The following is a 71,475-nucleotide window of genomic DNA, read 5'->3' on the forward strand; positions in this document are numbered from 1 at the left end:
CCTCTGCAGACTTTGTGCCCCACCAATAAGTCTCCAGAGGTTTCCATTCAGGTTTCCTAAGTGGGACAGGGGCATTATAGATAGACACAAAACGCTGACGTAACTCCAGCGGGCCAGGGGACGTCTCTGGGGAGAAGGAACGGGTGATGTTCCGGTTTTAGACCCTTCGGTCAAACCAACGCCTCGAGCCGAAACCCCGCCCGCTCCTTCTCCCCAGAGACGCCGCCTGTCCCGCTGAGCGTCGCCAGCACTTTGTGCCCATCCTGGCGAGTGAGAGGTGGACAGATGGACACAAAACGCTGGAGTAACTCAGCGGGTCAGACAGCATCTCGGGCGAGAAGGAATGTGTGATGTTTCGGGTCGAGACCCTTCTCCAGACGTGTCCCACTGAGTTACTCCGGCGCTTTGTGTCTGTCTTGGGTGTAAACCAGCACCTGCAGTTCCTTCCTACAAGGTGGATACAGGATAACTCCAATTACATTCTCTTGATCTTGTTCCTTCTAGGTTTCTGACATCACCATCCGCGGCCAGGAACTGGGTTTAAGTTTGACTGAACCTGGCGGATTCTTCAACCAAGTCCAAATTTGACGGTATCTTGGGCATGGGCTACCAGTCTCTCTCTGCAGAGGGCGCCACCACTGTGCTACACAACATGATCTCTCAGCAAGTTATCTCCGAGCCCCTCTTCTCCGTCTACTTGACCAGGTCAGCGTCTCCCACCTAAACCTTGTCGCGCCTTCGATGACTGAACAGAGCGCCCTTAATGCCGTGGATAGACAGGGGTTGCGGGGAGAAGGCAGGAGAATGGGGCCGGGAGGGAGAGGTAGATCGGCCATGATTGAATGGTGGAGTAGACTTGATGGGCCGAATGGCCTAATTCTGCTCCTATCACCTATGACCTTATAGAAACATAGAAACATAGAAAATAGGTGCAGGAGTAGGCCATTCGGCCCTTCGAGCCTGCACCGCCATTCAATATGATCATGGCTGATCATCCAGTTTAGAAGGATGAGAGGGCATCTCATTGAAACATATAAGATTGTTAAGGGTTTGGACATGCTGGAGGCAGGAAACATGTTCCCCATGTTGGGGGAGTCCAGAACCAGGGGCCACACAGTTTAAGAATAAGGGGTAAGCCATTTAGAACGGAGACGAGGAAACACTTTTTCTCACAGAGAGTTGTGAGTCTGTGGAATTCTCTGCTTCAGAGGGCAGTGGAGGCCGGTTCTCTGGATACTTTCAAGAGAGAGCTAGATAGGGCTCTTAAAGATATGGGGAGAAGGCAGGAACGGGATACTGATTGGGGATGATCAGCCATGATCACATTGAATGGCGGTGCTGGCTCGAAGGGCCGAATGGCCTACTCCTGCACCTATTGTCTATTGTCTAATAAAGTATTCATTCATTCATTGATTCTTTGAGTGTTTTCGATGATTCTGGGCTATAATGATTCTAACCATTGTTTTGCAGAGTGGATGGTGAGTCAGGAAGTGAAATCATTTTTGGCGGTGTCGACCCCAGCCACTACCAAGGCTCAATCAACTGGGTACCTGTCACACATCAAGCTTACTGGCAGATCGAGATCCAAAGGTACGTGCTTGCAAATCTCTGACCAATACAATGTTGAGAGTAGCTCGCTCGCTACCAATCGGCCTTCAAAGATTAACTACATCAACCGGTGGTGCAGCGGTAGAGTTGCTGCCTCACAGCACCAGAGACCCTGGTTCGATCCTGACCACGGGTGCAGTGAAGACTTGCGAGGATGTTGCCAGAACCCGAGGGCCAGAGCTATAGAGGGAGGCTGGGCAGGCTAGGACTTTATGACTTGGAGAGCAGAAGGACAGGGGTGGCACAGTGACCCAGCGATCGAGTTGCTGCCTCACAGGGCCAGAGACCCTGGTTCGATCCTGACCACGGGTGCTGTCGGTACAGAGTTTGTACGTTCTCCCCGTGACCACGTGGGTTTCCTCCGGGTGCTCCGGTTTCCTCCCACACTCCAAAGACGTGCAGGTTTGTAGGTTAATTGCCCCCCCAGTGTGTAGGATAGAACTAGTGTACGGCTGATCAATGGACAGCATGGATTCAGTGGGCCGAAGGGCCTGTTTCCATGCTGCATTTCTAAACTAAATCAAACATTCTAAAACGGCATTAAAAAGACCCCTGGACAGGTACATGGATAGGAAGAATTTGGAGCAGGGGTGGGGAGCCTGCGGCCTTAAGGCTGCATGTGGACTCTTGGCCATTAAGTGCGGCCTTTTGAATGAATCCAAATTTTGTAGAACAAATCCTTTTATTTTTATTAATATGTTTTAGTTTGTCTTTTATTATTTTTATTTTAATCTTAAAATGAACGTATTTAAAATACCAAAGAGTAAAAAAAGATTCAACAAAATAATCCTCCCCAACTGACGGCCACAATTAAAACATTAGTAAGTCACGAGGCTGTTTTAACAAAACAACGTACATTTTGAAGTATATCTAATTGAAGTTTCTTGGATGCGGCCTCATTAGATTACAGCTAACTTAATGCGGTCTTCCGACATGAAAATGTTCCCCGCCCCTCATTTAGAGGGATATGGGCTAAATAAGGGCAAGTGGGACTAGCGTAGATTTGGGATCTTGGTCGGCAGGGACCAGTTGGGTCGAGGATCCTGTATCTCATGACTCCATGTTTAAGAAGAAACTGCAGATGCTGGAAATCGAAGGTAGACTAAAGTGCTGGAGAAACTCAGCGGGTGCAGCAGCATCGATGGAGCGAAGGAAATAGGCAACGTTTCGGCCTGAAACCCTTCTGGAAATAGGCAACGTTTCGGGCCGAAACCCGAAGGGTTTCGTCCCGAAACGTTACCTATTTCCTTCGCTCCATAGATGCTGCTGCACCCGCTGAGTTTCTCCAGCACTTTTGTCTACCTCACGACTCCATTATCTGGAAGGGTTTGACAGTTGTTGACCAAGTCAATGTGTGTTTCTTCCCTCAGAGTGACTGTCAACGGGCAGGTGGTGGCTTGCAGTGAGGGTTGCCCCGCCATTATAGATACCGGCACCTCCCTACTTGTTGGACCCACCAACGCCATCACCAACATCCAACAGGCAGTCGGAGCCACACCTGGTTCCTATGGCCAGGTACCATTCACCTGTACTCACCTGTACTCACCTGTACTCACCTGCACCGTTTAATGTGTTATACAATCACCACCATGTTCTCTCCATTCAACTCAATTAGTTTAGATGTTTAGTGTAGCGTGCTTTGGTTTACTTCCGATTAGTTTAGTAGAGTTCTGTTTACATTAGTTTAGTTTAGTATGGTTTGGATTAGTTTAGCATAGTTTAAGAAAGAACTGCAGATGCTGGAAGAATCGAAGGTAGACAAAAATGCAGGAGAAACTCAGCGGGTGAGGCAGCATCTATGGAGCGAAGGAATAGGCGACGTTTCGTGTCGAGACCTAGAAGCATCTATGGAGCGAAGGAATAGGTGACATTTCGTGTCGAGACCCGGAAGGGTCTCGACCCGAAACATCACCTATTCCTTCGCTCCATAGCTGCTGCCTCAGGTCACCTATTCCTTCATTCCATAGATACTGCCTCACCCTCTGAGTTTCTCCAGCATTTCTGTCTACCTTAGTATAGTTCAGATTAGTTTAGCATAGTTTAGTATAATTTAATTTACATAAGCATAGTATATATTAGTTTATTTTAGCATCGTTTAAATTTGTTTAAATTAGTTTAAAATAGCTTATTTTTGTTTAGTTTAGATTAGTTTAATATAGATTAGTTTAGATTAGTAATAGTTTAGTATTGTTCAGTTTAGCTTAGCTCAGATTAATTTTCTATAGTTTAGATGAGTTTAGTTTCAATGTTTAGATTAGATTAGTATAGATTAGTTTAAATTAGATTTGTTTGGTTTAGTATAGCATAGTTTGAGTTTAGACTAGTTTAGGCGAGTTGAGTTGAGTTGAGTTTAGATTAGATTAGTTTAGTTTATATAGTTTACTTGAGTTTAGATCAGTTTAGTTTCTTAAGAGTTTGGTTTTCTAGTTTTTAGTTGACTTTCCTCAGACATGACCAAGTGCGATCGTTTCGCTGAACACCTTCGCTCAGTCCGCCTTGGCCGACGTGATCTCCCAGTGGCCAAACACTTTAACTCCCCCTCCCATTCCCACACTGACATTTCTGTCCTGGGCCTCCTCCACTGTCAGAGTGAGGCCCAACGTAATCTGGAGGAGCAGCACCTCATACTTCCATTGGGCAGCTTGCAGCCCAGCGGTATGAACATTGACTTCTCTAACTTCATGTCTGCCTTGCTTTCCCTCTCTCTCTCCGTCCCTCCCCCACCCTAGTCATCGTACTAGTTTCATTGTCGTCATGTTGAGTTTCACTGTCTTTACAACTCGTTATCACCTTCCCCACAGCCAACAATGGACCATTGTGGGCTCCACGTTTTCCTTGATCATCGTTGCTGGCTTTGATTTGTCCTTTTCACACCTTTGATTCATTTTTCCTTTGTACCCTTTTCATACCTCTCATCTCCCTCTCCCCTGACTCTCAGTCTAAAGAAGGGTCTCGACCCGAAACGTCACCTCTTCTTTCCCTCTCGAGATGCTGCCTGAGCCGCTGAGTTACCCCAGCTTTTTGTGTCTGTGATCTGAATAATGTTGCCCTTGTCTTTCAGTACAACATAAACTGCAATGATCTCAGCAGCATGCCTGATGTGGTCTTCACCATCAATGGAAACGATTTTACTCTTCCTGCTACTGCCTACGCACTCAAGGTACGTCATTGGATTCTGCATGGTATTCGTTGCTTTTTCTCGGATTACTTAAATGTGTTCATAAATATGTTTACGGGTTCATAAATTCTAGGCGCAGAACAGGCCCATCAAGTCCACTCTGCCATCCAATCATGGCTGATCTATCTCTCCCTCTCAACCCCTTTCCCCCCATAACCCCTGACACCCGCACTAATCAACAATCTGTCAGCCTCCGCCTTAAAAATGTTCACTGACTTGGCCTCCACAGCCGTCTGTGGCAATGAATTCACCACCGTCTGGCTAAAAACATTCCTCCTCGTCTCCTTTCTCCATCTCCTGCTGTACCGGGCACTCTAGGCGTAGACCGTGGACTGTTGCTAATTGCTTTCCATCTCATGGGGCAAGGGGGACCCAGCGTGGGGGGGGGGGCAGCCGAGAGGGCGGGGAGGGGGGGGGGGACAGCCGAGAGGGCGGGGAGGGGGGGTGCGGAGGATGAAAGGACCTGGCATGGGATACTTTGAAACTTTGTCAGCGCCCTTTATGTAGCGACTCTTTGCATACCTTGAGGAAGCAAAACGAAATACATCACTGTGACTTGGCACATGTGATAATAAAATATTCACTCATTCACTCACTCACTCACTCACTTACTCACTCACTCACTCACTCACTCACTCACTCACTCACTCACTCACTCACTCACTCACTCATCCATTCACTCATTGAGTGATTCATTCATTTATTTATTCTCCTCCAGTCCACCTACAACTACCAGGTTAGCTGCATGAGCGGATTTGGTGACACCGGCTCCAACCTCTGGATTCTGGGCGACGTCTTCATCGGCGAGTACTACTCCATCTTCGACCGTGGAAACAACCGCGTGGGTCTGGCCAAGGCCGTTTAACTCTTCCGTCCACCACCCACCCCCATTGAAGATCCAGCCCCATTCAAGTTGACTGAAGCCATCTCGCGATCCCCAGAGTCGCAACTCTCACCACGCCACCCAGTAGCAAAGATCAAGATGTCACTCTCGGATGTCCTATACTGAAGATACTCTACTGACAGCTTCGAGTTCAGCGGCGATTTTCTCCAAGGTTGGGAAAATTGAAGGGAAAAAGGAAGATAAAAGTGGAAGAAATGATGCCGTCTGGATGGGATCTTAACACAGCCATGAATGAATGTTGGGCTGGGCTGCAGATGGATAGTTAATATTATATAATTATTTCTGCTCTCTGCATTTCTTTCTCATATCTTCCTTGGTTCAGCTGTGACTTTCCATAATTCAATCCAAAGCCATGCGCATTCAGCTCAGTTTGGATGTAAAGGTGATCTAGAAATTACACAGCGTATTATCCTCTCCCGTGAAACGTCTGTTATTAAATAATGCCTGCAAATGTTCAATAAAATGGAATAATGAAACGCATATTATCAGACTTTCGGTTCCTTTCTTCATGTCAGTTTGTACGTGTGAGGTGGGGCTGAACTCACTCAAGCATTGCACTAAAGTTAGACACAGAGTGCTGGAGTAACTCAGCGGGTCAGGCAGCATCTGTGGAGAACATGGATAGGTGACGTTTCACAGAGTGCTGGAGTAACTCAGCGGGTCAGGCAGCATCTGTGGAGAACATGGATAGGTGACGTTTCACAGAGTGCTGGAGTAACTCAGCGGGTCAGGCAGCATCTCTGGAGAACATGGATAGACACAAAGTGCTGGAGGAACTCAGTGGGTCAATAAACAATAGACAATAGACAATAGGTGCAGGAGCAGGCCATTCGGCCCTTCGAGCCAGCACTGCCATTCAATGTGATCGTGGCTGATCATCCCGAATCAGCACCCCGTTCCTGCCTTCTCCCCATATCCCCTGACTCTGCTATTTTTAAGAGCCCTATCTAGCTCTCTCTTGAAAGCATCCAGAGAACCTGCCTCCACCGCCCTCTGAGGCAGAGTATTCCACAGACTCACCACTCTCTGTGAGAAAAAGTGTTTCCTCGTCTCCGTTCTAAATGGCTTACTCCTTATTCTTAAACTGTGGCCCCTGGTTCTTGACTCCCCCAACATCGGGAACATGTTTCCTGCCTCTAGTGTGTCCAAACCCTTAACAATCTTATATGTTTCAATGAGATCTCCTCTCATCCTTCTAAACTCCAGAGTATACAAGCCCAGCTGCTCCATTCTCTGGGCATATGACAGTCCCGCCATCCCGGGAATTAAACTTGTAAACCTACGCTGTACTCCCTCAATAGCAAGAATGTCCTTTCTCAAATTAGGGGACAAAACTGCACACAATACTCCAGGTGTGGTCTCACTAGGGCTCTGCACAACTGCAGAAGGACCTCTTTGCTCCTATATTCGATTCCTCTTGTTAAAAAAGGCCAACATGCCATTCGCTTTCTTCACTGCCTGCTGTACCTGCATGCTGACTTTCATAGACAGATGTACAGGGACCCCCAGATCCCGTTGTATTTCCCCTTTTCCCAACTTGACGCCATTTAGATAGTACTCTGCTTTCCTGTTTTTGCTACCAAAGTGGATAACCTAACATTTATCCGCATTAAACTTCATCTGCCATCCTCCTCACAGTTCACACTGCCACCCAGCTTTGTGTCATCTGCAAATTTGCTAATGTTACTTTGAATCCCTTCATCCAAATCATTGATGTATATTGTAAATAGCTGCGGTCCCAGCACCGAGCCTTGCGGTACCACACTAGTCACTGCCTGCCATTCTGGAAGGGACCCGTTAATCCCTACTCTTTATTTCCTGTCTGCCAACCACTTCTCTATCCATGTCAGCACTCAACCCCCAATACCATATGCCCTAATTTTGCCCACTAATCTCCTATGTGGGACATTATCAAATGCTTTCTGAAAGTCCAGGTACACTACATCCACTGGCTCTCCCTTGTCCATTTTCCTAGTTACATCTTCAAAATATTCCAGAAGATTAGTCAAGCATGATTTCCCCTTCATAAATCCATGCTGACTCGGACCGATCCTGTTACTGCTATCCAAATGTTCAGCTATCTCATCTTTTATAATTGACTCCAGCACCTTCCCCACCACCGATGTCAGGCTAACTGGTCTATAATTCCCTGTTTTCTCTCTCCCGCCTTTCTTAAAAAGTGGGGTAACATTAGCTACCCTCCAATCCACAGGAACTGATCCTGAGTCTATAGAACATTGGACAATTATCACCAATGCATCCACGATTTCCAGAGCCACTTCCTTAAGTACCCTTGGATGCAGACCATCAGGCCCTGGGGATTTATCAGCATTCGGTCCCATCAGTCTATCCAACACCATTTCCTGCCTAATGTGGATTTCCTTCAGTTCCTCCGTCACCCCAGATCCTCTGGCCACTACTATATCAGGAAGATTGTTTGTGTCCTCGTTAGTGAAAACGGATCCAAAGTATCTGTTCAACTCATCTGCCATTTCCTTGTTCCCCGTCAGGCAGCATATAGATTAGATTAGATTATACCTTTAATAATCCTTTACAGGAAATTACAGTGCCACGACAGCTTCAAGACAGACATAACACCACACATTTCCTCAAATGGCTTCCATACTTAACAAGTTAAAATACAAGTTAAAATACAAGTTAAAAAACAATTAATTTTAAAAAAAGTGCAGTTATTTATGCGCATTATATAACCTTATAGCAGCTGGTAAACAGGACTTCCTATGTCTCTCAGTTTTGCACATTGGTGCAATCAGCCTCTGACTGAAGATGCTGCTCTTGATCACCTTCAGGGCATGGAGTGGGTGAGTGGGGTTGGTCATTATTGAACCCAGTTTGTTCAGAGTTCTGGCCTCTGCCATCTGGAGAACATGGATAGACACAAAATGCTGGAGTAACACAGCGGGTCAGGCAGCATCTGTGAAGAACATGGATAGGCGATGTTTCAGTTCGGGACCCTTCCTTGGTTGGAGAGAAACCGAGTTAACATTTCAGGTTAAGACACGGTAGCACAGCGGTAGAGCTACTGCCTTCCAACGCTTACAGCGGCAGTGACCCGGGTTCGATCCCTACTACAGGTGCTGTCTGTACGGAGTTTGTGCGTTCTCCCCGTGACATGCGTGATTTTTCTCCAAGATCTCCGGTTTCCTCCCACACTGCAAAGACGTACAGGTTTGTAGGTTAATTGGCTTTGGTATATATATGTTAAATTGTCCCTTGTGTAAGATAGCGTTAATGTGCGGGGATCGCTGGTTTGGCGCAGACTCAGTGGGCCGAAGGGCCTGTTGCCACGCTGTATCTCTGAACTGAACTGAACTGAACAAAATGCTGGAGTATCTCAGCGGGTCAGGCAGCTTCTGTGGAGAACATGGACAGGTGACGGGACCATTCTTCAGACTGATTCAGATAATTGCACTAGATTGTTTAGTATTGTGCAGGTGAGTTTTGTGGAGGAAGGAATTGCGGATGCTGGTTTACACCAAAGATAGACACCAAATTCTGGAGTAACTCAGTGGGACAGGCAGTTTTTCGGGAGAGAAGGAATGGGTGACGTTTCGGGTCGAGACCCTTCTTCAGAACACTAGATTGTCTGGTTTAGCTCAATGAAGCTGTTACAATAAAACAGCTTGCAATTTGAATAGGGATATTGATTGTGGAAAGAAGGAACTGCAGATGCAGGTTTACCAAGAAAAAAATGACAAAATGCTGGAGTAACTCATCGGGTCAGGCAGCATCCCTGGAAAACAGGAAAGTTGTTGTTCAGCTGGAAAGAGTGCAGTGAAGACTTGCGAGGATGTTGCCAGAACCCGAGGGCCAGAGCTATAGAGGGAGGCTGGGCAGGCTAGGACTTTATGACTTGGAGAGCAGAAGGACAGGGGTGGCACAGTGCACAGTGATCGAGTCGCTGCCTCACAGGGCCAGAGACCCTGGTTCAATCCTGACCACGGGTGCTGTCGGTACGGAGTTTGTACACTCTCCCTGTGACCGCGTGGGTTTTCTCCGGGTGCTCCGGTTTCCTGCCATACTACAAAGTAAGTAAGTAAGTCAGTAAGTTTATTGGCCAAGTATTCACATACAAGGAATTTGCCTTGGTGCTCCGCCCACAAGTAACAACATGACATACAGTGACCTTTACGAATGACTCAGAAAACACTAAACATTAATAATAATAAAACATTAATAATAAAACACCATTGATCAAGCATGTGAACCAACAAAATACCAGATCAAAGGGAGGCTACAGATTTTTGGCTGTTGAGTAGAGCAACTACTCGTGGATAAAAACTGTTTTTTATGTCTGGCTGTGGCAGCTTTGACAGTCCGGAGTTGCCTTCCAGAGGGAAGTGATTCAAAGAGTTTGTGGCCAGGGTGAGAGGGGTCAGAGATGATCTTGCCCGCTCGCTTCCTGGCCCTTGCAGTGTACAGTTCATCAATGGAGGGAAGGTTGCAGCCAATAATCTTCCCTGCTGATCGGACGATTCGCTGCAGCCTCCAGGTGTCGTGCTTGGTGGCCGAGCCAAACCAGACCATGATGGAGAAGGTGAGAACAGACTCTACGATGGCCGTGCAGAATTGGACCATCATTGCCTGTGGCAGATTGTGCTTCCTCAGCGGCCGCAGGAAGTACATCCTCTGTATCAATACAATACAAAGAGGTATCAATTTGCAGATTTATTGGCTTCTGTAAATTGTCAATTGTTCTAGTATGTGTGGGGCGATGCAAGTGTACGGGGTAATCGCTGACCAGTGCGGACTCAGTGGGCCGAAGGGCCTGTTTCCATGCTATCTCTCTCTCAAGTCTAAAGGATGGTCTTATGGAGGCTTATAAGATCACGAGGGGAATAGATCGGGGGAAAGGACAGTCTTTCACCCAGTGTTTAAGAAGGAACTGCAGATGCTGGAAAATCGAAGGTACACAAAAATGCTGGAGAAACTCAGCGGGTGCAGCAGCATCTATGGAGTGAAGGAAATAGGCAACGTGAAGAAGGGTTTCGTCCCGAAACGTTGCCTATTTCCTTCGCTCCATAGATGCTGCTGCACCCGCTGAGTTTCTCCAGTCTTTTACCCAGAGTTGGGGAATCAGAAACTGGAGGTCATTGGGTCAGAGGGGAAAGATTTAATAGGGACCTCAGGGGAAACTTGTTCCACACAAAGGGAGGTGGGTGTGTAGAACGAGCTACCAGAGGAGGTAGTTGAGGCACAACATTTAGAGGGATATGGGTCAAACACAGGCAGGTGGGACTGGTGTAGGTGGGACAAGTTGAGCCGAAGGACCATTTTCCACACCGTATCACTCTATGATTCTATGATTCTATGACATTGGTCTCCTTTCATTGAACATAAATACAAAAACGGACGCTAGGGTCGGGTGAGCGGGCGCAGGGAAGGGTAGTGTGATATATCTCCGCTTCTGCTTGCTGCTGCTTGCTGCTGCTGGTGCCAACGATGACAGCCACGGTGTACTGCTCCTTGCTGTTTTGTATGTGTTTGTTCTTTTGTGTCGTCTGTGAAAACCCCACAAAGATTATTATTAGTAATGTTTAGTGTTTTCTGAGCCATTCGTGAGTGTCACTGTTTTTCATGTTGTTACTTGTGGGCGGAGCACCAAGGCAAATTCCTTGTATGTGAATACTTGGCCAATAAACTTACTTACTTACTTGTTTCACTTCTTCGTTAGTTCAGGGGTTTTTCCTTTTTTTCTTTCGTGTCTTTTTCGAAATTCTTTCTTTTCTTTTTCTTTTCTTCTTCCTTTCCCTTTTTTCCTTTTTTCTTTTTTCCGGTTTAGTTATTAGTTTAAAAAATGTTAAAACCGAAGCTGCACGAAAATTGTATAACTGTTATGTCGATTACTTTCTCCTTGTACAACTGCTTCTAATAAAATAAATATTTAAATAAACTATTGATCGCCCATTCACACTAGTTAGTTTTTAGTTTAGTTTAGTTCACAGACACAGCGTGGAAACAGGCCCTTCGGCCCACCGAGTCCCTGCCGACCATCGATCGCCCGTTTACACTACACTTTAAGACCTTAGACTTTAAAGATACAGTGTGAAAACAGGCCCTTTGGCCCAACAAGTCTGCGCTAACGAACAATCACCCTTTACACGAGCACTATCCTACGTATTAAGGACAATTTACAATTTACAGAAGCCAATTAACCTACAAATCTGTGTGTCTTTGGAGTGTAAGAGGAAACCGGAGCACCCGGAGAAAATCTTCAAGGGGCCGAATGGCCAGCTGCATCTATTGTCTATTGTCTATTGCCTATTGAGCCAGCACTGCCATTCTCTATGATCATGGCTGAACATCCACAATCAGTACCCCGTTCCTGCCTACTCCCCATATCCCTTGACTCCGCTATTTTTAAGAGCTACTAGACCAAGTGCAGACCCGTTGGGTCTGTTTCCCCAACGGCGTTTGAGGGGGGGGGGGGGGGGGTAAGAAGAGGGGAGGGAGGGAGGGGGAGAGGGGTGGGGGAGAGAGGGGAAAGAGTGGGGAGGGAGAGTGGAGGGGAAGGGGGAGAGAAGTGGAAGAGTGGGGAGGGAGGAGGAGAGGGGTAGGGGGAGTGATGGAAGAGGGACAGAGGGATAGGGGTAAGGGGGCGGAGGGGGAGAGGGAAGGGGGTGGGGTAGAGAGGGATTGGAGAGGGAGAGGGGTGAGGGGAGGGAGAGGGGGAGGAGAGAAGGGGGAGAGAAGTGGTAGAGTGGGGAGGGAGGGAGGGGTAGCGGGAGTGGTGGAAGAGGGACGGGGGAGTGGTGGAAGAGGGACAGAGGGGTACGGGTGGGGAAGAGGTGGGACAGGGAGGGGAAGAGAGAGGGGTGAGGGAGGGAGAGGGGTGGGGTAAGGGGAGAGAAGCGGAAGAGTGGGGAGGGAGGGGTAGAGGGACTGGTGGAAGAGGGACAGAGGGGTAGGGGAAGGGGGCGGGGGGAGAGAGGGAAGGGGGGTGGGGGAGAGAGTGATGGTGGGAGAGGGAGAGGGGTGAGGAGAGGGAAACATAGAAACATAGAAATTAAGTGCAGGAGTAGGCTATTTGTCCCTTCGAGCCTGCACCACGAAATGTAATGAGGAACGGATACTTAGAAAGAAAAGTGAAATCTCTACCGAAATGGAAAAGATGTCGGCGATTCTGCGTCTGGTTTCGGAGTTGCAGGGAATCAAAGGAAGAAATGCTGTCGGAAGCCGTACATGTAAATGGGTCCATTCCGATTGGACGTCCGCGAGCATTGGGCATTATGATTGGACATCTGCGAGCATTGGGCATTGTGACATCACACGATGGAAACGAATCAAAAGGCAGAAAGGCAGCCGGACTGCAGGCACACAGTTTTATATATTAACTAGACCAAGTGCAGACCCGTTGGGTCTGTTTCCCCAACGGCGTTTGCGGGGGTGGGGGGGAGGGGGGGTGAGAAGAGGGGAGGGAGGGGAGAGGAGGAGGAGGAAACGGGATAGATTTGGGAGGGAAAGGAGAGCGGGGTAGGGGTGAGAGATGGGGGAGAGAGATGTGGGGGAGGGGGGATGGGGAAGATTGGTGGAGGAGGGAGGGGGAGAGGGGTGGGGGAGAGAGGGGAAAGAGTGGGGAGGGAGAGTGGAGGGGAAGGGGGAGAGAAGTGGAAGAGTGGGGAGGGAGGAGGAGAGGGGTAGGGGGAGTGAAGGAAGAGGGACGGGGGAGTGGTGGAAGAGGGACAGAGGGGTAGGGGAAGGGGTGGGGGGGAGAGAGGGGAAGGGAGGGGAAGAGAGAGGTGTGGGGGAGGGAGAGGGGTGGGGTAAGGGGATAGAAGTGGAAGAGTGGGGAGGGAGGGGTAGGGGGAGTGGTGGAAGAGGGGTAGGGGGGAGGGGCTGGTGGTAGAGAGGGAAGGGGGGTGGGGGAGAGAGCGATGGGTGGGAGAGGGAGAGGGGTGAGGAGAGGGAAACATAGAAACATAGAAATTAAGTGCAGGAGTAGGCCATTCGGCCCTTTGAGCCTGCCCCACCATTCAATATGATCATGGCTGATCATCCAACTCAGTATCTTGTACCTGCCTTCTCTCCATACCCCCTGATCCCTTTAGCCACAAGGGCCACATCTAACTCCCTCTTAAATATAGCCAATGAAATGGCCTCAACTACCTTCTGTGCCAGTGAATTCCAGAGATTCACCACTCTCTGTGTGAAAAATGTCTATAAACATTGTACTACCGTGTACCGATCTGGCTGTATTTTGGCAACTTCCTCTCGTCTCTTGTGCCGTTCTGCTCATTACTGCTTCTCAACGTTGCTTTGTGTTGTTCCTTGAACATCCAGCAACTCGATTGCTCCCATCTCTTTGCATGATGTAAAAAAAAGAGAAAGATATTTATCACGATGTAGATATTCATAAACTTGTAAAGGTAATTTCATCTATTGTAGACATTTATAAACTTCTTAAGACAATTATATATATAAATGAATTTACCTATAATTTAAAAAAAAAACATTACACAATTATGTACCATTTTGTATGTAATTTGGAAGCTTATTGTTGTGTCTCTTGTTCCATGCAAACTTCCATTAATTTTTGAAGCTCCTCAAGAGGTTCAGTCCTTTCTTGTTCTATCTCTTGTTCACTTCTGCTCCATACTGCTTCTCAACATCTCTTTACAGTGTCCATTCACCATCATGCAACTTGTTTGCTCCTGCTTCTGGGCATGAATTTTAAAAAAGGAGATATTTATTACAATGTAGATATTTATAAAATTCTATCTGTCAATCCATCAACATACAAATAAAAAAGAGATTTTGTATCATATACCAATTTCGGTGTTTTCTATCAATTTCTTGTTGTGTTGTTTGTTCCCTACTGTCCTTCATTTATTTCTCGCAGATCCCAAAGACGTTCAGTCTAAATATCTCGGATCCAGAAATGAGGTGACAGTGACAGCTCTAGACAAAAAGGCAGCATTTGAATGGTATTAGGGCATTCTGATAAAACTAAAGTAAATTTGTATCAAGGATAAAAAAAAACAATGCACGGGTCCGAAATAATTTCAAATACTGACCTTTCATCCATCTTAAGATCTGAAGTTGATTTTCACTGATGGTTACAGAATTTTCAATTCCACTGCAACTCCTGAGAAAATGCAGTCAATCCTTACAAACAAAATAACTCGACAATAGACCAAAGTGGAAAGTAACACTCATGTCAAACAACAGAAAAGGTAACGATAATTTCTTACAAGGCAGAAATTAACCACATAACCTTGATACGCAATGCCATTACCAACACCAAATCCTCAAACATCAATATCTCGGCAATCATCATTTACTCAATAATTGACTCAACAATTGAACTGTACCTGATACATATACCCTAGATGTGCAAGCCTGTAGTTTTATATCTTGCAGCAAATAATCCATCTGCAAGCTTTATCGCGAAGCATGATAACAGCTCCAGCAACTTTCTATCCAAAAATCAAATACAACTGGTAAGATTTTACGTCACTTAATGTGTCCTTGAAGCTTTTTCTGAGGCAGCATTTTAAACTTTTGTGTGCAGAAATGTGATTCCTGTGTTAAACATCCCTTGTTGAACTGAGGAGCAATAATCAAAAGTGTCGAAACTCTGGACATTCAGTTCCTTCCTGCATCGCTTGTTGCCTTCAGTTTTGCGTTCTTTCATTGACTTTAGGAAAATTTGAGCACTTAATGCAGCAGTCATTTCTCAACAAAGCATTTGTTTAATTACAACATTCCTGGTTGATGTCCCATCCTTCAGGAACACTTTTACTTGTTCCTTCACCTTTCCTCTGCTAAGAGCTACATATAGTTGGCCATGTTGAAATACTGGTTTCTCAAGGTATATCAAGACCTTCTCCATGGTTTGTCCTTGTCCCTTATGAATTGTCATCGCAAAACTCGGCAGAATAGGGAATTGGCTCCGCCTAATGGGAATGTTTTCATCTTCTGACAAATTGATCTTCATCCTAGGAATTAGAACAATCTCTTCTTTGTAGGCCCCCATGTTGATTCTAGCAACTATGAGATTATTGTGTAGCTGTTCTACAATCAACCTCGCTCCATTGCATAGCTTTGGGGGTTGCAAGTTTCTGATTAAAACAATTGGAGATCCTTTCTTCAACTCCAATTTGTGTGGTGGTAATCCACAAATCTCGACTGAATCGAGGAATTCCGTTGGGAAGTGAGTTGAATTTGTTCCGTCAGTGACAGAATTGGAAGAATAGTACTCCCTCATGGTTCCAGGGAAGCGTCTGACACACGCAGAATTGATTCTTCTCATCGTATCATTGTGAGGAACCAAGATACAATTGTTAGAGAATAATGTTGCAGGGTGGTCAAATGCTGGATAGATATAATCAATGCAGTCATCCAGTGTTCTTGCTGAGAGAACCATGTCTTCTGGAATGTTAATTTCATTGTCTTCATTCTTTGCAATCTTGTCCTCTCCTACATCCAACACAAATTTAGAATACTCACCCTTTCCTTCGCTCAATCGCATATTTCTCTTCAATTCAAACTTTGTGAAAGTCCGCCACAAGTACGATGTCTTGATGCAGGCGTTTTGAACATCAATATCACTTCCCATCTTCACTACAGGAAGGAGTTGTCTAAAATCACCACAACAAATGGGAGGAATTCCGCCAAAATGATCCTTTTTGCGGCATACATCTTGAAGAGTTCTGTCCACCGCTTCAAAACACTCCCTCCTAATCATTGGACACTCATCCCAAACAATGAGCTTCACTCTCCTGAAGAAATCTCCCGTTTTAGAGTTGCTGTTGATGTTGCACGTTGAATCCTCCGTCACATGGATAGGTATCTTGAATCGTGAATGTGCAGTTCTTCCACCAGGCATTAATGTGGCTGCGATACCAGACGATGCTACATGAATGGCAATTTGACCTTGAGCTCTAACCGTGGAGAGGATCAAATTTATGATAAATGTTTTTCCTGTTCCTCCTGGTGAGTCAATGAAAATCATTGAAGATAGATCCCTTTGCAAGCATTCGCACACATGGTCATAAACTTCTCTCTGCTCAGCATTCAGCAGAGGCTCATTCTCATCAACAAATCGCTGTTGTTCTGATCTATTGTAATTCAATTCATTAAGTAAATCAACATTTTCACCATCAATGTCCATCCTTTCATTTCTTGGTCGGGGCAAGGAAAACATTTCCAGTGTGGTGTTGCAACTCTCAAGCTTGTCCTGAATATAAAACAGAGCCTGATCATGATGTCTGTCATCAATTGTGATATTCTGATCACTTTTTCTTCTTTGCTCGCTTTCAAGGTAATCCTCAGACATGCAATTCTTGAAGCGATCCCATAATTGTAGAGGATCGTTGATGTCAGTATTTGTCAGCAGAACAACAAACAAATCCCTGATTGCCCTGGGGAGTCTTGTCATTTCAGCATCTTCCATTGTTTGTTGCCAATGGTCGTCAGCTTCCAACAAACCTCTTTCTCTGCAGACGTCTTTGAAGGAAGGAAGAATTACTCCATTATGTGTCTTCAAGGACTCGAAAGACACTGGTCCTTTCACGTGATGCAGAAGCAGTCTCATGTAGAAGAGGTCACCTTGTTTTGGAGAAATGACATGTATTCGTCCAAGAACGTTGACTTCAAAAATACCTGGGAAGTTATCCACACTCTTTCCAACCTTCCTTCTTTGCCATCTCTTGCTGCTCCATGTATAAAATCGAGGTACATCAACGTACAATAGTGTTCTTGCAAACGGATCTTCAGAACTCGATCGAACAAATTCAGTCAAAGTGGTTCTCGCAATTCCATCATTCATCCCTTGCTGAGCAGCATCAAAAAATACTTGTTGTTGGTCTGGTAGATGTCCATCAAGTCGAATGGCAGGGGGTTGTCTCTCATGAGTAAGAACTGCAACGACTGATGCCCCTGCCTCTGAAGGACCAATGTATCTTCCATTCATGTACTGTTTAATCTCGTCATTTACGTTAATTCCAAAAGCTGCCTGATCACATCCATTCAAGGTGTACTTGATGACGTATTTGATTGACTGTACAGAGCAGCATATTTCGACGTTGAGGTGACATTTGAAAGCCTTCAATAGTTCTGCATTATAGGGCACAACCCAATTAGAAGTAATAGTCTGTAACGAACGTCCTTCTTGATGTCCCTGAAATCCTAGCATTGCGGGAGATCTTCTCCTGTACAGAGGATACGAATCATCTCCATGCATTGTGCTTTCGACAAATGGCAGAAAGGCAGCCGGACTTCAGGCACACAGTTTTATATATTAATAGATAGATAGATAGATAGATAGATAGATAGATAGATAGATAGATAGATAGATAGATAGATAGATAGATAGATAGATAGATAGATAGATAGATAGATAGAATAGAAGATAGATCGATAGAATAGATAGATAGAAGATAGATAGGTAGATAGGTAGATAGATAGATAGATAGATAGATAGATAGATAGATAGATAGATAGATAGATAGATAGATAGATAGATAGATAGATAGATAGATAGATAGATAGATAGATAGAGAGATAGATAGATAGATAGATATCTAACTCTTTCATGAAAGCATCCAGAGAATTGGCCTCCACCGCCTTTTGAGGCAGAGAATTCGACAGATTGACAACTCTCTGGGTGAAAATGTTTTTCCTCATCTCCGTTCTAAATGGCCTACCCCTTATTCTGGTAGAGCACCAGAGACCTGGATCCTCAGAGTACAGATACAGGATAACGGGAATAATGTTTGGTGCATGATAAAGTCCAGTAATGTCCAATTAAATATAGTCCGAGGGTCTCCAATGATGTAGATGTGTATAATGTGTATATGATGCGTACAAAATCATGAGAGGAATAGACCAAGTAGATGAAATGTGTAGGAGGGAACTGCAGATGCTGCTTTAAACCGAAGATAGACACAAAATGCTGGAGTAACTCAGCGGGACAGGTAGCATCTCTGGAGAGAAGGAATGGGTGACGTTTCGGGTCGAGACCCTTCCTCTCAGAGTCTCTTGCCCAGAGTAGGTGAATCGAGGACCAGAGGACATAGGTTGAAGGTGAAGGGGAAAAGATTTAATAGGAATCTGAGGGGTAACTTTTTCACACCAAGTGTAGTGGGTGTATGGAATGAGCTGCCAGAGGAGGTGGTTGAGGCTGGGACTATCCCAAGGTTTAGGAAACAGTTGGACAGGTGCACGGATCGGACAGGTTTGGAGTGATATGGACCAAACGTGGGTAGGTGGGGCAAGTATAGCTGGGATAGGTTGGGCAAGTTGGGCCGAAGGGCCTGTTTCCTCTACAAAACGGTAGATCAGGACTGCTCTCTAGTTGGTGATAGGATGGTTCAATTGCCTGTAAGTAAGTAACCATATCAGTGTGCATGTGATCCATATCCCTCCATTCACTGCATATCCATGTGCCAATTTGTTTTTCCACGGTGTCTCCACAGAATTCCACTGAGGAGGCACAAGTCGATCCGGCAAAGGATGAGGGAGAAAGGGATGCTGCCAGAATTCTGGGAGCACAACAAGTTGGATCTGATCCAACGCGGCCACATGCAACAATGTTCCACACTGCAGGCATCGACTGAACCTCTTCTCAACTACATGGATGTAAGTTACATAAAGCAGCCTGGGTCTTCAGAACAATGTACAAACATAGACAATAGGTGTAGGAGTAGGTCATACGGTCCTTCGAACCAGCACCGCCATTCAATGTGATCATGGCTGATCATCCCCAATCAGTACCCCGTTCCTGCCTTCTCCCCATATCCCCTGACTCCGCTATCTTCAAGAGCCCTATCTAGCTCTCTCTTGAAAGCATCCAGAGAACCGCCCTGAGGCAGAGAATTCCACAGACTCACAACTCTCTGTGTGAAAAAGTGCTTCCTCATCTCCGTTCTAAATGGCTTACCCCTTATTCTTAAACTGTGGCCCCTGGTTCTGGACTCCCCCAACATCGGGAACATGTTTCCTGCCTCCAGCGTGTCCAAACCCTTAATAATCTTTCAATAAGATACCCTCTCATCCTTCTCAACTCCAGAGTGTACAAGCCCAGCCGCTGCATTCTCCCAGCATATGACAGTCCTGCCATCTGTCCAAGCCCCCTTCACAGTCGCTGCCTGACCCGCTGAGTTCCTCCAGCACGTTGTTTTTGTGTAAGAAATGCTGGAGGTATCTAGGAAAGTGATTGATCGAAGGTCATTATAGCTGCCAATAATTTTGTTTCCATTGACATCTGAGATCAGGTGGTGGGGAATAACACGGTACAATAGATGTCAAGGTTATACAAAGTTGTACACCTTATCGAATAAATGTGCACTTGGCCTGAATTTCCTTTGTTGACCAACTAAGTAGTTGCAAATGCACTTACGAATTTGGTCGCAATCCAGTTTGGTTCAGTATTCTCAGAGCGTTTCAATATTTTTGAACATGTTAGAAAAATAGATCTAAACGTTTCTTCCTGTGTTTAGTTTCGAGAAGCAGAGCGTAAAAAACAGGCCCTTCGGCCCACCGAGTCCGTGCTGACCAGCGATCCCCGCACACTAACACTACCCTACACACACTAGGGATCACTTAGAATAGAATAGAATAGAATAGTTTCTTTATTGTCATTGTAACATGAACCATGTACAACGAAATTGTAAAATTTCAGCCAGTCAGTGCACCATTCAAACATTTCTAAAAGCTAACGATACATACAAGGTAAAATATTTTTAAAAAGATAAACAACTAAAATAAATATCATGAAAATACAATTACACCAAGCCAAATAACCTACAAACATGAACTTTTTGGAGTGTGGGGGAAAACCTGGAGATCTTGGAGAAAAAGTGTTTCCTCGTCTCCGTTCTAAATGGCTTACTCCTTATTCTTAAACTGTGGCCCCTGGTTCTGGACTCCCCCAACATCGGGAACATGTTTCCTGCCTCCAGCGTGTCCAAGCCCTTAACAATCTTATATGTTTCAATGAGATGCCCTCTTATCCTTCTAAACTCCACAGTGTACAAGCCCAGCTGCTCAATTCTCTCAGCATATGACAGCCCCGCCATCCCGGGAATTAACCTTGTAAACCTACGCTGCACTCCCCCAATTGGTACAGTGATATTTGGGGTCACCATACAGCCATAAGAATAAAAAAAGAACACAGAACACGATGAACATCCCCACACAGCGGAATCAAAGTTTCCCACTGTGGGGGAAGGCACCAAAGTTCAGTCATCCTCCTCTTTGATATTCTTTGATGTTAACCTGTGGTCGGGTGAATATCAACGAACCTGAGGTCGTAGGTTTAAGGACAGAGGTTGAAGATTTAATAAGAACCTGAGGGGCAACTTTTTCACATAGAGGATGGTGGGAATATGGAACGAACTGCTAGAGGAGGTAGGTAGGTCCAATAACAATATTTAAATGACATTTGGACAGGTACGTACATGGATAGGACAGGTTGAGAGGGTTATGGGCCTAATGCTGGCAGGTGGGACTGGTGTAGATGGGGCATGTTAGTTGGCGTGGGCAAGTTGGGCCGAAGGGCCTGATTCCTTTCAGTATGACTCCATGTAGTAAACCCTTGGCAATCCAGGAGAGGCATAGAGTCATACATCAGAGAAGCAGGCCTTCCGGCCCACAATGTCCATACTGCCCATTGCACCTATCCACACTCATCCCATTTACCAAAGGTAGACTCAAAAAGCAGGAGCAACTCAGCGGGACAGGCAGCATCTCTGGAGCGAAGGAATGGGTGATGTTTCGGGTCGAGACCCTTCTTTAGACTCGACCCGAAACGTCATCCATTCCTTCTCTCCAGAGATGTTGCCTGTCCCGCTGAGTTACTCCAGCGTTTTGTGTCTGTCTTCGGTTTAAACCAGCATCTGCAGTTCCTTCTCACACATCCCATTTACTAGTTCCACGCATTAAGTCTGTAGTCCTCTGGACAAGAGATTTGAACATTCACATTGGCCGAACCGTTTAAGAATACATCCAACTTATCTGCCAATGCATATGTAAAAATTCCATGTCATTGTTTTTCGCCACAGTTTTTTAATCCAATTTCTGATTGTGTTATCTTTCATAAACCTTATCTTTAATTGCACACCACTTAACCTACTTACAAACCAACTTGTATCATTCACATTGAGGACTGTCCTTAATAAGAGAGATTATATTCGAGATAAAGGAATCACGAGGACTTTACTATTGACTCTCCTCATGTTGAATGATGGAATCTGTGTCCATGTGGCATGGGTTCCTATGGTATAAATATCGTGGCTCAGAAGCCAGACCTCAGATTCCGCAAAGAGTCCAGCTGATTCAACATGAAGTCGCTGATCTTAGCTCTCGTTTGCCTGCAGCTCTCTGATGCTCTGATGCACAGGTAGGACAATCTTAACCCTTGAATGGGAGATGGAACAGAATCCAGGTTTATCAGGATGATGCCTGGATTAGGGCAGCATTGCATTAGTGCTAGAGATACTGCCTTGCAGCACCAGAGACCCGGGTTTGATCCTGACCACGGGTGCTTGTCTCCCCGCTTTTCTCCCTGTGACCTGCATGGGTTTTCTCCGAGATCTCCGGTTTCCTCCGGCGTAGACTGGATAGACTCGGCTTGTACTCGCTAGAATTTAGAAGATTGAGGGGGGATCTTACAGAAACTTACAAAATTCTTAAGGGGTTGGACAGGCTAGATGCAGGAAGATTGTTCCTGATGTTGGGGAAGTCCAGATCAAGGGGTCACAGTTTAAGGATAAGGGGGAAGTCTTTTAGGACCGAGATGAGAAAAAAAATTTTCACACAGAAAGTGGTGAATCTGTGAAATTCTCTTCCACAGAAGGTGGTTGAGGCCAGTTCATTGGCTATATTTAAGAGGGAGTTAGATGTGGCCCTTGTGGCTAAAGGGATCAGGGGGTATGGAGAGAAGGCAGGGATGGGATACTGAGTTGGATGATCAGCCAAGATCATATTGAATGGAGTGTGTGGCCAGGATGGTGTGGGTCGTTGATGATGCTGGCTGCCTTTTTGAGGCAGCGACTGCGATAGATCCCTTCGTCGGTGGGGAGGTCAGAGCCGGTGATGGACTGGCCAGTGGTCACAACTTTCTGCAGTAAACACGATGAAGTCTGGGTGTGTGAATAACATTTCCGACTTTCTTCCCGCATTCACAGGGTTCCCTTGACTAAGGGGAAATCTGCCCGGGATACTCTTCGGGAGCAGGGATTACTGGACGACTTCCTGAGGGAACATTATTCCGATCCCTGCGCAAAGTTTGACGGTCTTACCGGTGTGGCATCCCTGTCATCTACAGAACCAATGATCAACTTCCTGGACGTAAGTTATTCCCGACTGTTATAAGTGGAAGTGTGATGGGAAAGGCACACATTACTTACAGCCCAGTGGGATGAATATTGATTTCTCTAACTTCAAGTAATCCCTGCACTCCCCCTCTCTCCATTCCTCCCCCACCCAAGTCACACCAGCTTCTCGTTCTCACCCAGCAAACAGCTAACAATCCTTTATCACCATTAGTTTTTTGCATATCTTTCATTCATTTGTTCTATATCTCTCCACATCACCGTCTATAATCCCTCGTTTCCCTTTCCCCTGACTCCCAGTCTGAAGAAGGGTCTCAGCCCGAAACGTCACCCATTCCTCTCCAGAGATGCTGCCTGACCCGCTGAGTTACTCCAGCATTTTTGTGCCTATCCGGTGTAAACCAGCATCTGCAGTTCCTTCCTACACTGTACCCTTTTCCTCTCTGCAGAGAGTTGCGGAAGCAGCCAGGACCATCACGCACAAACCGACCTCCCTTCCATTGACTCCATCTGCATCTCACGCTGCCTCGGCAAGGCCAGCAGCATCATCAAGGACCAGTCTCACTCCCTCTTCTCCCCTCTCCCATCCGGCAAAGAGGTACAGAAGTGTGAAAACACACACCTCCAGATTTAGGGACAGTTTGATTCTTCCCAGATGTTTTCAGGCAACTGAACCGTCCTCTCACCAACTAGAGACTGGTCCTGACCTCCATCTACCTCACTGGAGACCTTTGGACTATCTTTAATTGGACCTGACTTTATCTTGCACTGAATGTTATACCCTTTATCCGGTATCTGTCCAATAGACAATAGACAATAGGCAATAGGTGTAGGAGTAGGCCATTCGGCCCTTCGAGCCAGCACCGCCATTCAATGTGATCATGGCTGATCATCCCCAATCAGTACCCCGTTCCTGCCTTCTCCCCATATCCCCTGACTCCGCTATCTTTAAGAGCCCTATCTAGCTCTCTCTTGAAAGCATCCAGAGAACCTGCCTCCACCGCCCTTTGAGGCAGAGAATTCCACACTCACCACCCTCTGTGAGAAAAAGTGTTTCCTCGTCTCCATTCTAAATGGCTTAATCCTTATTCTTAAACTGTGTGGCCCCTGGTTCTGGACTCCCCCAACATCGGGAACATGTTTCCTGCCTCTAGCGTGTCCAAGCCCTTAATAATCATTGACCACTGTGTAAACATGTTTAGTCATAGAGTCCTACAGCATGGAAACAGGCCATTCGGCCCAACTTGCCCACGCCGACCAACAATAGTCTTTTCACTGAAGATAGACACAAAAAGCTCAGCGGGACAGGCAGCGTTTTGTTTCTATCTTCAGTTTAAACCAACATCTGCAGTCCCTTCTTTCACAGAAGTCTTTTCACTGACTGGAAAGCACAAATATCTAATCACTGTACCTCGGTACATGTGACAATAATAAATTAAACATGTCTCCTGTTAGCACCCTTTAGTTTCCTGTTCCTCTCTAGTCTTTATCCACCCATCTGCTGATCCCCCCCTCACCTGTATCCACCTATCGCTCGTCAGGCTTTGACTTGCCCCCACCTCTCTTTTCCAGCTTCCTCCTCCCCACTCCAATCAGTCTGAAGAAGAGTCCCGACCTGAAACGTCACCTATCCCCATTTTCCAGAGATGCTGCCTGACCCGCTGAGTAATGGCCCTGTCCCACTTAGGAAACCTGAACGGAAATCTCTGGAGACTTTGTGCTCCACCCAAGGTTTCCTTGCGGTTCCCGGAGGTTCCCGGAGGTTTTTGTCAGTCTCCCTACCTGCTTCCACTACCTGCAACCTCCGGCAACCACCTGCAACCTCCGGGAACCGCACGGAAACCTTGGGTGGGGCGCAAAGTCTCCAGAGGTTTCCGTACAGGTTTCCTAAGTGGGACAGGGGTATTACTCCAGCATTTTGTATTCTACACAAGATTCCAGCATCTGCTTTTGAGTCTAAAGCCGCACTTTATAAAGACATAAAGTGTGTACAGACTTCGGATGCTGTCTGTGTGGAGTTTGCACGTTTTCACAGTTTCCTCCCGTTGCACCGGTTTCCTCCCACATCCCAAAGATGTGCGGGTTTGTAGATGAATCGGCCCTCTGTGAAATTGCCCCTAGTGCGTAGGGAGTGGACGAGAAAATGGGATGGTGTGGGATCGCTGGTCAGCGCGGACTCATTGGGCTGATGCACAGACTCTGAAAGGCCCGTGCTGACTTTCCATGTTGTAAATCTGAACTAAATATTATTTGTGTTTTTTACCGACAGCTGTCTTATTATGGAACAATCAGCATTGGTAATCCTCCACAAAGCTTCACCGTCATCTTTGACACTGGCTCATCCAACCTCTGGGTCCCCTCTGTCTATTGCAGCGATGCTCCCTGCAGTAAGTCAACGTTCCCTGCCCTTGGATGTATTTGAAGTTTTACTCGTATCCTGCGATTCCTTACGGTGGCGTAGCGGTAGAGTTGCTGCCTTACAGCGCTTGCAGCGCCAGAGACCAGGGTTCGATCCCGACTACGGGTGCTGTCTGTACGGAGTTTGTACGTTCTCCCCGTGACCTGCGTGGGTTTTCTCCAAGATCTTTGGTTTCCCTCCACACCCCAAAGATGTACAGGTTTTTTTAGATTAATTGGCTTGGAATAAATGTAAATTGTCCCTAGTGTATGTTGGATAGCGTTGGTGTGTGGGGATCGCTGGTCGGCACGGACTCGGTGGGCCGAAGGGCCTGTTTCTGCGCTGTATCTCAAAACTAAATAGACAATAGGTGCAGGAGTAGGCCATTCGGCCCTTCGAGCCAGCACTGCCATTCAAAGTGATCATGGCTGATCATCCCCAATCAGTACCCCGTTCCTGCCTTCTCCCCATATCCCCTGACTCCGCTATCTTTAAGAGCCCCATCTAGCTCTCTCCAGAGAACCGGCCTCCACCTCCCTCTGAGGCAGAGAATTTCACAGACTCACAACTCTCAGACTCACAACTCACAACTAAACTAATTCCTCTGTAATTCCTTACACTAGCTCCGCCAAGGGCTGCTGGATCTCCTGGCTGCTAAACATTCTAATTCCCCTTCCCATTCCCACATTGACCTTTCAATCCTGGGCCACCTCCACTGTCAGAGTGAGGCCACACACAAACTTGAGGAACAGCACCTCATATTCCACTTGGGCAACTCACAACTCAACCAAGATAGACACAAAATGCTGGAGTAACTTAGCGGGTCAGGCAGCATCTCTGGAGAAAAAGGATAGGTGATGTTTTGGGTCAAGACCCTTCTTCAGACTGTCCTGAGCCGAAACGTCACCTATCCATGTTCTCCAGAGATGCTGCCTGACCCGCTGAGTTACTCCAGCACTTTGTGTCTGCCGACTAAGAAATCCCATCGACACTAGTCCCACCTGCCCGCGTTTGGCCCTTTACCCTCTAAGCCTTGTACCTGCCTAAATGTCTTTTAAATATTGTTATCATGCCGGCCTCAGCGACCTCCTCTGGCAGCTCGTTCCAGCAACGATGGTGTGGTGTCAAAAATCATCTTTAATTAGAAGTGAGCTTTCAGGAAACCATTGGCAATAGACTTTGATTGAGTGCGGGTCTGTATTTTTTGTTTAGTTTAGAGATACAGCACGGAAACAGGCTCTTCGGCCTACTGTTCCCACGCCGACCAGTGATCCCCGCACATTAATATTGCCCTACACACACTGGGGCCAATTTTACATTTACACCAAGCCAATAAACCTGTAAACCTGCACGTCTTTGGAGTGTGGGGGAAAGCCGAAGATCTTGGATAAAACCCACAGGTCGGTAGAGGCAAGTCAGGATCGAACCCGGGTCTCTGGCGCTGTGAGGCAGCAACTCTACCTTGCCGCCCATGGTGTTATGTTCTGCTGAAACCTTTTTTCAATTTAACGGAAGGAACTGATGTCTCTTTTCAGTGAGCCACACGAGATTCCACCCGTCCTCCTCCTCGACCTACCGTTCAAATAACGAGCGTGTTGCCATCCAATACGGAACTGGGAGCATGACGGGAATATTGGGATACGACACACTGAGAGTAAGTAGACTTCACTCCTCACCACGTCACTCCAAGTTCAGTCAAGTGTGTTTTCAGATCACCTCTCACGCCCTCTCACCCTTTTTTAAATGTTTAAATTTTTTAAATTTTTTGTTATTTGTTACAAAAAATTTATTCAAGTATTAAAAATAATATTTACACTACAATAAAACAAGCCAGATCCCACCACCATAATACAATACAAACATGTATCCATAATAAACTACTATACAACTATGTTACAATCCTTATTAAGGATACATTCAACACCTGCGGAGCCCAGCGGTCCCGGAACTCCCTCAGGGTGCCCGTAGACAGGGCGTATTCTCTTTCTAACCCCACCCGGGCATGGACGTAACCCCGGAAAAGAGGCAGACTGCTGGCTCAGGTAGAGCCCTCCACCTTCCAGCGCCGTGACTCGCGGATGGCCAGCTTAGCCAGGCCCAGGAGCAACCCAACCAGGACATCTTCAGCCCTACCCTCTCCCCTACGCACAGGGTGTCCAAAGATGAGGATGGTGGGTGAAAAATGCAGCCAGAAGGCAAGGACCCCCCCTCACCCTGGCCACAAACTCTTTGAATCACTTTCCTCTGGAAGGCGACTCCGGACTGTCAAAGCCGCCACAGCCGGACATCAAAACAGTTTTTAATCCACGAGCAGCAGCTGAACTCAACAGCCACAAGTCTGTAGCCTCCTTGTGCTCTGGCATTTTATTTCATTCTTCATATGTGTAAATTATGATGTTTTATTTTATTATATTTTATTTCTAAATATTTTATTAGAAGCATATACGTCATAACCAAAACGCAATTTGTTTATCAATTACATATTAACACAGCGTCTGTTTATATATTTTTTATAGATTTTTTTGAAAGATAGAGCTAGAGAAAGAAGGGAGGGAGAAAATATTAAAAAATAAAATAGATTACTAATATCACAATTTTGGAGATAGGTCCATAGATTATAAAGTATAATTATTCATCCAATCTTGATGTTTTATTTTTAATTGTCTAATGTATATCGTGCTGTTACTTGCGAGCAAAGCACCGAGGCAAATTCCTTGTATGTGAACATATTTGGTTAATGAAATTAATTCAATTCAATTCAATTCAATTGTCACATGTACTGGCAGTGGTTTACCTTATGCCCCTGTCCCACTTAGGAAACCTGAACGGAAACCTCTGCAGACTTTGTGCCCCACCAATAAGTCTCCAGAGGTTTCCATTCAGGTTTCCTAAGTGGGACAGGGGCATTATAGATAGACACAAAACGCTGACGTAACTCCAGCGGGCCAGGGGACGTCTCTGGGGAGAAGGAACGGGTGATGTTCCGGTTTTAGACCCTTCGGTCAAACCAACGCCTCGACCCGAAACCCCGCCCGCTCCTTCTCCCCAGAGACGCCGCCTGTCCCGCTGAGCGTCGCCAGCACTTTGTGCCCATCCTGGCGAGTGAGAGGTGGACAGATGGACACAAAACGCTGGAGTAACTCAGCGGGTCAGACAGCATCTCGGGAGAGAAGGAATGTGTGATGTTTCGGGTCGAGACCCTTCTCCAGACGTGTCCCACTGAGTTACTCCGGCGCTTTGTGTCTGTCTTGGGTGTAAACCAGCACCTGCAGTTCCTTCCTACAAGGTGGATACAGGATAACTCCAATTACATTCTCTTGATCTTGTTCCTTCTAGGTTTCTGACATCACCATCCGCGGCCAGGAACTGGGTTTAAGTTTGACTGAACCTGGCGGATTCTTCAACCAAGCCAAATTTGACGGTATCTTGGGCATGGGCTACCAGTCTCTCTCTGCAGAGGGCGCCACCACTGTGCTACACAACATGATCTCTCAGCAAGTTATCTCCGAGCCCCTCTTCTCCGTCTACTTGACCAGGTCAGCGTCTCCCACCTAAACCTTGTCGCGCCTTCGATGACTGAACGGAGCGCCCTTAATGCCGTGGATAGACAGGGGTTGCGGGGAGAAGGCAGGAGAATGGGGCTGGGAGGGAGAGGTAGATCGGCCATGATTGAATGGTGGAGTAGACTTGATGGGCCGAATGGCCTAATTCTGCTCCTATCACCTATGACCTTATAGAAACATAGAAACATAGAAAATAGGTGCAGGAGTAGGCCATTCGGCCCTTCGAGCCTGCACCGCCATTCAATATGATCATGGCTGATCATCCAGTTTAGAAGGATGAGAGGAAATCTCATTAAAACATATAAGATTGTTAAGGTTTTGGACACGCTGGAGGCAGGAAACATGTTCCCCATGTTGGGGGAGTCCAGAACCAGGGGCCACACAGTTTAAGAATAAGGGGTAAGCCATTTTTTCTCACAGTGAGGAAACACTTTTTCTCACAGAGAGTGGTGAGTCTGTGGAATTCTCTGCCTGTGAGGGCGGTGGAGGCCGGTTCTCTGGATAATTTCAAGAGAGAGCTAGATAGGGCTCTTAAAGATAGCGGAGTCAGGGGATATGGGGAGAAGGCAGGAACGGGGTACTGATTGGGGATGATCAGCCATGATCACATTGAATGGCGGTGCTGGCCCGATGGGCCGAATGGCCTACTACTGCACCTATTGTCTATTGTCTAATAAAGTATTCATTCATTCATTCATTGATTCTTTGAGTGTTTTCGATGATTCTGGGCTATAATGATTCTAACCATTGTTTTGCAGAGTGGATGGTGAGTCAGGAAGTGAAATCATTTTTGGCGGTGTCGACCCCAGCCACTACCAAGGCTCAATCAACTGGGTACCTGTCACACATCAAGCTTACTGGCAGATCGAGATCCAAAGGTACGTGCTTGCAAATCTCTGACCAATACAATGTTGAGAGTAGCTCGCTCGCTACCCATCGGCCTTCAAAGATTAACTACATCAACCGGTGGTGCAGCGGTAGAGTTGCTGCCTCACAGCACCAGAGACCCTGGTTCGATCCTGACCACGGGTGCAGTGAAGACTTGCGAGGATGTTGCCAGAACCCGAGGGCCAGAGCTATAGAGGGAGGCTGGGCAGGCTAGGACTTTATGACTTGGAGAGCAGAAGGACAGGGGTGGCACAGTGGCACAGCGATCGAGTTGCTGCCTCACAGGGCCAGAGACCCTGGTTCGATCCTGACCACGGGTGCTGTCGGTACAGAGTTTGTACGTTCTCCCCGTGACCACGTGGGTTTCCTCCGGGTGCTCCGGTTTCCTCCCACACTCCAAAGACGTGCAGGTTTGTAGGTTAATTGCCCCCAGTGTGTAGGATAGAACTAGTGTACGGCTGATCAATGGACAGCATGGATTCAGTGGGCCGAAGGGCCTGTTTCCATGCTGCATTTCTAAACTAAATCAAACATTCTAAAACGGCATTAAAAAGACCCCTGGACAGGTACATGGATAGGAAGAATTTGGAGCAGGGGTGGGGAGCCTGCGGCCTTAAGGCTGCATGTGGACTCTTGGCCATTAAGTGCGGCCTTTTGAATGAATCCAAATTTTGTAGAACAAATCCTTTTATTTTTATTAATATGTTTTAGTTTGTCTTTTATTATTTTTATTTTAATCTTAAAATGAACGTATTTAAAATACCAAAGAGTAAAAAAAGATGCAACAAAATAATCCTCCCCAACTGACGGCCACAACTAAAACATTAGTAAGTCACGAGGGGTGTTTTAACAAATCAATGTACATTTTGAAGTATATCTAATTGAAGTTTCTTGGATGCGGCCTCATTAGATTACAGCTAACTTAATGCGGTCTTCCGACATGAAAATGTTCCCCGCCCCTCATTTAGAGGGATATGGGCTAAATAAGGGCAAGTGGGACTAGCGTAGATTTGGCATCTTGGTCGGCAGGGACCAGTTGGGTCGAGGATCCTGTACCTCATGACTCCATGTTTAAGAAGAAACTGCAGATGCTGGGAAATCGAAGGTAGACTAAAGTGCTGGAGAAACTCAGCGGGTGCAGCAGCATCGATGGAGCGAAGGAAATAGGCAACGTTTCGGCCTGAAACCCTTCTGGAAATAGGCAACGTTTCGGGCCGAAACCCGAAAGGGTTTCGTCCCGAAACGTTACCTATTTCCTTCGCTCCATAGATGCTGCTGCACCCGCTGAGTTTCTCCAGCACTTTTGTCTACCTCACGACTCCATAATCTGGAAGGGTTTGACAGTTGTTGACCAAGTCAATGTGTGTTTCTTCCCTCAGAGTGACTGTCAACGGGCAGGTGGTGGCTTGCAGTGAGGGTTGCCCCGCCATTATAGATACCGGCACCTCCCTACTTGTTGGACCCACCAACGCCATCACCAACATCCAACAGGCAGTCGGAGCCACACCTGGTTCCTATGGCCAGGTACCATTCACCTGTACTCACCTGTACTCACCTGTACTCACCTGCTCCGTTTAATGTGTTATACAATCACCACCATGTTCTCTCCATTCAACTCAATTAGTTTAGATGTTTAGTGTAGCGTGCTTTGGTTTACTTCCGATTAGTTTAGTAGAGTTCTGTTTACATTAGTTTAGTTTAGTATGGTTTGGATTAGTTTAGCATAGTTTAAGAAAGAACTGCAGATGTTGGATGAATCGAAGGTAGACAAAAATGCAGGAGAAACTCAGCGGGTGAGGCAGCATCTATGGAGCGAAGGAATAGGCTCAGGTCACCTATTCCTTCATTCCATAGATGCTGCCTCACCCTCTGAGTTTCTCCAGCATTTCTGTCTACCTTAGTATAGTTCAGATTAGTTTAGCATAGTTAGTATAATTGTTCATTGACTTCTCTAACTTCATGTCTGCCTTGCTTTCCCTCTCTCCTCCATCCCTCCCCCACCCTAGTCATCGTACTAGTTTCATTGTCGTCATGTTGAATTTCACTGTCTTTACAACTCGTTATCACCTTCCCACAGCCACAATGGACCATTGTGGGCTCCACGTTTCCTCTGATCATCGTTGCTGGCTTTGATTTGTCCTTTTCACACCTTTGATTCATTTTTCCTTTGTACCCTTTTCATACCTCTCATTCCCTCTCCCCGACTCTCAGTCTAAAGAAGGGGTCTCGACCCGAAACGTCACCTCTTCTTTCCCTCTCGAGATGCTGCCTGACCCGCTGAGTTACCCCAGCTTTTTGTGTCTGTGATCTGAATAATGTTGCCCTTGTCCTTTCAGTACCCATAAACTGCAAATGATCTCAGCAGCATGCCTGATGTGGTCTTCACCATCAATGGATACGATTTTACTCTTCCTGCTTACTGCCTACGCACTCAAGGTACGTCATTGGACTCTGTATGGTATTTGTTGCTTTTTCTCAGATTACTTAAAATGTGTTCATAAATATGTTTACTGGTTCATAAATTCTAGGCGCAGAACAGGCCCATCAAGTCCACCCTGCCATCCAATCATGGCTGATCTATCTCTCCCTCTCAACCCCTTTCTCCCCATAACCCTGACACCCGCACTAATCAACAATCTGTCAGCCTCCGCCTTAAAAATGTTCACTGACTTGGCCTCCACATCCGTCTGTGGCAATGAATTCACCACCCTCTGGCTAAAAACATTCCTCCTCGTCTCCTTTCTCCATCTCCTGCTGTACCGGGCACTCTAGGCGTTAGACCGTGGACTGTTGCTAATTGCTTCCATCTCACGGGGCAAGGGGGAACCCAGCGTGGGGGGGGGGGACAGCCGAGGAGGGCGGGGAGGGGGGGTGCGGAGGAGGATGAAAGGACCTGGCATGGGATACTTTTAACTTTGTCAGCGCCCTTTATGTAGCGACTCTTTGCATACCTTGAGGAAGCAAAACGAAGTATATCACTGTGACTTGGCACATGTGATAAAAAAATATTCACTCATTCACTCATTCACTCACTCACTCACTCACTCATACGTCACTCACTCACTCCTCACTACTACTCATCACTCACCACTCACTCACTCACTCACATCACTCACCACTCACTCCTCACTCACTCATCTCATCATCATCATTGAGTGATTCATTCATTTATTTAGTCTCCTCCAGTCCACCTACTACAACCAGGTAGCTGCATGAGCGGATTTGGTGACACCGGCTCCAACCTCTGGATTCTGGGCGACGTCTTCATCGGCGAGTACTACTCCATCTTCGACCGTGGAAACAACCGCGTGGGTCTGGCCAAGGCCGTTTAACTCTTCCCGTCCACCACCCACCCCCATTGAAGATCCAGCCCCATTCAACTTGACTGAAGCCATCTCGCGATCCCCAGAGTCGCAACTCTCACCACGCCACCCAGTAGCAAAGATCAAGATGTCACTCTCGGATGTCCTATACTGAAGATACTCTACTGACAGCTTCGAGTTCAGCGGCGATTTTTCTCCAAGGTGGGAAAATTGAAGGGAAAAAGGAAGATAAAAGTGGAAGAAATGATGCCGTCTGGATGGGATCTTAACACAGCCATGAATGAATGTTGGGCTGGGCTGGAGATGGATAGTTAATATTATATAATTATTTCTGCTCTCTGCATTTCTTTCTCATTTCTTCCTTGGTTCAGCTGTGACTTTCCATAATTCAATCCAAAAGCCATGCGCATTCAGCTCAGTTTGGATGTAAAGTTGATCTAGGAATTACACAGCGTATTATCCTCTCCCGTGAAACGTCTGTTATTAAATAATGCCTGCAAATGTCAATAAAATGGAATAATGAAACGCATATTATCAGACTTTCGGTTGCTTTCTTCATGTCAGTTGTACGTGTGAGGTGGGGCTCAACTCACTCAAGCATTGCACTAAAGTTAGACACAGAGTGCTGGAGTAACTCAGCGGGTCAGGCAGCATCTGTGGAGAACCTGGATAGGTGACGTTTCACAGAGTGCTGGAGTAACTCAGCGGGTCAGGGCAGCATCTGTGGAGAACATGGATAGGACACAAGGGTGCTGGAGGAACTCAGTGGGTCAATACACAATAGACGGTGCAGGAGTAGGCCTTTCGGCCCTTCGAGCCAGCACCACCATTCAATGTGATCATGGCTGATATCCCCAATCAGTACCCCGTTCCTGCCTTCTCCCCATATCCCCTGACTCCGCTATTTTAAGAGCCCTATCTAGCTCTCTCTTGAAAGCACCCAGAGAACCCACCTCCACATGCCCTCAATAGCAAGATGTCGTTCCTCAAATTAGGGGACCAAAACTGCACACAACACTCCAGGTGTGGTCTCACTAGGGCTCTGTACAACTGCAGAAGGACCTCTTTGCTCCTATATTCGATTCCTCTTGTTAAAAAAGGCCACATGCCATTCGCTTTCTTCACTGCCTGCTGTACCTGCATGCTTACTTTCATAGACTGATGTACAAGGACCCCCAGATCCCATTGTACTTCCTCTTTTCCCAACTTGACCCCATTTAGATAGTACTCTGCTTTCCTGTTTTGCTACCAAAGTGGAAAACCTCACATTTATCCGCATTAACTTCATCTGCCATCCTCCTCACAGTTCACACTGCCACCCAGCTTTGTGTCATCTGCAAATTTGCTAATGTTACTTTGAATCCCTTCATCCAAATCATTGATGTATATTGTAAATAGCTGCGGTCCCAGCACCGAGCCTTGGCGGGTTACCCACACTAGTCACTTGCCTGCCATTCTGGAAGGGCCCGTTAATCCCTACTCTTTGTTTCCTGTCTGCAACCACTTCTCTAACCATGTCAGCACTCAACCCCCAATACCATGTGCCCTAATTTTGCCCACTAATCTCCTATGTGGGACATTATCAAATGCTTTCTGAAAGTCCAGGTACACTACATCCACTGGCTCTCCCTTGTCCATTTTCCTAGTTACATCTTCAAAATATTCCCAGAATATTAGTCAAGCATGATTTCCCCTTCGTAATCCATGCTGACTCTGGACCGATCCTGTTACTGCTATCCAAATGTTCAGCTATCTCATCTTTTATAATTGACTCCAGCATCTTCCCCACCACCGATGTCAGGCTAACTGGTCTATAATTCCCTGTTTTCTCTCTCCCGCCTTTCTTAAAAAGTGGGGTAACATTAGCTACCCTCCAATCCACTGGAACGGATCCTGAGTCTATAGAACATTGGACAATTATCACCAATGCACCCACGATTCTCAGAGCCACTTCCCTTAAGTACCCCCTGGGTGCAGACCATCAGGCCCTGGGATTTAGCAGCATTCAGTCCCCATCAGTCTATCCAACACCATTTCCTGACTAATGTGGATTTCCTTCAGTTCCTCCGTCACCCCAGATCCTCTGGCCACTACTATATCAGGAAGATTGTTTGTGTCCTCCTTAGTGAAGACAGATCCAAATATCTGTTCAACTCATCTGCCATTTCCTGTTCCCCCGTCAGGCAGCATATCTGGAGAACATGGATAGACACAAAATGCTGGAGTAACTCAGCGGGTCAGGCAGCATCTGTGAAGAACATGGATAGGCGATGTTTCAGTTCGGGACCCTTCCTTGGTTGGAGAGAAACCGAGTTAACATTTCAGGTTAAGACACGGTAGCACAGCGGTAGAGCTACTGCCTTCCAACGCTTACAGCGGCAGAGACCCGGGTTCGATCCCTACTACGGGTGCTGTCTGTACGGAGTTTTGTGCGTTCTCCCCGTGACCTGCGTGATTTTTCTCCAAGATCCTCCGGTTTCCTCCCACACTGCAAAGACGTACAGGTTTGTAATAATAATAATAATAAATTTTATTTATGGGCGCCTTTCAAGAGTCTCAAGGACACCTTACAAAAATTGAGCATGTAGAGGAAAAACATGTAAGGGGAATGAAATAAATAGTAGAGACATGACTAGTACACAAAGTAAAGACAGAATTCAATACAAAACACAGTATGAGGCAATTAATGCACAGATGAAAAGGGACGGGGACGTGGGGCTAAGGATAGGCAGAGGTGAAGAGATGGGTCTTGAGGCGGGACTGGAAGATGGTGAGGGACACGGAATTGCGGATCAGTTGGGGGAGGGAGTTCCAGAGCCTGGGAGCTGCCCTGGAGAAGGCTCTGTCCCCAAAACTGCGGAGGTTGGACTTGTGGATGGAGAGGAGACCAGCTGATGTGGATCTGAGGGACCGTGAGGGTTGGTAGGGGGAGAGGAGGTCAGTGAGATATGGGGGGGGCCAGATGGTGGAGGGCTTTGTAGGTGAGGACCAGGATTTTGTAGGTGATCCGGTGGGAGATGGGAAGCCAGTGAAGTTGTTTGAGGACTGGAGTGATGTGATGCCAGGATTTGGTGTGGGTGATGAGTCGGGCGGCTGCGTTCTGGACCAGTTGGAGTCGGTTGATGTAGGTGGAGCTGATGCCAAGGAGAAGTGAGTTGCAATAGTCCAGTCGGGAGGAGATGAAGGCATGGATGAGTCTTTCAGCAGCAGGCGGTGTGAGAGAGGGTCTGAGTTTGGCGATGTTGCGGAGATGAAAGAAGGAGGTTTTAATGACATGGCGGATGTGAGGCTCAAGGGAGAGGGTGGAATCAAAGATCACGCCAAGGTTGCGGGCCTGGGGAGATGGGGAGACAGTGGTGCCGTCGATGGTGAGAGTGGGGTTATTGATTTTGCTGAGTGTGGCTTTGGAGCCTATGAGGAGGAATTCTGTCTTATCGCTGTTGAGTTTGAGGAAATTATGTTGCATCCAGGTTTTTATAGCTGACAAACAGGAGTTGATATGGGAGAGGGGGGGGGTTGTGGGGGGATTTGGTGCCAAGGTAAATCTGGGTGTCATCAGCGTAACAGTGGAAGTCCAGATTGAAGTGGCGGAGTATCTGACCAAGGGGGAGGATGTAGATGATGAAGAGGAGGGGGCCGAGTACGGAGCCTTGGGGAACGCCTTGAGTGACTGCGGCTGTAGCAGAGGTGTGGTTGTGGAGAGAGATGAAGTGGGATCTGTTGGAAAGGTAGGAACGGAGCCAGCTGAGTGCAGAGCCTTCAATGCCGAGGTCTTTGAGTCTGGTGAGCAGGATGTTATGGTTCACTGTATCGAAGGCTGCGCTCAGGTCGAGGAGGATGAGGATGTTGAGGGAACCAGTGTCAGCAGAGGTGAGGAGGTCGTTGAGGACTTTGAGGAGAGCAGTTTCTGTGCTATGGAGGGGGCGAAAGCCAGATTGGAGGGGTTCAAGTAGGTTATACGCAAGGAGGTGGGAATGAAGTTGCGACGCAACGATACGCTCCAGGGTTTTTGAAAGAAAGGGGAGGTTTGAGATTGGGCGGTAGTTAATGAGAGAGGAGGGATCAAGACCAGGTTTCTTTAAGATTGGTGTAACGGCAGCAGTTTTGAAAGCGGAGGGGACAATTCCTTGGGACAATGAGGAGTTGAAGAGATTAGTGAGGTAGGGGCAGAGTACGGGGAGGCAGGACTTCAACAGGGGAGTGGGGAGAGGGTCGAGGGAGCAGGTAGTGGGTTTGGAAGAGCTGATGAGTTTGGAGATTTCAATAGGGGTGACCAGGTCAAACTGGGAGAGGAAGCAGTGTGGAGGAGGGGTAAGGAGGTCAGTGGAGATGTTGAAAGGAGGGGCCTTGGTAGGTGGTGGAGTAGATGCTGGGGAGTCGGGTACAGGGGATAAAGATTGATAGATGGTGCTGATTTTATCAGCGAAAAAGTGGAGGAATGAGTTGCAGAGAACCGGAGTAGAGGGTAGGGAGAGTGTTGGCTCGAGGCTTGAGGAGGTTGCCCACTGTGGAGAAGAGGGTTCTGTGGTTTAGGCAGGGATCGGTGAATATGGAGGAGAGGTAGGCAGATTTTGCAGCAATGAGGGCATCTTTGTAGTCAGTGAGGTGGAGTTTGTAAGCTTCAAGGTGGACTGTGAGAGATGATTTCTTTATAAGTCGTTCGAGTTGGCGACCAGTCTGTTTCAGTTTACGAAGTGCAGGTGTGTACCAGGGTGAGGATGTGTTGAAAGTTACGGTTCTTGTTTTGAGGGGGGCCAGAGTGTTGAGGGAGGTAGACAAGGTGGAGTTGAGATGGTTTGTGAGATCATCAGGTGAGATGGTTTTTTGTAGGTTAATTGGCTTTGGTATATATGTTAAATTGTCCCTTGTGTAAGATAGCGTTAATGTGCGGGGATCGCTGGTTTGGCGCAGACTCAGGGGGCCGAAGGGCCTGTTGCCACGCTGTATCTCTGAACTGAACTGAACTGAACAAAATGCTGGAGTATCTCAGCAGGTCAGGCAGCTTCTGTGGAGAACATGGATAGGTGACGGGACCATTCTTCAGACTGATTCAGATAATTGCACTAGATTGTTTAGTATTATGCAGGTCAGTTTTGTGGAGGAAGGAATTGCGGATGCTGGTTTACACCAAAGATAGACACCAAATTCTGGAGTAACTCAGTTGGACAGGCAGCATCTTGGGAGAGAAGGAATGGGTGACGTTTCGGGTTGAGACCCTTCTTCAGAACACTAGATTGTCTGGTTTAGCTCAATGAAGCTGTTACAATAAAACAGCTTGCAATTTGAATAGGGATATTGATTGTGGAAAGAAGGAACTGCAGATGCAGGTTTACCAAGAAAAAATGACAAAATGCTGGAGTAACTCATCGGGTCAGGCTGCATCCCTTGAAAACAGGAAAGTTGTTGTTCAGCTGGAAAGAGTGCAGTGAAGACTTGCGAGGATGTTGCCAGAACCCGAGGGCCAGAGCTATAGAGGGAGGCTGGGCAGGCTAGGACTTTATGACTTGGAGAGCAGAAGGACAGGGGTGGCACAGTGGCACAGCGATCGAGTTGCTGCCTCACAGGGCCAGAGACCCTGGTTCAATCCTGACCACGGGTGCTGTCGGTACGGAGTTTGTACGTTCTCCCCGTGACCGCGTGGGTTTTCTCCGGGTGCTCCGGTTCCTGCCATACTACAAAGTAAGTAAGTAGTGGTGAGGTCACTATGTTAAAGGAACATCTACAAGTAGTAAGTTTATTGGCCAAGTATTCACATACAAGGAATTTGCCTTGGTGCTCCGCCCACAAGTAACAACATGACATACAGTGACAGTTACGAATGACTCAGAAAACACTAAACATTAATAGTAATAAAACATTAATGATAAAACACCATTGATCAAGCATGTGAACCAACAAAATACCAGATCAAAGGGAGGCTACAGATTTTTGGCTGTTGAGTAGAGCAACTACTCGTGGATAAAAACTGTTTTTTACGTCTGGCTGTGGCAACTTTGACAGTCCGGAGTCGCCTTCCAGAGGGAAGTGATTCAAAGAGTTTGTGACCAGGGTGAGAGGGGTCAGAGATGATCTTGCCCGCTCGCTTCCTGGCCCTTGCAGTGTACAGTTCATCAATGGAGGGAAGGTTGCAGCCAATAACCTTCCTCATTTGCCTTGCACCTTGGCACAGGGCTGGTCTTTCATATTGTGTTCTGGTCTTTAATAATCTGGTGCTACAAGTTCTCTGGTACTGCAGGTCCGTGCCCGAGCCCAGTGCGATGAAGCACGTTGCGATGAAGCGGTTAATCTTTGCACTCGTTTGGCTCGACCTTTCAGAGGGTCTTAAAAGGTAATTAAACAAAACCTCTTTTGGTTTGACTTTGGGCACAGAGGTACGCGGGGTATTAATAATAATAATAATACATTTTATTTGTATAGCGCTTTTCAAGGACTCAAAGTCGCTTTACATGGTGAGTCAAGAACAAAACAAAGAGCAGTAAGACATAGATGCAAAGGGGAGGGGGACATGGGACTAAGGGTATGCAGAGGTGAAGAGATGGGTCTTGAGGCGGGACTGGAAGATGGTGAGGGACTCAGAAGTTCGGATCAATTGTGGGAGGGAGTTCCAGAGCCTGGAGCTGCCCTGGAGAAGGCTCTGTCTCCAAAAGTGCAGAGGTTGGATTTCAGAATGGAGAGGATATTAGAGCTAGGCAGGCAATGAATATTAGAGCTAGGCAGGCAAACGCCTCCGTTGCCATGCTGTGAGAACGGAGAGGATGAGAAGGAATTCCTTCCCAGAGGCCATTAGGACTGTAAACTCCAGGGACTAACTTTACTGAACCACTCCACTGTTGTGTGGTGTCTGTTTAAAATTGCTGTTACTTTTCATTTTTCTTCACTCCCTCCCACAATATGTAATATGTGAATATGTGATTCTGTTCCATTCTGTTTTGTAGTTTGTTTGTTTGTTTTTTGCACAATTCGCGAGCATTGCCACTTTTCATTTCACTGCACATCTCGTATGTGTATGTGACGAATAAACTTGACTTGACTTGAGAGTCAGGTGGACACAGAATCTTTGGCCCACCAAGTCCGCGCCAACTATTCTTTTTTACTACTGGGCAACTAATATTAAAAATATAACTTTCTGGTTGGACGATACATGTCAACATGTAAATTGGTTAAAAATGGAGAGGGAAGAATGTTTGCCTTTTAGTATAGGCTCGATCCTCCTATCTCTAATACATTTGAATAAGTCAACGTGTAGCAAAAGGATTTGAGTATAGGAGCAGGGAGGTTCTACTGCAGTTGTACAGGGTCTTGGTGAGACCACACCTGGAGTATTGTGTACAGTTTTGGTCTCCAAATCTGAAGTAAGACATTCTTGCCTTAGAGGGAGTACAGAGAAGGTTCACCAGACTGATTCCTGGGATGTCAGGATTTTCATATGAAGAAAGACTGGATAGACTCGGCTTGTACTCGCTAGAATTTAGAAGATTGAGGGGGGTTCTTATAGAAACTTACAACATTCTTAGGGGGTTGGACAGGCTAGATGCGGGAAGATTGTTCCCGATGTTGAGGAAGTCCAGGACAAGGGGTCACAGTTTAAGGATAAAGGGGAAATCCTTTAGGACCGAGATGAGAAAAACATTTTTCACGGAGAGAGTTGTGAGTCTCTGCCACAGAAGGTAGTTGAGACCAGTTCATTGGCTATATTTAAGAGTGAGTTAGATGTGGCCCTTGTGGCAAAAGGGATCAGGGGGTATGGAGAGAAGGCAGGTACAGGATACTGAGTTGGATGATCACCCATGATCATATTGAATGGCGGTGCAGGCTCGAAGGGCCGAATGGCCTACTCTTGCACCTATTTTCTATGTGTCTATGTTTCTAATAATGTGGTACCACAGTACCTAATACTTATTGACATATTACATTTCATATACAACTTCTTATTTTTAATTTAATAATAAAACAGGAGTAAGGAAGAAAAGAGTAGAAAAAGAGAGATTTTCATAGAGACTGGTGCGTGAGATAGTAAGATAGCCCGAAAGAAGAGCGGAGTACACGGAAAGGTACAGAAGAATGGAGAAGAGAGAGAGATAGAAAAGAAGAAATAGAAAGAGAAAGAGAGAGAAACGGAGTGGGGAAAAAAAGGAGATTGAAAGAGATATACCTGTTTAATGTTCTTGGCCACGAGTCACCTGATTCCTGAAGGTATTTTATTGTCACGTATCCCAATTAAGGTACAGTGATATGTTAATTACCATACAGCCATACAATAAAAGCAACAAGACACACATCTACATAAAAATTAACATAAACTTCCACCACACCGGTCGAAGCCTCCGCATCGGGGCGATCGTAACTCCTGTGTCGGGGTGATCGAAACTCCTGTACGGAGCGGTCAAAGCTCGTGCGGCTTGGACTTCCCAAAGTCAGTCACTGACCAGAGACCACGGGCTGAGCGATGGGAAGTCCGCATGCACCCACGGTGGAGCTCGCGGAAGTCACGCTCCAGCAAAGGCCGCCAACTCCTCGATATTAGGCCGCAGTGTTTTTACTTGTGGGCGGAGGGAGCACCAAGGCAAATTCCTTGTATGTGAATACTTGGCCAATGAACTTACTTACTTACTTACTTACCCTTCCAAATTTCGCGTCTCCCTCTCCCCTGACCCTCAGTCTGAAGAAGGGTCTCGGCCCGAAACGCCACCCATTTACTTCTCTCCAGAGGTGCCATGCCGCCTGTCCCGATGGTGCAGGAAAATTGTTCCCAATGTTGGGCGAGTCCAGAACCAGGGGCCACACAGTCTTAGAATAAAAGGGAAGCCATTTAAGACTGAGGTGAGAGAAAAAACTTTTTCACCCAGAGAGTTGTGAATCTGTGGAATTCCCTGCCACAGAGGGCAGTGGAGGCCAAATCACTGGATGGATTTAAGAGAGAGTTAGATAGAGCTCTAGGGGCTAGTGGAATCAAGGGATATGGGGAGAAGGCAGGCACGGGTTATTGATAGGGGACGATCAGCCATGATCACAATGAATGGCGGTGCTGGCTCGAAGGGCCGAATGGCCTCCTCCTGCACATATTTTCTACCAGTTACTCCAGCATCTTGTAAATGCAAAGAACATCTCTAACAGAATTACTATTAAAACACAAAGTACGTGTTATAACATCAGGATAAGCGCTAAACCAAGAAAAATAATCCCATTGCCAAAAGAAGTATCTAAACTACTTAAGGACCTGTTGTCCCACTTGGCGATTTTTTCAGCGACTGCCGGCAACATATCAGTGTCGCCAAAAGATTTTAAACATTTCAAAATCCAACGGCGACAAAAAAAATGTTACGACACTTGAAAAACAACGCACGTCAATGCGTCGCCGGGTCACCAATGTTTCGGTGTCCTGATACGTCAGTCAATCATGCCGGCAGTCGCCGAAAACATCACCAAGTGGGACAGGCCCTTTATACACACTTTTGCTATAAGACAATAACTAACTTCATATTCGGTATTAAGCCATCTTAGTGCAGTTTTTTTGTTTTGTTTCTTTTATTAGAAGTTAATACAATACAAAACAATACAGTGGCACCTAATTTTAGGTGCCAACTATGTCATACCGTAATCCATTCCATGTACAACCTCTAGTTTTATGTTATGAGAAGGAAGTAAGCAAGACAAGAAAAAGAAAACAATAGAAAGGGGAAAGAGTGGAAAAATAGATGGTAGAGAGTAGAAAAATGTGAAGTGTGGATATAAAAAAGCAAAAGAAAAAAAGAAAAGAAAAAAGAAAAGGTGGAAAGTAGAAATAGAAGAGAAGGCCCCTTAAAAGAGAATTTTTCAAATCTATATTCGGAGATATAGATCTATCCACGTCATGAACTGAAATCAGCAATCCTTATGGTACCGCTGCATCACATGATTCCAAAAAGTCGATGAAAGGAGACCAACTCCTTAAGAATTGGTCATATTTATCTATTAGTCGGAGTCTCATTTCTTCAAGGCGTGCTATGTCCATCATATTCCTAATCCACATTTTAACAGTTGGTATGGTTGTATTTTTCCAAAATTTAAGTATCAATTTCTTTCCAATTATTAACCCATAATTTTAAAAAAAATTTTGGACTTTATTTAAATTGGTATCTTCTCCTATTATTCCAAATATAATCCATTCCATTTTGGGTTCTATTCTTGACTTGAAAAGCTTTGTAAATATATCAAATATATCACTCCAAAATTTATTCAACTTTGTACATCCTACAAATGAATGTGTTATATTAGCGTTTTGAAATAAACATTTATCGCATCTGGGAGAGACGTTTGGATAAAATTTATTCAACCTCGTTTTTGAATAATATAGTCTATGTAATAATTAGTGCAGTTTAGTTTAGAGATACAGCATGGAAACAGGCCCTTCGGCCCACCAAGAAAGAGTTAGATATAGCTCCTGGGAGCAGAAGGCTGATTGCCTGTCCAGGAGCACCCTAGGGTAAAGAATCACACTCATTATCCCTCCTGCAATGGGCAGGCAGTCGCAGACGGCTGTGGAGGCCAAATCAATAGGTGGGTTTAAGGTGGAGATAGATAGATTCCTGATTCGTACAGATGTCAATAGACAATAGCCAATAGGAGTAGGCCATTCGGCCCTTCGAGCCAGCACCGCCATTCAATGTGATCATGGCTGATCATCCCCAATCAGTACCCCGTTCCTGCCTTCTCCCCATATCCCCTGATTCCGCTATCTTTCAGAGCCCTATCTAACTCTCTCTTGAAAGCATCCAGAGAACCGGCCTCCACCGCCCTCTGAGGCAGTGAATTCCACAGACTCACCACTCTCTGTGAGAAAAAGTGTTTCCTTGTGTCCGTTCTAAATGGCTGACTCCTTATTCTTAAACTGTGTGTGGCCCCTGGTTCTGGACTCCCCCAACATCGGGAACATGTTTCCTGCCTCTAGCGTGTCCAAGCCCTTAACAATCTGACATGTTTCAATTCTCTCAGCATATGACAGTCCCGCCATCCCGGCAATTAACCTTGTAAACCTATGCTGCACTCCCTCAATAGCAAGAATATAACGCGCTGACTTATCCATTAAACAGTTATTGGCCCTTATAATAATAATGGATGGGATTTATATAGCGCCTTTCTAATACTCAAGGCGCTTTACATCGCATTATTCATTCACTCCTCAGTCACACTCGGTGGTGGTAAGCTACTTCTGTAGCCACAGCTGCCCTGGGGCAGACTGACGGAAGCGTGGCTGCCAATCTGCGCCTACGGCCCCTCCGACCACCACCAATCACTCACACACATTCACACACATTCACACACAGGCAAAGGTGGGTGAAGTGTCTTTCCCAAGGACACAACGACAGTATGCACTCCAAGCGGGATTCGAACCGGCTACCTTCCGGTTGCCAGCCGAACACTTAGCCCATTGTGCCATCTGTCGTCCCAAGGGAGGCCCTTAGATTTATTGTAGATACGTGCATTTCCAATGTGGTTATTATACGTCGGTGTAACCTTCTTCTGTTGTGAGGGCGGGTGACGCAGAGTGTCGTAGCTTCACGTGACGGTGGCGCGGATTGTCGTACAACATGGCGGTTTTTAGGGCATCTACGGGCGTCAGTCGCTGACGTTCGCAGTCGCTGAAAAAATCGCTAATGGGGACGGGCCCTACACTGTACCAGACGACCTTGTATATAAGGATGGCACGGTGGAGCAGCGGGTAGAGCTGCTGCCTCACAGCGCCGGAGACCCGGGTTCGATCCCGACTATGGGTGCTGTCTGTACGGAGTTTGTACGTTCTCCCCCCGTGACCCGCGTGGGTTTTCTCCGAGATCTTCGGTTTGCTCCCACGTTCTTTGTTTTTGTTTTTGAACAGAACATTGGGATCAGTCTGAAGAAGGGTTTCGGCCCGAAACGTCGCCTATTTCCTTCGCTCCATAGATGCTGCCGCACCCGCTGAGTTTCTCCAGCATTTTTGTCTACCTTCGATCTTCCAGCATCTGCAGTTCCTTCTTGAACACATTGGGATTAAGCTGCTGCCGGGCCTGGTGTTTAAAATCACACTGAGCTATTTTTGGAGAGTTAATGTCCCCTGTCCCACTTCGGAAACCTGAACGGAGACGTCTGGAGACTTTGCACCCCACCCAAGGTTTCCGTGCGGTTCCCGGAGGTGGCAGGTGGTTGCCGGAGGTTGCAGGTAGTGGAAGCAGGTAGGGAGACTGACAAAAACCTCCGGGAACCGCACGGAAACCTTGGGTGGGGCGCAAAGTCTCCAGAGGTTTCCATTCAGGTTTCCTAAGTGGGACAGGGGCATTACAGAGATGTATAAAGTGCTCCAAAAACGTACAGGTGTGTAAGTTAATTGGCTTGTTATAAATGGAAATTGTCCCTAGTCCGTGTAGGATAGTGTTGGTGTGCGGGGATCGCTGAACGGTGCGGACCCGGTGGGCCGAAGGGCCTGTTTTCGCGCTGTATCTCTAAAACAAAAACTAAACTAAATTAAAACAATCTGACACAGTGTGTTACAAACCGCACCAGACTGCACACATGTTGCGGTGGAAAATATGTGGAAATAAAAGATAAATAAATCAAACCTTTAAAACAATTGAAGGTTACTTTGTTGGCAAGGTCTTCACCACGATTCAAATCTAAGATTTGTTATCTCCTCCACTCCAAACGTTCACTCTCACGCACACGCTCCCACACCGTGGGCTGGTCTAGCAGGTTATGGGATGCCTGGAGATTTTGCAAGTTGTACCCAACATCAGTTTGGTTTGTGTAGGAAGGAACTGCAGACGGAATCAAAACGCTGGAGTAACTCAGCGGGACAGGCAGCATCTCTGGGGAGAAGGCATGGGTGAGGTTTCGGGTCGAGACCCTTCTTCAGACTGAGGGTCAGGAGAAAGGGAGACGCGGAGATAAGGAAGTGCAAGGTGTGAAAAGGAGACAACAATGAGGACGAAGGTTCAGGAAAATGTAGAATAGATCATCGTCAGCTAGGGGAAGCTGACAACGAAGCACACAGAGATAAAATGTAATCAGGAGGACAGTCAGACTGGTCGGTAAACTAAGATGGGGGAGGGATGGAGAGAGAGGGAAAGCAAGGTATGAGAAGTCGATATTCATACTGCTGGGTTGTCAGCTGCCCAAGTCATATATGAGGTGCTGTTCCTCCAATCTGCGGTCACTGAAGGCTGAGGTATTGGTGTAAGATTGTTGTTCTAGCTCGAGGGCCTGTAACCTGCGCTTGGTGCTGGGACCACAACTGTTTGCCATATATATATATATATATAATTGTCATATAGTGCACAGATGAGTGCAGAATAAAGTTCTCAGCATTGTGGCCCATCCGTTCAGTTTAGTTTAGTTTAGTTTAGTTTAGTTTAGAGATGCAGCGTGGAAACAGGCCCTTCGATCCACCGAGTCCGCACCGACCAGCGATCCCCGCACATTAACACTATCCTACACACACTAGGGACAATCTTTAAATTTATACCAAGACAATTAACCTACAAACCTGTACGTCTTTGGAGTGTGGGAGCAAATGGATGAGAGGGGACCTTATAGAAACATATAAAATTACTAAAAGGATTGGACAGGCTAAATGGAAGAAAATTGTTGGGGGAGTCCAGAACCAGGGGTCACACACAGTTTAAGAATAAGGGGTCGGCCATTTAGAACTGAGATGAGGAAAATATTTTCACCCAGAGAGTTGTGGATCTGTGGAATTCTCTGCCACAGAAGGCAGTGGAGGCCAATTCACTGGATGTTTTCAAGAGAGAGTTAGTTAGCTAAAGGGATCAAGTGATATGGGGGAAAAGCAGGAATGAGGTACTGATTTTAGATGATCAGCCATGATCATATTGAATGGCGCTGCTGGCTCGAAGGGCCGGATGGCCTACTCCTGCGCCTATTTTCTATGTTTCTATGCTTCTATGAAACCAAAGATCTCGGAGAAAACCCACGCAGGTCACGGGGAGAGCGAACATACTCCGTACAGACAGCGCCTGTGGCTGGGATCGAACCCATGCACTGTAAGGCAGCAACTCTACTGCTGCGCCACCGCAGAATCTGTCAATTACTGCCTTAAAAATACCCATGGAAACCTGAGGGGTAACTGTTTCACCCAGAGGGTGGTGGGTCTATGGAACGAGCTGCCAGAGGAGGTAGTTGAGGCAGGTACATTGCTATAACAGCATTCAGTTTAGAGATACAGCGTGGAAACAGGCCCTTCGGCCCACAGAGTCCATGCCGACCAGTTCTATCCTACACACTGGAAACAATTATTAAATATACCAATTAACCTACAAACCTGCACGTCTTTGGAGTGGAGCACCTGGAGAAAACCAATGTAGGTCACAGGGAGAACGTACAAACTCCACACAGACAGCACCGGTCGTCAGGATCGAACCTGGGACTCTGGCGCTATGAGGCAGCAACTCTACCGCTGCACCACCATGCCACGGGAATTTAAAGATACCTGGACAGGTACATGGATGGGACAGATTCAGAGGGATGTGGGCCAAACGCGGGCAGGTGGGACTAGTGTAGATGGGGCACCTTGGTCGGTGTGGGCAAGTTGGGCCGAAGGGCCTGTTTCCGTGCTGTGTTACTCTGTGACTCTATTTCGCCCATGTTGAGAGTTGACTGTCGAGGACTGGGGTTCCTGGAAAATTGCAGAATCATTTTGGTTTTATCCTGGCATTTGTTGATTGTAGATTGTAGATTACGAGTGGTCTTATCATTCCGTACCATTGACATTGTAGATACTTTAGTTTAGTTTAGAGATACAGTGCTGAAACAGGCCCTTCGGCCCACCGAGTCCGCACTGACCAGCGATCCCCGCACACTAACACTATCCTACACACACTAGGGACAATTTATTTTTTGAACATTTACACTAAGCCAGTTCACCTATAAACCTGCACTGCCCTACTTTTACAAAAGGAAGCAACTGACAGAAAGGCGTTTCCTGTAAACGAGGAAAACATGATCGAGGTTCTCACTTCTCCGGCCTAAATATTTTCAAATTGTACTCAGAGAAGAGTTATTCTGTTCACCATTGTGTAGGACAGTGGTTCTCAACCTTTTTTCAGTGATGTACCCCCTGTGAAATATTTTTTCAGCCAAGTACCCCCTAACCAGCGCAAAAATATATTTTAAAATCTCACGTACCCCCTGGAGTGCCTTCACGTACCCCCAGGGGTACGCGTACCCCCATTTGAGAACCACTGGTGTAGAACATATCTCAAATACCCTAAAACAAGCAATAACTCAATTTTGACAAAATTATTCAGTTGCTTCCTATTGTCAGATTAGGGCAGCGCACGTCTTTGGAGTGTGGGAGGAAACCGAGGATCTCGAAGAAAACCCACGCAGGTCACGGGTAGAGCGTACGAACTCCGTACAGACAGCAGCATCCGTAGTCGGGATCGAACCCGGGTCATAGAAGCATAGAAAATAGGTGCAGGAGTAGGCCATTCACCACCCTCCGACTAAAGAAATTCCTCCTCATCTCCTTCCTTAAGCACTGTCCAATTATTCTGAGGCCGTGCCCTCTGATGCTGGGCTCCACAACTAGTCTTTGGGATGTGGGAGGAAACCGGAGCACCCGGAGGAAACCCACGCGGTCACAGAGAGATCGTGCAAACTCCACACACACAGACAGCGTCCGAGGTCAGGATGGAACCCGGGTCCCTGGCGCTGTGAGGCAGCAACTCTACCGCTGCGCCACCGTGCCTCACTAATAACTTAGTTTGACTGCTCTAGTGATTTGAACATGAACGTTGCAGACACTATGAAACATATACGATTGTTAAGGGTTTGGACACGCTAGGGGCAGGAAACATGTTCCCGATGTTGGGGGAGTCCAGAACCAGGGGCCACACAGTTTAAGAATAAGGAGTAAGCCATTTAGAACGGAGACGAGGAAACACTTTTTCTCACAGAGAGTGGTGAGTCTGTGGAATTCTCTACCTCAGAGGGCGGTGGAGGCCGGTTCTCTGGATGCTTTCAAGAGAGAGCTAGATAGGGCTCTTAAAGATAGCGGAGTCAGGGGATATGGGGAGAAGGCAGGAACGGGGTACTGATTGGGGATGATCAGCCATGATCACATTGATTGGCGGCGCTGGCTCGAAGGGCCGAATGGCCTACTCCTGCACCTATTGTCTATTGTCTATCACTGACAAACTATGAATTAATAAATGATACTGCTCGGCTCCACTGTGACATTGTGTGCTGACCTTCGGTGTAAACCAGCATCTGCAGTTCCTTCCTACGCAGCCCGCCTGCCCCAGTGAGGAATCTCCACAAGGCACGCCTCCTCGGAAGAAGTTCTCCTCCTCTCTCTGACGAGAGTTCTGGAACCTTCTCTCTCGCTGCTCCCCCTCTGTGTGATTCCTCCTGCTCACCAGTTCTATAACCCAGACTCACCACGTTATGTCTCGTTTTCACACCTTGCCCTTCCTTATCTCCGTGTCTCCCTCTCCCCTGACATCAGTCTGAGGAAGGGTCTCGACCCGAAACGTCACCCGTTCCTTCTCTCCCAGAGACGCTGCCTGTCCCGCTGAGTTACTCCAGCACTTTGAGTATCTTTATTGTCACGTGTACCGAGGTACAGTGAAATGCTTCGTCCTGCACACTACTTAGACAATAGACAATAGGTGCAGGAGTAGGCCATTCGGCCCTTCTAGCCAGCACCGCCATTCAATGTGATCATGGCTGATCATCCCCAATCAGTACCCCGTTCCTGCCTTCTCCCCATATCCCCTGACTCCGCTATTTTTAAGAGCCCTATCAAGCTCTCTCTTGAAAGCATCCAGAGAACCGGCCTCCACCGCCCTCTGAGCCAGAGAATTCCACAGACTCACCACTCTCTGTGAGAAAAAGTGTTTCCTCGTCTCCGTTCTAAATGGCTTACTCCTTATTCTTAAACTGTGTGGCCCCTGGTCCTGGACTCCCCCCAACATCGGGAACATGTTTCCTGCCTCTAGCGTGTCCAAGCCCTTGACAATCTTATATGTTTCAATGTCCAAGCCCTTAACAATCTTATATGTACTTAGGCAGTACACAAGTGTTCAAAGTTTCAAAACTACCCAACAGTCTGATCTACTGCCTTCCGCCCTACATGGCAGAACCCCCTCCCTCACCATGATCACATTGAATGGCGGTGCTGTTTCGAAGGGCCGAATGGCCTACTCCTGCACCTATTTCTATGTTTCTAACCCTTTATGCCCCGTGCAACCCCCTCCCCCTTTGTTCTCTGCGCCCCCCCTTTCCTCCCTCACTAGGTCCCCCTCCCCCCCCATTGTTCTTGGTGACCTCCCCCCTCTATATTCTCAGCTCCCCCATAAGTTGGGGAGCGTGAGTTGTGGTCCTGAGTTACAGATCGACCAGGCACCATGTTTTTCTTGACGATGCTTTAATTTATCTCTCACGAACAAGCAACAGATGACCATTGTTACAGGATGAAGCAGTTTATTAAATGAAGAGCAAAACATCATGGCCGACAAAGGTGCCAGCGGCTGATCACGCGAAGACCATGCCTAAGGTGCAGGCTCTTGATCAAAAGAAAAGCGTTGGAGTGAATGGATTCTGGTCAATCAATTGAAGAGGAATCATTGATGTTCTCGAGGAACTGGGTGAAGATCTGATCTTCGTCCAGGATCATGGAGGATCAGTTGGGACGGGGGGGGGGGGTGGAGGGGGTATCTCAGACAGCTTTAGCAAATCCCATTCTATTGTTGCCACGGTCGTAGATGGAATAGAACTCCCTCAGGAAGACATCCCCTAGAATCCAGAACGGGCCGTTCTGAGTTGGAGCGCGGAGATAGGTCGGCTCAAAAGCAGCGTAGCAATAGTTGTCATTCTGCAAAACGGGAGAGAAAGATGCGCCATTAGTTTAGTTTCGTTTCGTTCTGGAGATACAGCGAGGAACCAGGCCCTTCGGCCCACCGAGTCCGTGCCGTCCAGCGACCCCCGCACACTAACACTATCCAACACACACTAAGGACAATTTTACATTCAAACCTGTACGTCTTTGGGGTGTGGGAGGAAACCGAAGATTTCGGAGAAAACTCACACAGGTCACGGGGAGAACGTGCAAACTCCGTACAGGCAGCACCCGTGGTCGGGATCGAACCCAGGTCTCTGGCGCTGTGAGGCAGCAACTCTACCGCTGCGCCACCGTGCCACCCCACTCAGAAATGATCTCATAGATATATGAATCAACTGAGGAAAAGTATGAAGTAAAACGCAAAGAGCTATAGGGACCCTATAGGGATGGCACAGTGGTTCGATCCTGACTATGGATGCTGTCTGTACAGAGTTTGTACGTTCTCCCTGTGACCACATGGGTTTTCTCCAGGTGCTCTGGTTTCCTCCCACGCTCCAGAGACGTGAATTTTGCAGGTTAATTGGCTTCAGTAAAGATTGTAAATTGTCCCTAGTGTGTAGGACGCTGGTGGTCGCTGGTCGGCACGGATTCGGCGGGCTGAAGGGTCAGTTTACTCACTGAATCTCTAGTGCAAACTGTATCCAAGTTCTCCGGAGATGTAGTCCGGAGTTTCACTGAGTTACCCTGGCACTTTGTGCCCCAGTTCAGTATAAGTTAGTTCAGTGTCTGCGCTGGGTCTCTAAAGTCGGAACGTGTGAACTAAAGTCGGAAGACCGTTTACACCTGGGGTTGAAGCTAACCAGACTGAACCAAGTCATTACATTGAACCAACCTGATCTCCCGGTTGCTGGACACTTTAATTCCCCTTCCCATTCCCACACTGACCTTTCTGTCCTCAGTCTCCTCCATTGTCAGAGTGAGGCCAAACGCAAATTGGAGGAACAGCATCTCATATTTCGCTTGGGCAGCTTACAGCCCAGTGGTATGAATTTTGACTTCTCTCACTTCAGGTAGCCCCGGCATTCCCTCTCTCCATCCCTCCCCCATCCAAGTCGCACCAGCTTCTCATTCTCACCCAACAAACAGCGAACAATGGCCCGTTTCCTTTATCATCATTACTTTTTTGCATATCTTTCATCCATTGTTCTTTATCTCTCTACATCATCGTCTATATCTCTCGTTTCCCTTTTCCCTAACCAGTCTGAAGAAGGGTCTCCACCCGAAACGTCACCCATTCCTTCTCTCCAGAGATGCTGCCTGTCCCGTTGTGTTGCTCCAGCTTTTTGTGCCTATCTTCGGTTTAAACCAGCATCTGCAGTTCCCTCCTGCACATCGTGTGGTATCTGACGGATTCCATGCAAAGCAAACGTTGTACTCACCTGGCTGATGTATGCTGAGGCTGGAATGGTGAAATCCACCCCACCGATCACAAAGGTCAACGAAGGCATCCTCGAAACCTCGTTACAGTTGACGACATACTGTTAAATGAAGGAAAAAAACACTCAAAAGATATGCCCTTGTTCATCAGTCACTGAAGGTCAGCATGCAGGTACAGCAGTACAGTGAAGAAAGTGAATGGCATGTTGGCCTTCATAACAAGAGGAGTTGAGTATAGGAGCAAAGAGGTCCTTCTGCAGTTGTAACAGGGCCCTAGTGAGACCACACCTGGAGTATTGTGTGCAGTTTTGGTCTCCAAATTGGAGGAAGGACATTCTTGCTATTGAGCGTAGGTTCACGAGGTTAATTTCTGGGATGGCGGGACTGTCATATGCTGAGAGAATGGAGCGGCTGGGCTTGTACTCACCGGAATTTAGAAGGATGAGAGGATGAGAGGGTATCTTATTGAAACATATAATATTATTAAGGATTTGGACACGCTAGAGGCAGGAAACATGTTCCCGATGTTGGGGGAGTCCAAAACCAGGGGCCACAGTTTAAGGATAAGGGGTAGGCCATTTAGAACGGAGATGAGGAAACACATTTTCACACAGAGCGTTGTGAATCTGTGGAATTCTCTGCCTCAGAGGACGGTGGAGGCTTGTTGTCTGGATGCTTTCAAGAGAGAGCTAGATAGGGCTCTTAAAGATAGCGGAGTCAGGGGATATGGGGAGGATCAGCCATGACCACATTGAATGGCGGTGCTGGCTTGAAGGGCAAAATGGCCTACTCCTGCATCTATTGTCTATTGTCTATTGGTCTTAGTTAGAAATAACTCTTAGGGCTAACGGAATCAAGGGTTATGGGGAGAATGCAGGAACGGGATACTGATTCTGGAAGATCAGCCATGATTATATTGTATGGCAATGCTGGTTCGAAGGGCCGAATGGCCTACTCCTGCGCCTATTTTCTATGTTTCTATGCAATGGGGAGAAGGCAGGAGAATGAGGTTGAGAGGGAAAGATAGATCAGCCATGATTGAATGACGGAATAGACTTGATGGGCCGAATGGCCAAATTCTGCTCTTGTCGACTGGTAATGGTGATGCCAGCTCACCTCCCCGTTCTGGTTCTGCTGGGCACCGATGTGCTGCATCATTTCTGCCAGCTCTTCGCTTGGCGCAGTGAGTAATGACGTCCCAGTGTCCACCATCGCTTGGCAGCCGCGGCTACAGAAGCCAGTCCTGCCACCGAGAAGCACGCTGACGGAGAGAATTAAACCCAGCGTTAAAATACTGTTTTACAACCAAAATCTGAACAAATATCCTTCTCAAGTTAGGGGCGGCACACGGTGGCACAGCGGCAGAGTAACACTGACTACGGGTGCTGTCTGTACGGAGTTTGCACGTTCTCCCCGTGACTTGTGTGGGTTTTCTCCGGGTGCTCCAGTCTCCTCCCACACTCCAAAGACGTGCAGGTCTGTCGACTAATTGGCTTTGATAATATTGTAAGTTGTCCCTGGTGTGTGTAGGATAGTGTTAGTGTGCGGGGATGGCTGGTCGGAACGGACCCGGTGGGCCGAAGGGCCTGTTTCCGCGCTGTATCTCTAAACTAAAAACTAGTTATGACTCATGGTGTTTATACTTTAGACTTTAGACAGTGTGGAAGCAGGCCCTTCGGCCCACCGAGTCCGTGCCGACCAGCGATCTCCCCATACACTAGCACTATCCTACACACTATGGGAGCCAATTAACCTGCAAACCTGTAGGTCTTTGGTGTGTGGGAGGAAACCGGAGCACCCAGAGAAAACCCACACGGAGAACCTACAAACTCCGTATAGACAGCTCCCGTGGTGAGAATCGGTCCCGGGCCTCAGGCGCTGTAAGGCAGCAACTCTACCGCTGCGCCACCGTGCCGCCCATTACTTGAGTAAGTGTGTGTGTAGGGTAGTGCAAAGGGCCTGTCCCACTTTCACCACTTAATTCAAGACCTCTGCCCAGTTTAAAGGACCTAAATTAAAAAATCAAGATGGTGGTGATCTACGAACTCCTACGACCTTCCACGACTATGATCACGAACTCCTACGAGTGTGTCCACGAATTCCCACGACTATTTCGATGCCTCCTTACGAGTAAAAAGTTGCAATTTCTTTCATCCCGACCATTTTCTTTACTCGTGGACATTTTTTATCGGGCTGGAAAAAACGTCCCGACTTACCTGATGCCACAAGTACCTACGGCCGGCGTAACGAGCCGCTACGATATATCTACGACCTCCTACGGACTCGTTACGAACATTCTGCGAGTTTGAATCAAGGAGGAAAACTCGGGAGAATTCGCGAAGAACTCGTGAAAGAGGGACAGGCCCTCTAATGTGCGGGGATGGCTGGTCGGCGTGGAGTCGGTGAGCCCGAGTGCGGTACCTCTAAACTAAACCTCTGCAATACGAGGTGTTGTTGAGGTGCACGGTGACTTACCCTTGCATGGGGATGAGCCAGTAGAGTTCCTGGAGCACGGGGACCCAGACTATCCCACCGGTGTACAGGCTGCTGTCAACCCCTCCGAATGTCACTTCACCACCGTTCTGGCTATTGGGTTGTCTGGAAGGAAGGAAAAGTTCAGCTCACAGAGCCATACAGCACAGAAACAGGCCCTTCGGCCCAACTCCCCCGTGCCGGCCTTCTCGTCTCCCTCAGTCTCCCATCTGTCTCCCTTTAACCTCTACCCATTGTCCACCCATCTGCCTATCAGCCCCCCACCCCAACCCATATCTGTATCCACCTATCACTCCCGTACCCACCCATCACTCGCCAGACTTTGTGTTGCCTGCTTACCTCTCTTCCAGCTTCTCCCCCCTCCCCCCCCTCCACCCATACTCCTGTATCCACCTATCACTCCTGTATCCACTCATCACTCCTGTATCCACCTATCACTCCTGTATCCACCTATCACTCCTGTATCCACTCATCACTCCTGTATCCACCTATCACTCCTGTATCCACCTATCACTCCTGTATCCACCTATCACTCCTGTATCCACTCATCACTCCTGTATTTACCTATCACTCCTGTATCCACTCATCACTCCTGTATCCACCTATCACTCCTGTATCCACCCATCACTCGCCAGACTTTACCTGCATCCTCACCTCTCTTCCAGCTTCTCCCGCCGCCCCCCCCTCGCCCCCCCCCCCCCCCCCCACCCCAACGCCCCACCACAATCTATCTTACGAAGGGTCTCGACCCAAAGCACCGCATACCCATGTTCCCCAGAGACATCTCCACTCGCCCCACATGCCCGCTTTTGGCCAATATCCTTCTAAACCTTCCCTATCCATGTACCTGTCCAAATGTCTTTTAAATGTTAAACATAGAAAACATAGAAAATAGGTGCGGGAGGAGGACATTTGGCCCTTCGAGCCAGCACCGCCATTCACTGTGATCATGGCTGATCATCCACAATCAGTAACCCGTGCCTGCCTTCTCCCCATATCCCTTGATTCCGCTAGCCCCTAGAGCTATATCTAATTATCTTTTAAATTCATCCAGTGAATTGGCCTCCACTGCCCTCTGTGGCAGAGAATTCCACAAATTCACAACTCTGTGGGTGAAAGTTTTTTTTCTCATCTCAGTTTTAAATGGCCTCCCCTTTATTCTTAGACTGTGGTCCCTGGCTCTGGACTCCCCCAACATTGGGAACATTTTACCTGCATTTAGCTTGTCCAGTCCTTTTATAATTTTATGCGTTTCTATAAGATCCCCCCCTCATCCTTCTAAACTCCAGTGAATACAGGCCTAGTCTTTCCAATCTTTCCTCATATGACAGTCCCGCCATCCCGGGGATTAACCTGGTGAACCTACGCAGCACTGCCTCAATAGCAAGGATGTCCTTTCTCAAATTAGGAGACAAAAATTGTACACAATACTCCAGGTGTGGTCTCACTAGAGCCCTATACAACTGCAGAAGGACCTCCTTACTCCTGTACTCAAATCCTCTCGTTATGAAGGCCAACATGCCATTTGCTTTCTTCACTGCCTGCTGTACCTGCCAGTGACTGGTGTACAAGGGCACCCAGGTCTCGATATAGATTGTTATAGTATCTGCCTCAACTACCTCCTCTGGCAGGTACACAAAAATGCTGGAGAAACTCAGCGGGTGCAGCAGCATCTATGGAGTGAAGGAAATAGGCAACGTTTCGGAACGAAACCCTTCTTCAGACTGATGGGGGGTGGGGGGGGGCGGGGAGAAGGAAGGAAAAAGGAGGAGGAGACAGCCCGAGGGCTGAGGAAGGGGAGGAGACAGCAAGGGCTAACAAAATTGGGAGAATTCAATGTTCATGCCAGCCCTCGGGCTCCTCCTCCTCCTTTTTCTTTTCTTCTCCCCGCCACCCCCCATCAGTCTGAAGAAGGGTTTCGCCCGAAACGTCGCCTATTTCCTTCGCTCCATAGATGCTGCTGCACCCGCTGAGTTTCTCCGGCATTTTTGTGTACCTTCGATTTTCCAGCATCTGCAGTTCCTTCTTAAATACCTCCTCTGGCAGTTCATTCCACAGACCCACCACCCTCTGAGCAAAAAAGTTGCCCATCGGGTCTGTTAAACAACTTTCCCACCTCACCTTAAACCTATGTCCTCTGTTTCTTGATTCCACAACTCCGAGTAAAAGTCTCTACGCATTCGCCCTATCTATTCTTAGCGTGCTTTTATACACCTCTATATGATCACACCTCAGTCTCCTGTGCTCAACGGAATAAAGTCCGAGATTGCCCAACCTTCCCCGACAGCTCAGGCCCCTCGAGTCCTTGCAAGTAAGGGTTTGGACACGCTAGAGGCAGGAAACAAGTTCCCGATGTTGGGGCAGTCCAGAACCAGGGGCCACAGTTTAAGAATAAGGGGTAAGCCATTTAGAACGGAGACGAGGAAACACTTTTTCTCACAGAGAGTGGTGAGTCTGTGGAATTCTCTGCCTCAGACGGCGGTGGAGGCAGGTTCTCTGGATGCTTTCAAGAGAGAGCTAGATAGGGCTCTTAAAGATAGCGGAGTCAGGGGATATGGGGAGAAGGCAGGAACGTGGATGATCAGCCATGATCATATTGAATGGCGGTGCTGGCTCGAAGGGCCAAATGGCCTACTCCTGCACCTATTGTCTATTGTCTATAACATCCTCCTAAATCTTTCCTCTGTTTAAGAAAGAACTGCAGATGCTGGAAAAATCGAAGGTAGACAAAAAATGCTGAAGGAACTCAGCGGGTGAGGCAGCATCTGTGGAGAGAAGGAATTGCCGACGTTTCGGGTGGAGACCCAAAGCGATCGTACCCTTGTGTGTCTACCCTGGCGTGCCGTGTCCATGCCAGCCGGGGGGTCGTGGACTCACCTGCCCAGGTAGATGGAGAACATTGGCTCTGCCACCAGTCTGTCGTTCATCATGCCATCAAACACAGTGGTGGCTCCACCGGCAGACAACGCCGGGTAGGAAAGGCCGAGGATTCCGTCAAACCTGGCGTAATAAAATACGGTTCCCGGCTCGTTCGAACTGAGACCAAACTCCTGTTTCGGAATGGAAATTCCAGCGACCTTGGGACAAACGAAGAGAGGGCGTTGGAGGATGCAGTGGAGGCAGGAACGACAATGACATTTAAAAGGCTGTTGGATAGATACATGGACGGGAAAAGTTTGGAGAGATATAGGCCAAATGCGGGCAGGTGGGACTAGCTCCACCCTCTCCGGAGACTAAGAAAAGCAGTTCTCCTTACTATTCATCCAAGGACCTTCTACAGGGGCACCATCGAGAGTATACTGACCTATGGCATCACTTCCTGGTTTGGGAACTGCAAGGCTTATGAGCAAAACCAACTTAACAGGATAGTGAAGACAGCCAGTAGGATCATTGGTGCTCCACTCCCTTTCCTGTTGGAGATCTAGCAGAAGCGTAACATCAGCAGAGCCATCTCCATTATTAAGGACCCCTATCATCCATCACACCACATCTTCTCCATTCTGCCATCTGGGAAGAGGTACAGGAGCATCAGCTGCAAAACCAGCAGGATGCTACACAGCTTCTTCCCACAGGCAATAATACTGGTTAACGGACTGTGTCCCCTCCCCATACATCATACAAAGTAAAGCCACTGTTCGATCTGAAAGTCTGTTTTCATTTCAATTTTTAGGCCTATTTTAGATATGGTAGTTTTAATTTTTAAAGCTATATGTATTTATTCTGTTTTTATTAACCGCACTGATTGAGAAACATTTTTTTCGTTTCATCTCTGTATGTAAGTACTCAGTTAAAATTACATTAAAGTAAATACTGAATACTGAATACAGCTTAGATGGGGAGTCTTGGTCGGCATATACAAGTCGGGCCGAAGGGCCTGTTTCCATGCTGTATGACTTCATGACAGGTTTAGAGGGATATGGACCAAACGTGGGCAGGTGGGACTAGCTTACATGGCTGGCATGTACAGATTGGGCCGAACGGCCTGTTCCCACGATATATGATTCCATCAACTTGTGAAAGCTGTCTTGGAATCTCACATCCAGACTGATTCCTGGGATGTCAGGACTTTCATATGAAGAAAGACTGGATAGACTCGGCTTGTACTCGCTAGAATTCAGAAGATTGAGGGGGGATCTTATAGAAACGTACAAAATTCTTAAGGGGTTGGACAGGCTAGATGCAGGAAGATTGTTCCCGATGTTGGGGAAGTCCAGAACTAGGGGTCACAGTTTAAGGATAAGAGGGAAGTCTTTTAGGACCGAGATGAGAAAATCATTTTTTACACAGAGAGTGGTGAATCTGTGGAATTCTCTGCCACAGAAGGTAGTTGAGGCCAGTTCATTGGCTATATTTAAGAGGGAGTTAGATGTGGCCCTTGTGGCTAAAGGGATCAGGGGGTATGGAGAGAAGGCAGGGATGGGATTCTGAGTTGGATGATCAGCCATGATCATATTGAATGGCGGTGCAGGCTCAAAGGGCCGAATGGCCTACTCCTGCACCTATTGTCTATGTTTCTATGTGACCGGTGACTATTTGACAGATGCTTCAAGATACTCACGTTCACCGTATCATAGCCAAAAAACCCAGTCAAACTCCCAGATCCATAACTCATCTGGAACCTTTGGCTGTTAGTGCTGAATGTGGAGGACCTCCGGGGATCGTACATAGGATGGTTCGCTGGGGAGGGAGAGAGGGAGAGAGATATGGGGAATTAATAAGGCTCCACTTAGGAAGTTCGGCATGTCCCCAACAACTCTCACCAACTTCTACAGACGCGCCGTGGAAAGCATCTTATCGGGATGCATCACAGCACAGTTTGGGAACAGCTCCATCCGAGACCGCAAGGAATTGCAGGGAATTGTGGTCGCAGCCCGGACCGTCACGCACAAACCAACCTCCCTTCCGTCGACCCCATCTACACCTCACGCTGCCTCGGCAAGGCCAGCAGCATCATCAAGGACCAGTCTCACCCCGGTCACTCCCTCTTCTCCCCTCTCCCCTCTCCCATCGGGCAAGAGGTACAGAAGTGTGAAAACGAACGCACACCTCCAGATTCAGGGATAGAGTCTTCCCGGCTGTTATCAGGCAACTGAATCTTCCTATCACCAACTAGACAGCGGTCCTGACCTCCCATCGAACTCACTGGAGACCCTCAGACCATATTTAAATGGACTTTATCTTGCACTAAACGTTACGCCCTTTATCCTGTATCTGTAGATGGCAGACGCTTGATTGTAATCATGTGTAGTCTTTCCGCTGACTGGATACCAAGAGACAAAAAAAAGCTTTTCACTGTACCTCGCTACACATAGAAAAAACATAGAAAAATAGGTGCAGGAGTAGGCCATTCGGCCCTTCGAGCCAGCACCGCCATTCAATATGATCATGGCTGATCATCTAAAATCAGTACCCCGTTCCTGCTTTTTTCCCCGTATCCCTTGATTCCGTTAGCCCCAAGAGCTAAATCTGACTCTCTCTTGAAAACATGAATGAATAAGTATACTGGCCAAGTATGTTCACATACAAGGAATTTGCCTTGGTGCTCCGCCCGCAAGTGACAACATGACATACAGTCACAGGTAGGAATGACACATGACATTAATAATAAAACATTATCGAATAAACATGTGAATTAAATAAAATACCAGAGCACAAGGAGGCTACAGATATTTGGTTATTACGTAGAGTTACTACTCCAGTGAAACGGCCTCCACTGCCTTCTGTGGCAGAGAATTCCACAGATTCACAATACTCTGGGTGGAAAAGTCTTTCCTCATCCTAGTCCTTAATGGCCTAACTAACCCCCTTATTCCTAAACAGTGACCCCCTGGTTCTGGAGACGTCACAGTAATAAACAAAACTAAACTTAGAGCCTGGAGAAATATTCAGCTTAGAAACATAGAAACATAGATAATAGGTGCAGGAGTAGGCCATTCGGCCCTTCGAGCCTGCACCGCCATTCAATATGATCATGGCTGATCATCCAACTCAGTATCCTGTACCTGCCTTCTCTCCATACCCCCTGATCCCTTTAGCCACAAGGGCCACATCTAACTCCCTCTTAAATATAGCCAATGAACTGTGGCCTCAACTACCTTCTGTGGCAGAGAATTCCACAGATTCACCACTCTCTGTGTGAAAAATGTTTTCCTCATCTCGGTCCTAAAAGATTTCCCCCTTATCCTTAAACTGTGACTGATACTCACTGCATGATTGACTGCTGCAGTAGACGGAATCGACCCAAAGATTGGATGAGCCGGTGTCAAACAGAACCTGGAAGCTTTGCGGTGGAGTTCCAATGGTAATTGGTCCATAGTAGGTGTTCTGGTGAAGCAGAGAGAAGGGAGATTAGACGTCATCACTTTTTTATCGTGCTGTATTGTCTCTCTCTCCAATATCCGCAATCTTAGTTTAGATTATTTTAGAGATAGAAACATAGAAAATAGGTGCAGGAGGAGGCCATTCGGCCCTTCGTGCCAGCACCGCCATTCATTGTGATCATGGCTGATCATCCACAATCAGTACCCTGTTCCTGCCTTCTCCCCATATCCCTTGACTCCGCTAGCCCCCTAGAGCTCTATCTAACTCTCTCTTAAATCCATCCAGTGACTTGGCCTCCACCGCCCTCTGTGGCAGGGAATTCCACAAATTCACAACTCTCTGGGTGAAAAAGCTTTTTCTCACCTCAGTCTTAAATGGTCTCCCCTTTATTCTTAGACTGTGGCCCCTGGTTGTGGGCTCCCCCAACATTGGGAACGTTTTTCCGTCATCTAGCTTGTCCAGTCCTTTTATAATTTTATACGTTTCTAATAACCCCCCCCCCGATCCTTCTAAATTCCAGTGAATACAAGCCCAGTCTTTCCAATCTTTCTTCATATGACAGTCCCGCCATCCCGGGTATTAGACTGGTGAACCTACGCTGCACTGCCTCAATAGCAAGGATGTGCTTCCTCAAATTAGGAGACCAAAACTGCACACAATATTTCCATGATACACCATGGAAACAGGCCCTTCGGCCCACCGAGTCCATACCGGCCAGCAATCAATCACCCGCACACACTCGTTCTATCCTACACACTAGGGACAATTAACCTACAAACTTGTACGTCTTTGGAGTGCGGGGGGGAAACGGAGCACCCCGGCCACTCCCTCTTCTCCCCTCTCCCATCAGGCAAGAGGTACAGAAGTGTGAAAACGCACACCTCCAGATTCAAGGACAGTTTCATCCCAGCTGTTATCGGGCAACTGAACCGTCCTCTCACCAACTAGAGAGACCTTTAAACTATCTCTGGTAGACAAAAATGCTGGAGTAACTCAGCGGGAGAGGCAGCATCTATGGAGCGAAGGACGTTTCGGGTTGAGACCCTTAAGGGTGAGGCAGCATGTATGGAGCGAAGGAAATAGGCGACGTTTCGGGTCGAGACCCTTCTTCAGACTGACGTCTCGACCCGAAACGTCTCGACCCGAAATGTCACCTATTCCTTCGCTCCATAGATGCTGCTGCACCCGCTGAGTTACTCCAGCATTTTTGTCTACCTTCGATTTTCCAGCATCTGCAGTTCCTTCTTAAACATTGAAACTATCTGTAATCAGACTTTATCTTGCACTAAATGCTATTCCCTTTATCCAGAGTCTGTGCCCTGTGGACAGTTTGATTATAATCATGTAAAGCCTTTTCTTCGACTGGGTAGCATGTAAACATAAGCTTTTCACTGTACCTCCGTACACACAACAATAATGAACTAAACTAACACTAAACATTGGATGCTCAATGTGACAAGCGATCTGTGCTGGGACTTGAGTTCAATGCAACGCTCATTTTGTACCGCACGGTGGCGCAGCGGTAGAGTTGCCGCCTCACAGCGCCAGAGACCCGGGTTCGATCCTGACCACGGGTGCTGTCTGTACGGAGTTTGCACGGTTCTCCCCGTGACCCGCGTGGGTTTTCTCCGGGTGCTCCGGTTTCCTCCCACACTCCAGGTTTGTAGGTTAATTGGCTATGTTTAAATAAAGTTGTAAATTGTCGCTAGTGTGTAGGATGGAACTAGTGCACGGGGATCGCTGGTCAGCACAGGCTCCGTGTCGCTAAACTGAACACCCATCCTTGGGCAGCTACACCCCATCACACTTTGAAGCAGGTTGCTCTCTTCCTCAGGAGAGAAGGTGACGTTTTGGGTTGAGACCCTTCTTGTCCGAAGAATGATCACATTGAATGGCGGTGCTAGCTCGAAGGGCCGAATGGCCTACTCTTGCACCTATTGTCTATTGACCCAAAACATCGCCCCTTCTTCCTTCTCTCCAGAGATGCTGCGCCTGTCCCGTTGAGTTACTCCAGCATTCTGTGTCTATATTTAGTGCAAACCTGCATCTGCAGTGGCTTCCTACACACATGCTGTTACTTACGTCCATGTAATTCAGGAGTGGTTCATTACCAGCCTCGGACTGGTACCCAGGGAAGAGGTGCTGGTATTTTAAGGCCGGGTCACGTTTATGGGTGTCCAGGAATTGTTTCAGCTCTCCGCGTTCCCTCAGAACCTCACGCAGAGACTTGTTTCGGAACAAAGGCACTCTGTAATGAAGTGAAACAAAACCATGGTTGCAAAGTTGTGGACGGGCATCTGCTCCGTAACCAGAAGTCATGAGCGGAGTCAATGTTGCAAGTTTCGGCAAGGGATTGGGGCAGCCTGATGGTGTAACTGCTGAGGGGTTGGACAGGCTAGATGCAGGAAGATTGCTCCCGATGTTGGGGAAGTCCAGGACAAGGGGTCACAGCTTAAGGATAAAGGGGAAATCCTTTAAAACCGAGATGAGAAGAACTTTTTTCACACAGAGAGTGGTGAATCTCTGGAACTCCCTGCCACAGAGGGTAGTCGAGGCCAGTTCATTGGCTATATTTAAGAGGGAGTTAGATGTGGCCCTTGTGGCTAAGGGGATCAGAGGGTATGGAGAGAAGGCAGGTACGGGATACTGAGTTGGATGATCAGCCATGATCATATTGAATGGCGGTGCAGGCTCGAAGGGCCGAATGGCCTACTCCTGCACCTAATTTCTATGTTTCTATGTTTCTATGTAACGATAGAGATGCTGCCCTACAGACCCGGGTTCGATCCCGACCACGGGCGCTGTCTGTACGGAGTTTGTACATTCTCCCCGTGACCTGCGTGGGTTTTCTCCGGTTCCCTCCCACACTACAAAGGCGTGTAGGTTTGTAGGTTAATTGGCTTGGGATAAATGTAAATTGTCCCCCCCCCACACCATGTGTGTAGGATAGTGTTAGTGTGCGTGAATCACTGGTGGGCCGAAGGGCCCGTTTCTGCGCTGTATCTCTAAACTAAAATGAGATTAAATGGTAGACAAAAAAGCTGGAGAAACTCAGCGGGTGCAGCAGCATCTATGGAGCGAAGGAAAAAGGCAACGTTTCGGTCCGAAACCCTTCTTCAGACTGATTGGGGGTGGGGGGGCGGGGAGAAGAAAGGAAAAAGGAGGAGGAGGAGCCCGAAGGCTGGGGGATGGGAGGAGACAGCAAGGACTAACAAAATTGGGAGAATTCAATGTTCATGTCCCCAGGATGCAGACTCCCCAAGCGGAATATGAGGTGCTGTTCCTCCAATTTCCGGTGTTGCTCACTCTGGCCATGGAGGAGACCCAGGACAGAGAGGTCGGACGGGGGATGGGAGGGGGAGTTGAAGTGCTGAGCCACCGGGAGGTCAGGTTGGTTATTGCGGACCGAGCGGAGGAGTTCGGCGAAACGATCGCCCAACCTCCGCTTGGTCTCCCCGATATAGATCAGCTGACATCTAGAGCAGCGGATGCAATAGATGAGGTTGGAGGAGATGCAGGTGAGCCTCTGTCGCACCTGGAACGACTGCTTGGGTCCTTGAATGGAGTCGAGGGGGGAGGTGGGAGGTAAAGGGACAAGTGTTGCATCTTAAAATATGTTCAGGCTCCTATCTTTAATCGGACTTGACCTTGCACTAAACGATATTCCCCTTTCCGTGTATCTGTAGAACATGGACAAGTTGATTTTAAGTTGATCTTTTCGCTGACTGGATAGCATGCAACAACACAGCTTTTCACTGTTTTCAAACTAAGGCAAATGAAGACAGAAGTAGAAAGTGTGGGCGTTTGATTAATGCATGGTGATCCATTTTGAATTCAATGCAGCGGTGCAGCGGGTAGAGCTGCTGCCTCAGAACGCCAGAGAATCGGGTTTCGATCCTGACAACAGGTGCTGTGTTAGACAATAGACAACAGGTGCAGGAGTAGGCCATTTGGACCTTCGAACCAGCACCGCCGTTCAATGTGATCATGGCTGATCATCCCCAATCAGTACCCCGTTCCTGCCTTCTCCCCATATCCCCTGACTCCGCTGTTTTTAAGAGCCCTATCTAGCTCTCTCTTGAAAGCATCCAGAGAACTTGCCTCCACCGCTCTTTGAGGCAGAGAATCCCACAGACTCACCACTCTCTGTGAGAAAAAGTGTTTCCTCGTCTCCGTTCTAAATGGCTTACTCCTTATTCTTAAACTGTGTGGCCCCTGGTTCTGGACTCCCCCAACATCGGGAACATGTTTCCTGCCTCTAGCGTGTCCAAGCCCTTAACAATCTTATATGTTTCAATGAGATCACCTCTCATCCTTCTAAACTCCAGAGTGTACAAGCCCAGCCGCTCCATTCTCTCAGCATATGACAGTCCCGCCATCCCGGGAATTAACTTTGTAAACTTACGCTGCACTCCCTCAATAGCAAGAATGTCCTTCTTCAAATTAGGGGACCAAAACTGCACACAATACTCCAGGTGTGGTCTCACTAGGGCTCTGTACAACTGCGGAAGGGCCTCTTTGCTCCTATATTAGATTCTGTGTGGGTTCTCCCAGTGACCATGTGGGTTCCCACCCACACCCCACAAGGTGTTCAAGTTTGTAGGTTAACCGGCCCTCTGTAACTTGCCCCATGTGTGTAGGGAGTGGGTGAGAAGGTGGGATAATGTAGAACTAGTGTGAACGGGTGATCGAACGTCGGCACGGACTCGGTGGGTTAAGAAAGAACTGCAGATGCTGGAGAAAAAAGTAGTCAAAAATGCTGGGAAAACTCAGCGGGTGAGGCAGCATCTATGGAGCCAAGGAAATATCGCTCCACTTAGATGCTGCCTCACCCGAGTGACTTCTCCAATTTCAGGTAACCATAGAACAATTACAGCACGGAAACAGGCCATCTCGGCCCTTCTAGTCCGTGCTGAACACTTACTCTCACCTAGTCCCATCACTCAGACCATAACCCTCCATTCCTTTCCCGTCCATATACCTATCCAATTTATTTTTAAATGATAAAATCGAACCTGCCTCCACCACTTCCACTGGAAGCTCATTCCACACAGCTACCACTCCCTGAGTAAAGAAGTTCCCTCATGTTACCGCTAAACAGCTGTCCCTTAATTCTCAAGTCATGTCCTCTTGTTTGAATCTTCCCTACTCTCAATGGGAAAAGGTAGTCCCTGCTTTCTCCCTCCTTCCCCTCCCCTTCCCAGCTCTCCCACAGCCCACATCCTCCGCCACTTCCTTTCTTCTCCCCCACCCCAAATCCCCACATCAGTCTGAAGAAGGGTCTCGAGCCGAAACGTCACCTATTCCTTCACTCCATAGATGCTGCCTCATCCCCGCTGAGTTTCTCCAGCATTTTTGTCTACAGTCTGCGTGGACTTGGCGGGTTAAAGGACCTGTTTCTATGCTGCATCGTTCAATGATTAGGAACAAAAGTCAGGACTGGTGTTCAATATTTGTCAAATACCATAAAAGGTTCCATTTGGCCCATCGAGCCAGCACCGCCATTCACTGTGATCATGGCTGATCGTCCCCTATCAATAACCCGTGCCTGCCTTCTCCCCATATCCCTTGACTCCACTAGCCCCTAGAGCTCTATCTAACTCTCTCTTAAATCCATCCAGTGACTTGGCCTCCACTGCCCTCTGTGGCAGGGAATTCCACAAATTCACAACTCTCTGGGTGAAAAAGTTTTTTTCTCACCTCAGTCTTAAATGACCTCCCCTTTATTCTAAGACTGTGTGAGGCCCCTGGTTCTGGACTCGCCCAACATTGGGAACATTTTTCCTGCGTCTAGCCTGTCCAGTCCATTTATATATATATACCGAGTCAAGTGTCGGAAAGTTACGAAACTGTTTTAAGAACTTACTTGTGAAGACTCTCGGCGAGCTGGAAGCAAACAAAGGCGAGGATAAACCACTTCATCTCTGTTCGTTGATGTGGTCCTTCACCACAAGGGAAACGTCAAAGAACCGCTCAGTTCTTCTGCCAGTGGTTGTTGCAATCTGAGCGTTTTTATACCTGCACCTAAACAATGACTGACCCTCCAACCTCACCAGTGAAGGTCATTTTTATCTCAAAGTGCAAACTCGGTTCTATTGTCCATTTTCAACACAAACAAAATATTTCTTAGAAACACCTCTTTAACCTTGAGTTACAATTCACAGCCAGGTTTCCATCTGAAAACAAACCAATTTCTGATAAGTGTATTGTCACACTAAATTAACGTCATGAGGAGAGATATACCTAATCCACTAGGTACACAACCCTGCTAGATTTGTATAACACATGATTGAATCTCAATACTCTGGGACATCTCAGGGGTCATTAGAAATTATGAAATATTATTTTTAAAGGACAGACGTCATCAAAAAGGTGGGGGGGGGGGGGAATAAGTCCCTTGGAGTCACACAACCTGGGAACAGGCCCTTCAGCCCACCTCGTCCATGCCGACCCAATGCCCCATCTAAGCTCGCCACATTGGGGCGGCAGTGGTGCAGAGGTGAAGTTGCTGCCTTACAGCGCCAGAGACTCTGGTTCGATCTTGACCTCAGGCGCTGTCTGTACGGAGTTTGTACGCTCTCTCCGTGGCCACGTTGATTTTTCTCCGGGTGCACCAGTTTCCACCCACATCCCAAAGACATACAGGTTTTGTAGGTTAATTGGCTTGAGTAAAATTGTAAATTGTCCCCAATGTGTGTGTAGGATCGCTGGTTGGTGCAGACTCGGTGGGCCGAAGGGCCTGTGTGCGTGCGCAATGTACCTCTAATAATAGAACTAAAATGTCAGGCAACATCTGTGGAAGGAACGGACAGGCGACGTTTCAGGTTGAGACCCTTCCTCAGACACTGAAGATTCCCACATCTAGAGGCAGGAAACATGTTCCCGATGTTGGGGGAGTCCAGAACCAGGGGCCACAGTTTAAGAATAAGGGGTAAGCCATTTAGAACAGAGATGAGGAAACACTTTTTCTCACAGAGTTGTAAGTCGGTGGAATTCTCTGCCTCAGAGGGCGGTGGAGGCCGGTTCACTGGATGCTTTCAAGAGAGAGCTAGATAGGGCTCTTAAAGATAGCGGAGTCGGGGGATATGGGGAGAAGGCAGGAACGTGGTACTGATTGGGGATGATCAGCCACGATCACTTTGAATGGTGGTGCTGGCTCGAAGGGCCAAACGGCCTGCTCCTGCATCTATTGTCTATTCTTTGTGTACCCATTTCGATCAAATTCCTTGACCTTCTTTTGAAATAAATGACGGCAATTGTATGCTTGAGTCCATTTCTTTATTCTATATTTGCCATGTTTGAAGGCCAATAAAGTATGATACAACATTGCTTTTACAACATTTACTTGTTATATTTCATACATTTCCATACAGCATATAAACAAAGTATGAAATGGTGCTAGTTTGAACATAACATCTGCGATTCAGTATAATACAATGCATTTTATAAACATAACCTGATTTCCATAAAACAGAAACATTCAACTTAATTGTTCATCCTACAGGAGGATTTTGTTTTTTAGTGTAGTCACTAGGTCATAAATACTCAGGGTCAGACTACAATTACCTTTATACGGAAATTACAATATAATTATGCTGCATAAGCGTATCTACAGTATACCCATGGAATAACCGGGCCATTCGTGACATTTAACCCTTCCCCGTCCACTCTGGTACAAACGGCACTTTTATTAAGGGCTTGAAACTCAATTTAAGTCGGTAAATTTACATTTAAGTCGGACCACCTTCATTAAAGAGAGTAATACTTTTAAATGACTCGGGCAAGAGGAGTTTCAACGTTGATGCGAGAGTACAGATCCACAGGCCTGGATAGAGTGGATGTGGAGAGGATGTTTGCTATATTTAAGAGGGAGTTAGATGTGGCCCTTGTGGCAAAAGGGATCAGGGGGTATGGAGAGAAGGCAGGTACAGGATACTGAGTTGGATGATCAGCCATGATCATATTGAATGGCAGTGCAGGCTCGAAGGGCCGACTCCTGCACCTATGTTTCTATGTTTCCGCTAGTGGGAGAGTCTAGGACTAGAGGTCACAGCCTCAGAATTAAAGGACGTTCCTTTAAGAATGTGATGATGAGGAATTTCTTCAGTCATAGGGTTGGTGAATCTGTGGAATTCTTTTGAATTGAATTGAATTGATTTTTTTATTAGGGACAGTGCATATTAGTAAACATTTGCATGTAATATGCAAGATTGTAGCCAGTAGCTAATTTCCATCTTTAGTCCCAAACAAGGTAAAAACAAAAGACAAAAACAAAAACAAAACAAACAATAAAGTAAAAAAATAGCAATAAAAGTACCATAGGATAATTTTAAGGTAGATTATGATTGCAATTTTGATTTTGCAGTAACCATATTTTTAGATGTTTGGTAAATGAGGTAAGGGTTGGCAGATCCCGTATGACGCATGGTATCGCGTTCCAGGTCTGCGACGCTCGATATGAAAATACTGACTGCCCAAAGACACTTTTCCTAAATGGGATTATACAATCACCCCTGGAGGCTGCTCTTGTCGACCTATTTGTGTTTTTCTTTATGAAGTCCTTTAACGGAGGTGGGGCTAGTCCACGGAAGATTTTGTAAACCAAAATCGAGTCCGAATATTTGATTACGTTTTCCCAGCTCAGCAGATCAAATTTCTTCAGGATGCTACAGTGATGGTACATTCTGGGCTTTTTGTCAAGAGTTTTTAGGGCTTGTTTATAAGCAATTTCAACAGGCTTTAGTGTGGACTTACATGCCAGTGACCAAGTTGTTATACAGTAGGTCATGTATGGCACAATCATTGCATTCAAGTATAGTTTGGCTGAATCAATAGTTAAATTATTTCTAATATATCTAAAGTTGGACAAATTAAATTTTATTAAATTTACTGTTCTTTTCACCTGTTGTTTGAAGCAGAGCTGTGAATCGATCACGATTCCTAAATATTTAAACTCATGTACAATTTTAAGTTTTGTTCCATGTACAAACACATCAGGATCTCCATCAGTACTTGCCTTTTTGGAGAAAAACATACAGACAGTCTTTGACACATTAAGATGTAGATCAGAAAACTGCAACCAGTTTGACACATTAATCATAGCAGCTGATAGGTCTTGTGCAGCTTGATGTTTGTTTTTGGCATGTACATACACAACTGCATCATCAGCATACATCTGGCAAGTTACATTTGATGGACAGCTACTTGGTAGATCATTAATGTACAGACTGAATAATAGCGGTCCCAAGATTGAACCTTGAGGTACACCAAGAGGGTTTTTAGAAGTTGCAGATTTACTGTTGTGCACTCTAACACATTGTTTTCTCTGTACCATATATGACTCAATCCATTTCATCGTGCTCAAAGAGAGGTTAAAATAGGACAATTTGGTCATCAAGATCTGGTGGTTCACAGTATCAAAGGCTTTTCGTAAATCAAGAAAAACAGCTCCTATAACACCACCTGCATCAATTTTGGACTTCATATTTTCCAAAAGGAAGCAAAGTGCCGTCTCAGTGGAGTGATATTTTCTGAAGCCAAACTGCATTGGGTTTAGGGTATATGGACTATTGTTTAAATGTTTAATTATCTGTCCTGCAACCCATTTTTCAGCTATCTTGGAAATTGCCGGAAGAATGCTTATTGGTCAATAATTACTAATTATAGTGGGGTCTCCTGAATTTAAAATTGGAGTTATTACTGCAGATTTCCAAGAATTTGGGAATACACATTCGTTTATGGACTTGTTGATGATGCTGGTAATTGGTGACTGCTTATGAGCTTTAAGAAACATTATATCCAGAAGGCTGTGAAGGCCAATTCGATGGATATTTTTTAAGGCAGAGATAGATAGATTCTTGATTAGTACGGGTGTCAGGGATTATGGGGAGAAGGCAGGAGAATGGGGTTAGGAGGGAGAGATAGATCGGCCATGGTTGAATGGCGGAGTAAATTTGACGGGCCGAATGGCCCAATTCTGCTCCTTTTACTTAAACTTATGAACAGTGCCGGGGATAACAGTATTTTAAATAAAAAGTGTGTACAATATCTACCGAGGAGCATTAAAACAATTAAACTGGGTTGATACAAGTTTATTGTCTGCTTAACCTCAACAGCGCAGCATTCCCGGAAAATCAATAGCATCAGACGTTTAAAAAATGTAATGCAGTGAGTTTGAGTTCCTCGTGGATCAGAAAGGGTTAAAGGCAGCACAGTTCATAAACTCATGGATATCAGGGCTAAGGTGGTAGAGC

The 71,475-nt window shown here is 46.9% G+C and overlaps 3 protein-coding genes and 1 long non-coding RNA gene across 4 annotated transcripts in view; 3 read left to right on the top strand and 1 right to left on the bottom strand.

Annotated features, from left to right (window-relative positions):
- Positions 1-5,651, top strand: part of LOC116987032 (pepsin A-like) — a 12,756-nt gene extending 7,105 nt beyond the window's left edge. Inside the window, 6 exon segments of the mRNA XM_033042922.1 lie at positions 505-555; positions 557-705; positions 1,471-1,590; positions 2,979-3,123; positions 4,670-4,768; positions 5,505-5,651. Of these exon segments, the coding sequence (XP_032898813.1) occupies positions 505-555; positions 557-705; positions 1,471-1,590; positions 2,979-3,123; positions 4,670-4,768; positions 5,505-5,651 (711 nt within the window).
- A 16,343-nt stretch (positions 5,652-21,994) lies between these two features.
- Positions 21,995-33,168, top strand: LOC116987033 (pepsin A-4-like). Its single transcript, XM_033042923.1, has 9 exons — positions 21,995-22,053; positions 22,841-23,003; positions 25,257-25,378; positions 26,925-27,039; positions 28,722-28,921; positions 29,707-29,826; positions 31,216-31,383; positions 32,199-32,272; positions 33,041-33,168. Exons 1-9 carry the CDS (start codon positions 21,995-21,997, stop codon positions 33,166-33,168), a joined length of 1,149 nt encoding a protein of 382 aa, XP_032898814.1.
- Positions 33,169-34,624: 1,456 nt separating this feature from the next.
- On the top strand, positions 34,625-41,272 carry LOC116987034. The gene is made up of 3 exons (XR_004415623.1): positions 34,625-34,730; positions 37,935-37,939; positions 41,256-41,272. It is a non-coding gene; the product is annotated as an uncharacterized LOC116987034 (long non-coding RNA).
- A 9,335-nt stretch (positions 41,273-50,607) lies between these two features.
- On the bottom strand, positions 50,608-67,156 carry pgc (progastricsin). Its single transcript, XM_033042924.1, has 9 exons — positions 67,089-67,156; positions 63,305-63,470; positions 61,108-61,225; positions 59,460-59,578; positions 57,779-57,978; positions 54,884-55,006; positions 53,525-53,669; positions 52,411-52,509; positions 50,608-51,004 (listed from the first exon to the last, which is right to left on the bottom strand). The coding sequence occupies exons 1-9, from the start codon at positions 67,142-67,144 to the stop codon at positions 50,849-50,851; spliced, it is 1,182 nt and encodes a 393-aa protein (XP_032898815.1). The 5' UTR covers positions 67,145-67,156; the 3' UTR covers positions 50,608-50,848.
- Between the last annotated feature and the right edge of the window lie 4,319 nt (positions 67,157-71,475).

This window comes from Amblyraja radiata, chromosome 24 (genome assembly GCF_010909765.2).
Source record: "Amblyraja radiata isolate CabotCenter1 chromosome 24, sAmbRad1.1.pri, whole genome shotgun sequence".
NCBI classification, from domain to species: domain Eukaryota; kingdom Metazoa; phylum Chordata; class Chondrichthyes; order Rajiformes; family Rajidae; genus Amblyraja; species Amblyraja radiata.

Coding starts and splice junctions, on each gene's coding strand:
- LOC116987033 (XM_033042923.1), top strand. CDS start 21,995: ATGAAGTCGCTGATCTTAGCTCTCGTTTGCCTGCAGCTCTCTGATGCT. Junction 28,922..29,706: donor TTCTCCGTCTACTTGACCAG/GTCAGCGTCTCC, acceptor ATTGTTTTGCAG/AGTGGATGGTGAGTCAGGAA. Junction 29,827..31,215: donor TGGCAGATCGAGATCCAAAG/GTACGTGCTTGC, acceptor TTCTTCCCTCAG/AGTGACTGTCAACGGGCAGG.
- pgc (XM_033042924.1), bottom strand. CDS start 67,144: ATGAAGTGGTTTATCCTCGCCTTTGTTTGCTTCCAGCTCGCCGAGAGT. Junction 63,471..67,088: donor CTCGCCGAGAGTCTTCACAA/GTAAGTTCTTAA, acceptor ACTTCATTACAG/AGTGCCTTTGTTCCGAAACA. Junction 52,510..53,524: donor AGCAGAACCAGAACGGGGAG/GTGAGCTGGCAT, acceptor TTCATTTAACAG/TATGTCGTCAACTGTAACGA.